This window comes from Hevea brasiliensis, chromosome 13, assembly GCF_030052815.1.
Source record: "Hevea brasiliensis isolate MT/VB/25A 57/8 chromosome 13, ASM3005281v1, whole genome shotgun sequence".
Lineage (NCBI taxonomy): Eukaryota > Viridiplantae > Streptophyta > Magnoliopsida > Malpighiales > Euphorbiaceae > Hevea > Hevea brasiliensis.
The window spans coordinates 78,263,931-78,334,585 of record NC_079505.1 but is presented as its reverse complement, the minus strand read 5'-3'; the positions used below and the strand labels follow the sequence as shown (position 1 = coordinate 78,334,585).

The following is a 70,655-nucleotide window of genomic DNA, read 5'->3' as shown; positions in this document are numbered from 1 at the left end:
TCATCCTCTCCAAACACTCCTGGTTTTCTCATCCCCACACCAGATAGTTTCCCACCTGGTTGTTCTCTTAACCAACCCATCCCAAAAATAGCTCAATTCGCAAAGGACTACATGTTCCATTACCTGAGTGCTAGGAATACCTTGAGGGGATTACTCCCCTCTTCCTCCCTCTTTATTCCTGAAAATCCCTTCTTAATATGCTTCAGCATTCATCCTGATAAAGACCTTATTCTCGAATAACTATGGCTCCTATGGTGTATGGTTACTTTATACTCTACGGGTATAGAGTTTCCCTTATTGGCACTTCATTAGCATACTCTCAACAACACAAACAGGACCCTCCTGTTTAGATTCCTTGAATAGTTTAAGCCCATCTCTGCATGGCAAAACAGCCTCAAACGGCTCATAGAGGTCCATGGAATCGAAGAAAGGCCCATCAGAACTCAGCCCACTATCCAGACAATGTTTATCACGCATAGGGCCTTCTCCAAAAGGCCTGATGGACTCCTTTGGTCCCAGAACTCTGAGTACGAATGGAGGATCTACGATGGCTCAATCTTGGAAAAAGACACTATAGGACCACTAAGAAGACAGCTGGCAGAGCATCTCTGTGAAATAAATAGCTATTAATCCCTGGCTCTTCCATATGTGAACTGTAAGTCCCTTGGACCCATTCGGACCTTTGAAAATGAACCTATAGATTATACCAATCCAATCTGGCAAGATTCTCAGACCCAATGGACATCGAAGCACGTGAAGCCATCGAGAATGCTGACCCACCTTCTCCTATTGAACATAGCCAGTGGCCTAAAGACTTTTTTGGAATTAATGACTTAGATGATTCTGACCACGAGACATTCAACCTGTCAACAACTCCATGATTAAAGTTAAAGTCTGTCGGCCATATTATGTAATCAATATGTCTTTTACTTTGAGTGTGAATCTTTTACTTTTAAGTGTCGGTAGCAGGTTGCTATCAGGTTACGTGTAAAAGCTAAGGTCACCGAGTCTATATAAGGAGACACTCTCCTCAGTTGTAACCAGAAGTTACCTAAGAGTGAAGTTCTCTCTGAAATAATATCTCTCAGTTTTCATCTATGGCTTTCTAAACCTTTTCTCTTTCTCTTGAAAACCTTAGAATGTGTATTATACCTTTGTAATCAGAGATATGTATGCTCTACACTTGCCTCTTTAGAGGATCCTGTGTATCAGAAATATCTTTATTATGATATTGGATGCGATGATCCCGTTATTATATGCATAATGTCACAAAAGGGCACAGCCAGAGAGTACCTAAGAGAGGGAAGAGGCATAGCATAAGTGAGTTATGTGTATGGTAAGGGTTCCTAGCCTATCTTGATATCAGAGCCTGATTATACTCGTGTAGTACATACTTCGACAGTGAGTAAGGAGAACCTCTACTTAAATATGTCTTGCCAAACACCTATTCCTTCCCCATAAACAATTCTACAACACCCTACTCCTTCTGAAATTGTAAACCTTACATCTTCTATTTCTTTCTCTTCTCCTCTAAGAAGAACTCTTTCTTCTCGTATTGATAATCTCATAGAAATAGCCACCTTACCTGAGGATGCTCAGGTTGGAGAATCTCTCCTCCCTCTTCTCAGTCCCTATAATATTTACAGGCGTTCTGGTTCTCTTACCAGAAGTATCAGATCTCTTATCTCTTTTAGGAGATCTCTTTCTAAAGAATACGTCCAAGCTTCTCGAATGGACCAATGCTCTCTTCAAAGTTCTTCTGCTGAACAGTATGTCACTCTAGAAATCCCTCCTCCATTGATCCCCAAATGGAGACAAGAAGGATATCCTTTTCAGTTCAAGTAAACAGCTTAACAAAACACCATTTAAAATGATGTTTTATTAAATAGCATTCAAAGATATCACATAATATCATATAATACATAAATTATTTAAGAAAATATTATTTGAAATGACATTTTGTAAATCATTTATGAAATTTTACAAAGAATTCTAAGAATGCGTGAAATTTATAAAATTTATTACATTCCAATTGTATTGTTTACTCTACAATCTAATTTTGTTTGATAAATTTACTATAAGTAATGAAAATAATAATTTTTATTTTATTATTAATATAGATGAATATTTCAATTAGTTATAAAAAATTAATTAAAATATGTTTTGTTACATTTATTAATTTATAATTATTTGTCATACTAAATAAACAGGAAAAATATTTTTTGTATTGTTACTCTTTATAATGAAAATTTAAAGATAGGAAGAACAGTTACAAATAAAGTTAGGTTTCCTATGTTCGCAGGAAATACTTTATAAATAAATAAATAAATATATATATATATATATATATATATAAAAAATTTTATATTTCAATAAAATTATTAAAGTTTAAAAATTACAATTCTTAGACTCTAAATATAAGAAATATTTTCTAAAATAATTTTTTAAATTGTATAAATAATTTTTATTGGATAATTATTTAAATATATATTATATAATTTTGGAAAAAATAATTCACCTTTTTTTCTAATCTAGTAAAAAAAATTCATTTAGAAATTATTAATTTTCAAAGATATATAATATGATAAGCCTGTTTTATAATATCTGAAATTATAAACTTAAAAATTTTAAAATTCTTAAAAGACTTTGAAAAATAATTTTAGATCATTATTTTTTTATAATATAAGATTTAGTATTTCATATTTAACAATATTTAAATAAAAAGTTAGTATTTAATATGATAAACTAATTTTCTACTTTCGTTTATTTTTATCTATTTTATTTAAATTTTGTACAATAATTTAGAAAAATGATTGGATAATCTTATTTTTATAAAAGCATATTGGTAATTGACTAAATTACTCTTCATCTCACATAATTACTTTAATTCATTAGCTTTAGAAAATTATATAAATATTTATTATATTTAGTAGAGATAAATGATAAAATTTTAAAAAATAATTAATATCCTCAATGTTCTAAATGCCACATATAATTTTAAACAAAAGGAAAAAAAACCAAATGCGCTGGATAAAAATGAACCGATGGAGTGTAAAAGTAGAGATTAAAAAATATATTATGCCTTATGGCATTTTTTAAGCATCATTATTAAATTAGATATCACACTATTTTAAAGTCATTTTTAAGGTTTAATATATATATATTTTTGAAAGTTTAAAATCGAAAATTTTACTCACGATTTAATTTTATTGTTGTTTTTTAATTTTATCTTTCACAACGTTGTCATCCCTTTTATTTCAAGCATATTAGAATGTTCTTAATTTACCAACAAATTGTTGAATCACTAATGAATTTTACTTATAAGGTTATTATTCTGAAGTCATCTTTATTTGAAAAGATTTATCTAAATACTACTCCCGATTTAGGACACCACCTAATTAAATAAATAAATATCTCTTCTCTTGTCACACCTTACCCCTCTGTAAGGCATAACATGATCCCGTAGTATACTTAATGAATTATCAAACTTCGCCTACTGATAATCTATTAAATACACTATAAGATATTTTAAAACAATTTTGCTTTTTTTAAAGGTGGCGAGCACTTTTGGTAGGAATTAAAAACTTTTATTTAACGTTTAAAGGCTAGGTAAAATTTTTGACAAATTCTATTTTTTCGTAAATTTTATAAAAATTTCAGCAGAGTGCCGTCTATAATTAGAAAAAATCAGTTCTTCAAAACCTGTGAAAACACTCCTAATAATTTTATTTCTCAATCCCAACCGCCAATATATTCTCAAATCAATACAATTCAACCAAATTTCAATTCAAAATTCACAACTCAAATTTTTTTTTTCAAAATAATTCGATAAACTTATAAATATTGCATTAAATTAAATTTACATACACAATTTAATTTATAAACATAAAAATCTAAAAGATAATATTATTACAATTTACTTTATAACTGCTCAATTTTACATTAATACATATGATACTAAACTATTTACATCAAAATAAACTATAAGGGTATCAATAAATACCCATACAAAATCTTCAAGTTGTGCTCCCCTATTACTGTAGCAACTCACTCTGCTGCTATGTCATTTTTCCTATCTGTGATAGCAAAATTAAACAATCGCTCAGTAAATTTTACTCAGTGATGCACAATAAAAATTTAAAAAGTTGAACATAAACCATTTATTATCAAATCATAATTTAAACATCACACAATCACATTTCATAATTTTCAAATCACATTTATAACAAATCACAATTTAAATATTTCACAATTTTCAAAACTCAGTATAACATAAATTTGATCAAACAATTTAATAAATATAGTATTACCAATCAATAATACAACTTAGGCCATGACACAAAATTTTCGAACATGCCATGTCGTACACAATGACAAAGCAAACTCATCCCACTAATCGAAATCAATGAGAGAGGTGGCTAGTTAGTTAATGAGTACTTATCTAAACTCACCTCCGACTGGCAAGCCAGAGAGTGAGGAATATAATCAAATATCAAACTCAACCCCACAAGTGGAGGAGAAACATAGTAATATTGTCATGCCAAGTGTGAATAAAACATAATTTAAAACTAGAATGTTCAATTATAATTGATACAACAATCAAACAAACTTCATTTCAAATCTTTATTTCTAAAGTAGGCAACACACAAATTTTTAAATAAAATTCCCAAGGCCAAAACTAAATTCAAAACCATATTGTTTAAATATTTCATACAAATCAATAAATAATTTTCATTTCAAATTTTCGTTGTAAAATAGGCAATACAACATCTCAAAAATCATAATGAACAAAACACATTTACAATATATAATAAATCAATTTTCAATGTGAAAACTATAATTTAAAAGAAATTTTGTGCACACACATCGTAATTAGTCTTTTCTAATTTCACTCCTGTCGATTCCCTTCTTCGGAAGGCCCTTTTTCTACTGAAGCACACAATTAAGATATTTCAATATTTATCCAAATTATGTTTAACCAAAATTTTAGCAATTTAAAATTTATATTTAAACTTTACTTATATAATCCTATAAATTAAGTTCTTTGTATTATTGATTATGGTAGTTACTATTTATTTGACTATTGGATCAAAATATTGACTTTCCCACACTAAATAGGTATACCAATTCTCATTACACCCACATACCTACATACTACATTTTGGGTACCTAATTTGTTGGTTTAAGTTGCCATTTGAAATTTCAAACTCCCTAAGTGACATTTCAATATTTCAGTTTTGGTGCCCTGTTTTGCACTATTCAATTGGTCTAGTTACTGTGAGAATTTGGCTAAGTTTCCTTCATTAAAGTTGTTCCTTATTGTATTATCTTTAATTCTCTTTTTGAATCACTCCATTTGGAATTTTGTAGCTTAAGATATAGTCATTCTTCTAAAGCTGGTTGGATTAGTGTTACCCAGAATTTCTGGGCACCTTATTGGTTCTGACAGTTTTGGACAACTAACTTTGGGTGGCAAAATGACTTGGTTATGAGCAGAATTTAGGTTGATGTTCTTCATGAAAGTTGTAGTGCTACATCATAGCTTTCCAATGCCACAAAAATCAGGTCATTTGGCCCTGTCTAGCCCAAGTTATGGCCAAATGAACAAATATTTTGTCATTTTTGTACAGTAGTAGTGCACAATATCCGGATTTAACCTAATTGTTCACTATCTAAATGTCATTTTTTGGGCATAATTTCTAAATGAAAAATGTGCCATTATGTGTCTATTTTCATTCTCAATTTGCCTCACACCAATTGGGTTGGTAAAATTTCAGTTTTGGTCCCTCAAAAGCACCTAGGTCAAACTGCCAGATTGAGACCCTTCACTAATCCGAATTGCACTTCAACTTCACTCATTCAAACATATCACAATTGGTTCCAATTGACCATTTCTAACCTCAATTAAGATCATTTGCATCAATTGACTATTCCCTCTAATTTTTTCTCTAACTTCAATAACTCAAGAATCCTAATTTTTTAAATTACTCAATTCATGCAATCAAAGTGTGGTATTCACACATACATACTCAATTGAACTTAATTACATGACTAATTAACATGAAACACACCATTTCCTCAAGTTCACAAGGCTGGTTGAATTCCATATGGTCCATTTTCTTGTCATTTAACTTCAATTTTTCATCAAATTCCAACTTCACTCAAGTATTTAAATCATAAGATAAAGAGAAATTAAAGAATAAATACTAACCTCACTTGGCAATTTTCAAATTTTCAAATCCTTTCTCTTTTCTTCAAAATTTCTTCTTCAATTATCCTTCTCAAGTTGCAAGAGCAAGGTTTAATCACTAATTTTAGGGAATTTGGAGAATAAAATCAATCTTTTAAAAGCTTGAGACGGGTGTTAATGGTGGAAAGAGATGAGAGAGATGAGATGGGGCGGCAACTTGAGCAAAGAGAAGACCAAAATTAATTTTTTTTAATTTGTTATTTTATGTATTTATCTCTTAAATTTGACTTGGTAAAAAATTCAATTAACTTGATTTTTATTTATTAAGTCATGCTTACCTTATCTTAGTGATGTCATAATTCCTTTATTCTATTTTTTTTTCTTTTCCTTTTGTTTTTCCATGCTTCTTTAATTTAATTCTCTACTCTAAAATTTTCATTTCTCCAATTTTATTAGACAGTTAGGTCAGGAGTCACCTTTATGAGTGAATTGATCAATTTGCCCCTCGCCGGTTTGATCCAATTTATAAATAATATGGTATTTCTTCCGGAGTCCTGACCTAATTATTTGATCTGGTTCTCAACCTTTTTCTGTGATTTTCTCTTTTCCACTAGATTCGTAATAGTTCTTAGGATCGTGACGTCACAACTTCCTGTTCAAAATTAGGGTTATGACTGACCTTGCAATCACTTCTCGGTAAGGTCACCCATCGCTGTGACCCTCGGCTCATTTAGCTTTTTATGCTTTATTCTTCTTGTTTATACTTAACTAACTGGTAATCACTATTAATTTTTATTTAGGGTTTTTCTAGGTGTCTTAAATATATTTCTAATCCTCTTAATTGTTCGGTCGACACCGATCACCGGAACAGTAAATTATACATAGCTATGCATATAGGGGTATTACATCTCTCCCTTTAATATCTTTCTAAGTTTTATTCCCTCTCATTAGGCCTCTCCTAGACTCCCACTGTCATCAATATCTCGATATAGTATGACCTAATTTATGAACTAAAAAGTAAACGATTCGAATTCTTGAGTTTGGGATAAGAGAGAATGCTTTGAAGATAAGGTGTTTGGATAGATCACAAGGTATTTGTCACGACCCAACCTATGGGCCGGACCGGCACTAGGACCTGGGCCAGCCTAAAGCCCCCGAGGCCCTTAGTAAGCCTGACTATGCATTAACCCAACTCTAAGGCCCATTTGGGCCCAATTTCAAGAAATCAACCGGACAGAGTCCGGCCATAAAATGGACCTACCAACGAGGAGTTTTTGACTCACCCGACCTGTAAACACAGTAAATACTCAATTGGGGAGCTCAGTTCACCCTCCACATACTCATATCGACATAAAAATAAATGGGAGCTCAGCTGCCTCATCCAGTCCATCAAACATGCATATCATTATATGTTTACAGGTCCAGCATGATAATAATATTACAGACCAAAATCAAATAAATACTTCTAACACATGCGGAAATTCTAGGAGTAAATAAAATTACAAAAATATTGATAAACAACCTGCGAAGGAGAAAAGCAGGTTAACCATAATAAAATCCTCCTGTAGCCTGAAAAAATATTGAACAGGAGTGAGCGTTCGACTCAGAGAGTAAAATATCAATTTTAACCATAATCTCTATAACTATCTAAAACTAATGCACCCTGTAGAGTGAAATGCAACACCAGCAATAATTTCACATCATAACATCAAAAAGGTAATTTGGAGCACTCACACACCCAGTAATATCAATCATAATATATGAGAGCTGATCTCCTATCTGACTCTCTTAAATCAACACAGTGCCGTGAAGAACTCAAGTCGGACTTTCGCTTAATAAACCAAATCGGGGTCCCAGCGAAGAACTCAAGCCGTGTCTACCCCGAAGGACCGGGTCCCAGCGAAGATCTCAAGCCGTGTTTACCCGTCCTATCCATAGTCCACATCACATCACACGTACGCCAACGCACGCACACTGCTCCAAATTACCACAACAACATCCATGACACTTTAACAGTTATGAATGCAACATAAATCGTGCCTAGAGTTTAACTACATAAATATATGCATATAAGTGATGCATGAGCATGCTTGAACATATAATAATAGTGAAATTACAATTAAAATAAATATTTTACTCACAGACTTGACAATGGTCACTGGGGCGGCTGGGCGGAGGAAGAAGGCTGTCCCGGCTCACCTGACAATTACATTATAATTATTTAATACACATGACTCAATACAAATCAAGAAAAGACCAAATACGTCTTAAGTCGTGCCGAAAATCGGGCAGAGTCTCCCCTATACCTAGGACCTACCCAACATGCAAAATGGCTCAAATCACACTTCTATATTCGCAACTCATATATCCACAATTCAATCACATCACACAGCCCCTCCTGGGCCCATCAAATCAGTCATCCATCACAGTATGTAAATTTTTAATTTAGTCCTTATAATTGATCATTTTTGCAAAAACTGCCCAAATAAGCTCTAAAAATTCTAAAACTTTGTCCTGCGGTCCTTAGCAATATTACTAGGCTATTGCAAAAAGAATCATAATTTTCTGAGCTACCACGAATATTTTATGGATTTTTAATCCTATTTAAGCACTAGAAAATTACGAAAAAGCAAGGTTCGGGTTTACCTTTTCCGATTCCGACTTCGGGGACGCGCTCGGGACGTCTGACAATAGGGGGGTAGCCAAAACCTCGGTCCAATTCGGAGACTTTTCTGGTAACGGGTCTGTCTGGCCGGAAATTTACAGACCTGGGCAACTGTCGAATTTCCGCAAATTGAAGATACCTACACGAAGCCCACGACACGAGAGTTAGAACAAAAATTTTTCAGAATTTTCTAAGCTCATTTAATGCTCGAAAAGACACTGCGAAGTTCCGTGGGACCCACCGAAAAATGGTGTCGGAAAATTTTGAAATTTATATCCCCGCGAAGCTCTTGACGAGTGGAGCGCTCTGGTACTCTCGGTTTTCTCATGGGGTTCACGGTTTGCGAGAAATCTAACCCGAAAGTCAAAATGGGCTAAAACTTCCCGGGCAAAAATTGGACAAACCGCTCGATAAATTTCAGTGTTCTTAGTGTCTATGGAAAGCTCTGCACGAGTAGATGAGTTTAGACACAAGACCCGGTTCGATTGGTGGCCGGATCGGCCGGATTTTGGCCGGGAAGTCGAACAGTCGCGCGCGCGCGTTGCTCCACTTCAAGTGCCGTTTTCTGGCGTTCTAGGCGGCAGCCGGTGGGCTGGGACGGCTGGGGGTGGGCGCCGGCGAGCTGGGGTGGCAGGGGAGGCGGCGACGCTGCAAGGGGAGGAGGGAGGAGAGAGAAAAAGAGAGAGAAAGGGAGGGAGGTCGGACGCGCGCGGGGAAGGGGAAAGAAGAAAAAGAAAAGGCCGGTCCGATTCGACCGGTCCAATCAGGTCCGGTTCGATTCAGGATACAAAATTTTAAATTTTTACTCTGTCTCGGGACCGAAAAAGAGGTCCAAAAATTTCGAAAAAATTCTAGAAAACTCAGAAAAATTTGTAGACTCCAAATATATTTTTAGTTTTGCCACGTAGTCTTTAAATAAATTTTTAAAAATCATCAAAGTTTATATTTTCGGAAAATCGAACCCGATTTTTAAAATCCAAAAAAAAAATCTCAAATAATTTCTTAAAATTTAAATAAAACTAAAATACCAATATTACTCATAAAATAATAAATTTAAAATTTTGGGGTGTTACAGCATTCAAATAGAATATCAGGAGTTCGGATAGATCACAAGGTGTTCCGATAAAACATCAGGTGTTCATAGTCAACAAAGTGTTCAGACAAAATGATCATTCAGTCAAAGTTGTATTCCGATATGGAAGAGTGATAAGATATACTCTGTTATGGAAGAGTGATTGGATATAAGTTAGTTACGTAAAGAAAGCATATCTTATATTATTACTGGGAATATAGGACATATTAGGTCACATATCGCAAAGAGTGGAGAGAAATAAGTTGGTCTGACCTGGCGAGATCCCGATTAAAATGGAAAAGGGTATTATTTTCTACCCTATAAATATGGTTTACATTAATATTCATAATACCTTATTATATTCTTCTTTGTTTGTTTTTTAGTATTTGCTTTCTCTTTGACATATACTAACTTAAGCATCGGAATGGCCTAACTTAGGCCACCGACCTTACTTTTTTCTTTTGATTACAAGAAGCATCCCGATCGGTCACCGACCCAATAACATTAAACAACATTAATTCTCTCCCTATTATCTCTCTAAGTTCCGATCTTTCTTTTCATGCCTCTCTTTCTCTCTCTCATGATCTCTCTCATTTTTTATTTTCCCCTCCCACTCTCATCAAACAATTATTATTCTTCTTCTTCTTCCATCATAAAACTCATGCTACAAAATCACTCTTTGAACTCAGTTTTATAAGAGACAATTACACTAAAATGTTTGAATGAGGAGACTGGTCTCCAACACCACTAATTCATGCTAAAAAAGACTCACACTCATGGTTCTTGACCTAGCATCATGACATAAACAATGTATTATTGGTCATTGCTAATAGATGTTACATTTTGTTTTTTAATTAATTATTAAAATAATATAATTTAAAAAATTATTTACAAATTTAGTGTGAATATAAACCCATATATAAAATAGTATTTATTTAAAAAAATGCCTATTAAAAAAGTAGTTTCATTATAAGGCATTTAATAAAGAAAACGTCACTTGAAAATACAATTTTAAGTGTTGTTAATGTGTCATATTGTGTCATGACAAAGAGGGAAATTTGTGCTATATCAACACAACACAGTACGTTAGTAAGTGCATAAATTGCTCAACAAAAATGGTGTTTTCTTAAGTGATATTCAAAGATATCATATCATATCATATAATACATAAATTATTTAAGAAAATACTATCTGCAATGGCATTTTATAAATCATTTATGAAACTTTGCTAAGAATTCTAAGAATGCCTGAAATTTATAAAATTTATTATCTGCCAATTGCATTGTTTGCTTTACAATTCAAATTTGTTTGATAAACTTACTATAAGCAATGAAAAAAATAATTTTTATTTTATTATTAATATAAATGAATATTTCAATTATTTAGAAAAAAAATTTTAACTAAAATATGTTTTGTTATATTTATTAATTTTATAATTATTTGTCATACTAAATAAACAGGAAAAATATTTTTTGTATTGTTAGTCTTTATAATGAAAAATCAAAAGATAAGAAGAATAGTTACAAATAAGGTTAGGCTTGCAGGACATACTTTATACAAGAAAATAGTGTTTAATATAAAATGTTTTTTAAAAATTATTTTTAATTAAAATATTTTTTATTATTTAATTATAATATTAAATTAATAATATTTATTTATATCATGTTCATAAAAAATTTTTATATTTTAAAATAATTATTAAAATTTAAAAAATAAAAACTATTTTTTTAAAATTTGTTTTTTAATCTACAAACGTTAGAATTGCGAACAAATTTGCGGCACACATGGCGCACCCCGCTCGTGCGCATATTTCGCCAGGTCCTAATTCGGTACTCCAGCCCAAAACCGACTAACCAATGACCCATTCCTTTATGGGTATATATGTCAATTTAATTCAAGTTTGCCGTTACGTGCTTCCTTTTAACGGCTACTTCCACAACATCTAAAACCGCAGAGGATAGAATAATAGCACTCATCTTAAAAACTCTAATGGTCTTTTTTTTGTTTAGAGATGATAATCATGGATATTCAATTTGGTTAAATTATAATAAAATAAATTTGAGTATTATATAATTAAATTTAAGATAAATTTAAATTTAAAAAATAATATTTATAATGAATTTGAATAGAATTTAAATTTTACTTAGTTGAATTTATTTATATAAATATTTAATTAAATATAAAATATATATTTTTATAATAATATTATAATTTATTATATTTTTTATTTTATATAAAATAAAATTTAAATATTTTATAAAATTATTAAATTTTTAAAATATAAATTATTAATTAAAATATTTTTTTTATATAAAATATTAATTAAAATATATAATATTAAATAAATTTAAATTTTTTAGTGATAATAATAAAATTTAAGATAAATTTAAATAATTAAAAATAAATTTAAATTATTATAATATTAATTAAATTTAAATTTAAATAAAAATTTTTACGTTGGCATCGCAACTTTTATTTACTAGGCTCGCCAATACTTGGATCCAACTTCTCCTCAACTTCCACCAAAAAGACCACCAAGTCCAAACGTAGCCACGTGGCTCTCCTTCATTGGATACTCATCATTCCTCAGTAAAATTACCAAAAACCGCAAAAAAAAAAAAAAAATTGCAGAGCTATTATTAGATCTTTGCTTTTCCGCAAACGAGAACCTGTAATCGCAAAGATAACCTAAACCCTAATCCCCTCTCTCTCTGCACTTTGAGTTCAGTTTCTGGATTTTTTCTTCTGAATCTCTGTTTAATAGATAGAGATATATGCATGTCTGTGTATTTGTAGGTTAGGATTGGAGTAAAGAAAGAGAGATTTATCGACCATGGCTACGGAGAATAGTACCAATACGGCATCGACTTCGAGATCTAATTCGACCGCCGATTCCTACATAGGCAGCTTGATAAGCTTGACGTCCAAGAGTGAGATCAGATACGAGGGCGTTCTCTACAATATCAACACCGAAGAGTCCAGCATCGGATTGAAAAACGGTACCGGTTTTTGACCAAAATTTGGGGGTTTTTGTTATCTCCTTAAATTTCATTTGTTTTTTTCAAGGCTTGATGCTTATTTTTAATGTTCTAATGATTCTGTTGCCTGCGTTGACTGCACTAGCTTCTTGCATAGTGTTCTTTTAGTGAAGTTTTTTTGTGCAAGATAATTTAGGGTTAATTTTTGAAATGTGTCGTTTGGTGTTGGGTGCACAAATCCAATATGACATTTCTGTACGATTAGCATAATTCATTCACTTACATTCAATGTCCTGCTACAGTCAATTGCATTGGTGTTTCTGCAATTTTATACGCTTTTTACAAAGTAAGTGTTAATGTAAGATGTAATTTGTGTGATATGCTTTCTAAATAATATTTATTTTTAGGAACATGCTACTTCTTGTCAGGAAATGGTTTTTTTTTTTTTATAATTGTTTTGGCAGTGCATTCAATTATTGGTGTCTCCGGTTGCCTTGAGCTGATTAGTATGCGTTGTTATTTTGTTGTATGTATGCTGGCAGTGCGGTCATTTGGAACAGAAGGACGGAAAAAGGATGGTCCGCAAATCCCTCCCAGTGACAAAGTTTATGAATACATATTGTTCCGTGGAAGTGACATCAAGGTATCATTTACACAGATTGGCATCTCACCCATTCTGGAAGTTATCATCTGAAAAACAGCAATCAAGTTTTTAATTTGTGAGAGTTGCTGCTGTCAAAATTTTCTAACTGGCTTTAAAATGAAAGGGATATTATTTCGTGTGCCTGTGTGCGAAGAAGTGAGGAATGAAATATTTTTAATTATACTTTTCATTTAGTGAAATGCAAACATGATTTTTTATTTGCGATAACAGTTGAACTTAGTTGCTATTGCTTTTGTGTCTCCTTACTTTGGATTTCACTAGGTTGTGTACTGTAATGCAATTGTCCTGGTTACTCATGGTGATAGCTTTTCATGGTTTCATAAAGATTTTTGTATATTTCTTATGAGATCGACTTTCATTCTTGTTTGGTATGTATCAGTAGATAGGTTTGAGTAGAATGTTGAACTTGGCATCTTTAGCATTATAGCATTATTAAGAAAGTGATAGTGGATTGAGACGGGTGCTCAGGTCCTTGGAAACTAAATATTTTTTTGGAAGTACTTATTTATATTTCCAGGGAAATAAGTTAGCACATTTTTAATGCTTAACTTCGTGACCATAATTGTGGTTTGTGCAAGGTCCTTTCCAGAGAAAATATCTTTCTTTGGTAGTTAGAAGCTCATGAGTCATTACCAACTGAATTAAAGTTTGGAAACTTATCTGAAGTGTCTCTCAATTTATTACCTCCTTCTTTCCTCTTTTCTCTTTTTTCCTCTCTGCGGTGCATCAGTGAAAGACTCCATGGTTGATTTTCTCAACAAACCTGACAACATTGGATGTGAAATGGTGACCTTTCATTTAGTGAACTGAATGATCATAAGCTGATTTTTTTTTTTAACAGAAATGCAGATTTTGGATGGGCTTTGTCGTATAAAGATAGGCAGTTGGTGACTAATCTCCCTAGAAGCTGAATAAATGGAACTTTCTAATGACAAATTGTGAAATTTATGTATCAGCATGAGATTTTTCAATGTTCTACAAGCCTTGTTCTCCTCACAAATGTGGGAACCACATGTAGGTCTCCCGAGGATTACATCACTTTTTCAGTAGATAGGAACTCCAAGAGTTTGAATAATTTGTCATCTGAAAATTCAGAACTGAAAGTTTGTATCTTTTTAAAAATGTGATTGTCAAAACTTTTCTTTATCCAATCCCGTAGTGGTCCAGTGAGCTGTGACCTGTGAGGAGACATATACTACCTTTTTTATGTCTTTATGGGTTAATTAAAGGCAGATGATGTATAATCTCATGTTAGTGATCCTAAATTGACAACCTAGTTTAATTTTTTTAGCTTATCACTTTATTGCACAGTTTTTTTTTTTCCATGTTGCATAATTGGCCAACCTTTGAATTTCATTGTACTTAATCAACCAAACCCTGAATTTCCCTTTTTGTATCTTTTTGCAGGACTTACAGGTTAAGTCTTCTCCCCCTGTTCAGCCTATGCCACCTATAAACAATGATCCAGCTATTATACAGGTAATAGAAGGTAGAGTTCTAATTACCTTGTGCAAATTCAAGTTGACCTGTTAACCTCAAAGTCCTAATCTCTCATGCAGTCTCACTATCCTCGCCCAGTTTCTACACCTGCGAGCTTGCCTCCTGCTGTTACTGGGTCTTTGAGTGATATCGGATCCCACAATGCTCAAATGGGACTACCTGGGTCTAATTTCCAAGGTGGGCTACCTTTATATCAACCTGGAGGGAATCTAGGAACATGGGGTGCTTCACCTCCTCCCCCAAATGCAAATGGGAATGGGCTTGCTATGCCAATGTATTGGCAAGGTTACTATGGCCCTCCAAACGGGCTTCCTCATTTACACCAGCAATCTTTGCTTCGACCACCACCTGGGTTGTCAATGCCTTCTTCCATGCAGCCAATGCAGTATCCCAATTTTAATGCCCCTTTACCCACTGGAGCCTCAAACTTGCCGGTTTCAAACTTGCCAACTTCAAACTTACCGGTTTCAAACTTTCCAGCTTCCTTACCAGATATTCAGTCTCCTTTGCTTTCTGTTGGTAGTGGTACTAGTTCCCTTAATTTAGCATCCACTTCTTCAGCACCATCAACTTTGCCTTCAACTTTACCCCCAGTGCTCTCTGCTAGTTTAGCTTCAGAAACATTACAGAGTTTGCTTCCTAATAAGGCTCCAAGTTCTGCACTTCCTGCAGCCAATTTAAGTGCCAGCTTACCAGCGCTCTCTCCTTTGACTTCTTCAGGCCCAGAATTAAACACCATTGCACCACTGATCTCCAATAAGCCTAATGCAATTTCTGGTCCAACAATGCCATATCAAAGCACTGCACAATCTACATCTTCAGTTGTGACCTCTAATTCTCTTCGAACAGAAACACCAACACCTTCACTGATAACCCCAGGTCAGCTGTTGCAGTCTGGACCAACTACAATCCCTTCTTCACAACCTGTGCAAACAGGTCATAAAGACGTGGAGGTGGTTCAAGCATCAACAACATTATCAACAGAACCATCAGTGCCTGCTGTTACAGAAGCTCAGCCACCAATACTCCCATTACCTGTTCCAGCACGGGCAAGTTATAAGGTGTGCTTTCCAGACAAAAAAAGTTACATTGACATGTAGATATTAATCAACTGTTTGGTCTTCTCCATGTGCGTGTGAATTTGTGCCGACTTTGTAGGTTCAGCTGATTCATTATGTATGGTTTGGGAAGTATCTAATTACACTTGTCTTTTGGGGTAAAGTTAAAGATTTTTCATTTTTGAAGGCACTGGTTATTTTTGTGATAGATGAATGTCCTTATTCAGATATTTGATTAGCTGTAATGTTCGAAAGTGTTATTCTAACTTCTTTTTTGAACAAGTTTTTCAGAAAGTTTATGTGGAGAACTAAAGGGTAATTTTTTTGTTCATTGATCATAATTAATTCCTACACCTTCTCTTAGATTCATCATATGAATTATCTTATTGACTTTCTAGTTTATGTCCAGCTTTCAGTAAGCATGCTTGGTGGCATGTTCATATACTGTTAAAATTAATCATGAGTTATGCTCTCTCCTTTCTTAGTATTTCTTCAGTAGATATCTTCTTATCTGTTAGTATTTCTTTGTTCCACTCAAAGATAAAGTGCAGGTCTACCCCATGTTCCCAATGCAACAGTATGATAATTTGATTTTCCTGTTGGGATTATGGAATGTGATTTTGCTAACTCCCAAAAAATCCAATAATTTTATTTGGAAGAAATTGTTAGATGTGACCTGATCATTAAGCAACATTTGTGTGTTCAATCGATTCTTACTCTTTTTCCCCGTTCATAGAATGAGAGGAGGGAGGGTGGAAAATTCTAGGGATATGGTGTGTCAATTGGTGGTTCTGCTATTGTGTTTCCTTAGCGAGTATATGGCATAAGTTACTTGACTGCATGATCAGCATTTGACTTTTCCTTTGTCTATACAATTGTTTAACTGTATCTTTAAGGACTAACACATTTTCCTTCATTTTTTCTAGCCAAATGGAGCTCCTTTTCATTCTCGTCATGGTTATAGGGGGCGGGAAAGAGGAAGAGGAACTGGGGTAATGTTTTTCTTGCTTCTTTTTTTTTTTTCATAAAAATGCTATTACTTATGATTTTTAAATGGTATATGAACCTGAATGTCTCACGAGAAGATTTGAATTAATTTGTCGGTGGGTTTCATGAGTTTCTGTGTTCAGTGAATATTGGGAAGGGTTTTCACTTAATGAATATTACCCAATTAGTGGAGTATTCTTTGCTAATTTTGAAAAGATGATGCTAAGCTAACTTGTGACTAGTGCTGATAAATCGTGCATGTACTAGTTATCAACTCATTGTTTTGTTGCATTGTATTCTGGACACAACATATTTAGCTTTCATAGTTTGAAAAAATATCTGAGTGGGACTGATCGCATAGGGCATCTTATCATGCAGATTGTCTCTCAAATATAATTACTTATTAGAGCTATCCAGTTATTCCTAATGCTGTATGAGACTTACTGGATGGATGGTCCACATATTTAATTCATTTTCTCAAAAATTTTTCATATGTGCAATGATTTTGTTATTTGTAGTGTTCATTATTGGGGACTCTTACAAGATGGAATTTGGGAATTGGTTGTGCAGAGTTCACGTTCTGTGACAAAATTTACTGAGGATTTTGATTTTATGGCAATGAATGAGAAATTCAACAAGGATGAAGTATGGGGTCATCTTGGCAAGAGTAACAAATCTCATTCAAAGGACAGAGAAGATGGAAAAGGCAGTGATGAAGATGATTCTCAATATGAAGATGATGATGAATTGACTAAGATTGAAATTAAGGTGATGGTGCATTCTTTTTGCATTGCTTTTATGCTAAATAAATCTTTGTGAAAAGAAAATGTTCTATTTGCTTTTTCCTGCTTCATCGTGTTCTTATATTGATCTTGTTGAAGCAGCCCCTTTATAACAAAGATGACTTTTTTGATACTCTCTCCTGCAATGCACTTGATCAAGATTATCAGAATGGAAGGACTAAATTCTCCGAGCAACTGAAGATAGACACAGAGGTTTTACATATTTATATACATATATTTCCTAGTTTCTGACCTTTGAAAAATTTGTAGGATCTACTCATTGTGGATATTTGTTTAATCTTTGCAGACTTTTGGGGACTTTCAAAGATATCGGGGAGGTAGGGGTGGCCGTGGGCCTCCACGTGGTGGCCGTCCCTATGGGTCTTATCATGGACGGGGGTATGGCTATGGCTATGGCTATGGCTATGGCTATGGTGGGCGGGGCCGTGGACGGGCCATGCCCAATCGTGCATCGTAGGCAGTGCTTGGTATTTTGAGATGTTAGTGGGGTAAACTTAGAGCCCAATTGCCCATGTACCAACAAGCAATATGGAGCTATGCTTGCAGTGTGTTTTTCTGATTGTCTAGAGAATAAGGGGGAGGGATGTGCTACATGTTTTACATTTAGTACATCCGAATTCCCTTTCGTTTAGCAGTCCTAGTGGAGTTAAATGAAGAATTATATTTCAATTGAAGAATTACTTGTTTGCCATTCACATCTTTTGTAGCTTGCCTGTATTTGCCATCTCGATTGTGTAGAAGTCCTTCAATGAGCTAGTTGAATAATTTGTCATTCAGGTTTTTGGCAAAGGTCGGCATTTATCGAGGTAGAACCTAATACAAGCCAAGAAGTTTGATATTTCAAGGGCTGAAATGTGGTTGCGGGGCGATGAAAAAGCAACGGCCCATTTTGTTTTCCCATTGTTATATAGTTATGAGATTTGCACCGATACATTGAGCAAAGGTATAACAATTGGATGGTTCATTGCACAAATTTAAAGCACCTTGGTTCTAAAGCAACGGGAGCTGCAGTTGGCTTGGCGGTTGAACGTCTAACCAGTAAAATTTGCAGTTCAGCCCCTGAGTGCGGTATTTTCATTTCTAGTAGAAAATATAATAGGAAAAAAATTTACAGAGTTAGTTTATACTTAAAAATGTCAAAATAAATCTTGGAGAAGGAAAGCAATTGAAGTACACCCAAAGTTTCCTATTTACAGTATTGTACATGAAAAGAATGGAGATAAGATGGTTTAAGAAATCTTGAGTTCATGAGATCAATATTGAATTGTATTGTGAAATGAAATAGAAGAAAGAGTAAAAAATTGAATAACATATATATGTTGGGGGATGAGCCATCATCATTTTACAAATACAAGTCGGTTTTTGGTTTTTTTTTGGGTACAAAAGAATTTGTCAAAATCAATATTTTTATTTATTTGACTACAATTAAAATTTAAACTCAAAATATCGTTGAAATACACAAGAAGTAATAGCCACCTTAATTATCATGCATGGCTATTTTCAATTACCTTAATCAACCATCACTTTATGAATAAGAGACACATTTCTTATACTTTCAGTTTTTTTTAAATCTACATTTTTTTATTTATGAATTCTAATTAAAATTTAAACTCGTTATATTTTTAAAATTACTTTAATGCCACTGTATTAAAGTTGATTGATCGGTCAAATCACATTTTAATCTTTGTAATTTTGCAGATAAATAGAGTTTTTGAGTTTTTTTTGGAGAGTAATTATTATTTTATAGAAATGAGAAATTGGATTTTATTAAAATTGACTAAAAAGATGCATCTACCACTTGGCTAGCTAAGACAATGTGTACATTAACTTTAATTATTTTGGTCATACATTTTCCTTCACTTCCACATTTCATTATTTGCAATTAACTGGATAAATAGAGTCTCTGTAGTGGCAGCCAAAATTGAAGGTCTACTTGCATGTCGCAACAGGCACTTTCCTGGGAGGCAAAGAAGGCCTTCTTCCATGAAGCAAAGCATAATTATCAAGAAAAAGGACATCACCTGCCTCCCACTTGAATCGGATGCTCTCTTCTTCAATGATTTGCTCACATCTCTTCACAAATTTTTCTGGTATTTCAGTTCCATCTGCCATCATAGCTGAGCTTAGTTCCTTTCCATGCATTCCAACCTTTGTGTTGAACCACATCCTCCACTGGGCAGCCATTCCATATCCATCTCTAGTGCCTTTGCCCTGTCTCATTTTTTTTTCTAAGTCTATATATGCATATTCAAAAAGAGTAACTAATCATTAAGCTTTGAATTAATATACCTTCTCTCAGCCTCTGCACGGTCTGATGTTCCAAAAGCATCCTCCCAACCTCTTCCCCTCGTGGATGATGTGTCATTGTTGCTAAGAGCTGTGAATGTGTACTTGAGCCCTTTTTTCTCAATTTCTTCAACTTCTCTCCTCCCTCTGGTGGTGGGATCTCACAGAAAAGCACCACCTTCTTTGGAAATTCTTTTATCTGTCAATGTAATTTTTAGCAATGTCTATTTAGTTAATGGGGTTTGGCTTACGAAACAATTATAATCATTCAGAAACCTCTCTTGAAATCTGTTGATCAACTTGCCAAAACCATTTCATGGTGGTAGTATATGAACGCAGAAAGGGGTCCTTCATTGGCAGTCCAAACTCGTTTATAAATATGTGTCCTTGGAGCAGGCCCTACGTAACGAATATCATCCCAGCCACAGGTTTCAACTATATCGTTGAAATCTTCAGCTTTCTTTACATGGAAACCTCGAAGCAGAACAGCACTGTTTTTGGTAATCATTTCCTCAAACCAGTCCTTGTTCCTCTCGAGAGCCTGGAAAAGTAACTCTATGTCACCTTTGTCAGGCTCTGAGGGCTGAAGAACTTGTGGCATGGTCTCACCATCCACCACCTTCTGCCCTTGGCATTTCCCTACCTTGAAGTCCTTGCAATAGAATTCCATTTCTCTTGCTCCTTTTCAACTCCTATTTTTTTGGTTGTGTTGTTCTTGATTGAGGTTACTTCACTTGAATTTATGGGGGCTATATATAGTGACAAGGTAAGATTGTATTGATCTCTAACTTGATGTCTTCTTGTGGAAATGCTTGCTTAATCTTTAGCAATGTTGATTTACTTGAGCCCTTCTTATGTCAATTAACGTCGTTATAATAGTAACATATTAACAGCATCATGTTCGCATATTCTCAAAAACAATGGTTTGGTATTGAGAAAAGAAGAAAAAAAAAAAAACAATGGGTTGGTTTAGTGAAATAATTCGAATCCTATCATTGATCATGGTATATGACTTTAAAGGGTAAATTACAATTTCATCCATAAAGTTTGATAAAAAAAAAATTAAATTCTGATATTTTCAATTTAAAATAATTTATTTTTTCAATTTTGAATTTGTCAGTTTTTAATAGAAATATTATATCATTGACAAAATTAAAATTGAAGACTAAATTATTTTAAAAAATAGAAACACACAAATTTAATTATGGTTTTGTCAAAAATTAAGGGTCAAAATATAATTTATAATTTTTATTTAATAGAAGCAAATGAAATGAGTAATAATTAGTGAAATATATAACGCATTCTCTTTTTATTATCATAAAGGTGATGATGAGATTTAATTCTGAACATTCTCATTCTCTATATTTTTAAAGTGAAGAAAAATTAACTAAAATTAATCAAATTATTTCATTATTATTTTATTATGATATATAATGGATGAATGGTGACATATTTATTTATTTATTTTAATTTCTGAAATTTTTTAATAAAGAAGAAAATTTTTAAAATATTGAGAGACATTATGCAAAAGATTTTTCTCTCACATTGCTTGGAAATTGCTTTACCTACTTATTATTTATTTGCTGTATGGATTCGATATTCTTTGCTTGATTATTAATTTGTTCATTGTTACAGCTTTGAAAGATGAAATTAATTAATTTGGAAGTTACGAGAAAGCCAATGAACAGGCAGCGTATGGCAATGTCTATGATTAATCTCAAAAGTTAGGCAAAAGCCTATACTTGTACAAGTGTTTTACAATCTAAACAAGTTCTTTAAATTTTAAAAAACTTAAATGAATCTTTTAAATCTTAAAAATATAATAAATAAGCTATTTTATTATTTTTAATCAATAAATCTTTTAATTTTTAAAAATAGATAAAAAGATTAAAGTATAATTAGTCTATAATATAAATTCAACTAAAATAATGCATAAAAACTTTTAGCAAATGAAGTCTTCATTAACCATTTTGCTTATTACATTTTAGAGTTGATGTTGAGGCAGTGGGTGTAGAATAGGTTTTGAGGCGTGATGAATCACTATCTTTAAGGTATTAATTGGCCCCACTAGATTGTTGTAAGGTTATGGCAATATACCTCCAGGATACAACAAAGCCTAAAATATGCAGACAGCAACTCCTGAAGATTTCTCTTAAGAACTCTTTATACGAACCGTTTAGAGAGACTAGAAGAAAAGAAGAAGAAGTAGAAGTAGTATATTTTTGAATTGAAAAAATTATCCATAGTTATAAAGAATGAAAAGTCATGGCACCTTTTCTAGATAGACATATCTGTTTATCTCTAATAGATACAACTGTTTGTGTAATAGACATGTCTGTTTATTAAAAGACACCTATACAAATAGTAGACATATATATTTATTAACAGACACTTATACAAATAGTTATGACTTTTTGTATAGAATAGATATGTCTGTTTATTAACAGACACATCTACTTGTTAATAAACACATCTGTTCGTAATTTATTTACGAAAATTACAATATGATAATTATTTTATTTTACACATATATTTGTTAAGTGCCATAATAGAATAATATATATTGAATTATATATATATAATTCTATACATATTTCACTCTTGTCATTCCTTCACTTTCTTATATTTTAACAATATAGAAATTCTTTCTCTCTATACTATCTAACATACAAGCTATTTATAACAGTTGATTGATAAATAATATGCTCCAAGATATAATATATGTCCGTTGAGATATTGTAAATTAAATACATAAAAATTGCTAATGAGAACTTCCTACTCTAAAAGATTTTCATGCACAGTTTTAGTTAGATATATATATATTAGAAATAAATTATAATATAATATTTTTTTATTTATTTTTAAAAATTAAAGAATTTATTTATTCACTTATTTGATTTAATTTTAAAAATTGAAGAATTTAAAATGGAAAAGAAACAAATGAAAGGATTATTGAGATTTTGCCTATAGTTTAAATTTTTATTTTGAACCACGTCAAGAATCCCTTAAACTATGAAATGTATAAATAAGTGAATATCCCAAGAAATTAGTATTATTGATCATTAAGACAAGGACTGCAACTTCATTAATCTGTGGATGCGGTTACTATTGATCTCATATGACAATTAATGAATTTAAATGTTAGATTAAATATTTAAATTTAATTTTATATGTAATTATTATATACACTTTAATTAATTATATATAAATATTTAATTTAATAATTATTAATTAGATTTATTTTCTTTTGATAAATTAAAAATTTTATTTATTTATAATTAATTCAGGAAAAAACTTAACAAAGCAAGCCACTCTAAATCTTGATTAGATAAATTTATCCAAAAATCAAACTTATAGCTTGAAAAGCGAAAAAACCTAAAAAATCTTAAAGTTGAAGCATGAATTACAAAATATAAAAAAAAAAACTCAAAATCAAGTAAAAAAAGCCCAGAAATATGAAAAACTAATCAAAGATCAGCATATGAAGAAAATAAATAAAACCCGACAGATCTTTAATCTTTTTTTAAATATCAAACTTATATTAGATGCAACCTTATTTAAGCTGCGGGTCTCAAATTTAGCTCCATACATCAATATAAAAACAATCTTAGAAATAAAACCTTTTAATGCCAGCAATCCAATGATTGAGTGCTTGCTTTGTAGTGCAAAAGTTCAAATTCCAACCTTGATAGTGTCGCAGAAAAAATACCAATAAACTTGCAAAGCACATAGCATCACCACAGCCCCTGTTAGGACATGAAGCACTAATTTCTATGTTCTAGCAATTAAGCACCCAAATATCAAACTACTTGCATGCAGTAACAAGAACTTTCCTAGGAGGCAAAGAAGGCCTTCTTCCATGGAGCAAAGCCAAGTTATCAAGGATAAGAACATCGCCCTTCTCCCACTTAAATTGGATGCTTTCTTCTTCAATGATTTGTTCGCATCTCTTTACAAAGTTTTCTGGTATTTCTGTTCCATCTGCCATCAATGCAGAGCTCTGTTCCTTCCCATGCATCCCAACTACAGTGTTAAACCACATTCTCCTCCCTTTTCTTCCATCAAACACCTTTGTTAAACAGCGAAGACCAATTGTTGTCATTACCCCACCATTTGGTAGCCACTCCACATCCATTCCTAGAGCCTTTGCCCTGCATGCCGTGCACGGAGAGAATTTTCAATTTCATCATGTTCCTATATATATACTCTTCAACAATTCATTGTCATATGATTAATTAATACTATATATGCTATATTTATATATACCTCCTTTCTGCCTCTGCTTTGTCTGACGTCCCAAAAGCATCCTCCCAACCTCTGCCTCTCATGGAGGATTTGTCGTTCTTGCTAGGAGCTGTAAACCTGTATTTTAACCCCTTTTTCTCTATTTCCTCCACTGCTTCTGGGAACTCCTCCAGCATCCTTTCAGTAACCTTGAAGCTTGGAACAAAGGGTGTCTGCCCACCTTCTGGTGGTGGTATCTCACAGAATAGCACTACTTTCTTGGGATAATCACTTATCTATACATTTCATATTTTAAGTTAGTCATCAAATGCAAAATTGCAACAAATTTTTTTTTTTTTAATTTAATTAGTTTTATACAGTTTATGTCGGTGGCTGAGAGAGAGAACTGAAGAAAAAATTGGGACATTGTTGACAGAAGAAATTGAAGTCCGAGGTGTATTAATTGGTTTAACAATGAAATTTTCACTTACCAAAACCATTTCGTGGTGGTAGTATATGAACTCAGAAAGTGGTCCTTCGTTGGCAGTCCATACTCGCTTGTATACATGAGTGCGGAGAGCAGGCCCTACATATCGAATATCATCCCACCCAAATGCTTCAACTATATCATTGAAATCCTCAGCTTCCTTCACATCAAAACCTCGAAGGAGAACAGCACTGTTCTTGACGATCATTTGCTCAAACCAGTCCTTGTTCCTCTTCAGAGCCAACACAAGTGACTCTATGTCTCCTTTGTCAGGCTCTGGAGGTAGCAGCACCAGTGGCATGGTCTCTTCATCCACCACTTTCTGCCCTTGGCATTTTCCTACTTTGAAGTCCTTGCAATGGAATCCCATTCTGTTAATCACCCTCTTGCTAGTTATTTTGTTTGAGTTCAGTCCAGAGGAGGGTTATTTATATGCAGTTTGATGGGTATTGCTCTACAAGAATCACAGATGCTTGACTTTGGCATTTGTATTTTTTAGGACGGTTTGAAGGTTCTTCATTTGTCATTTTGTAGCCTTGACCTTGACTAGGGGCTCTGCTAGCATGTATATTATATTTTTCATTTTCGGTTTCATTTAGCTTTCACAACGACTTCATCTTGAATGATATGCTAACGGCCACTTGTCAATTTGTTCTTTAAAATCAGTTTGTTCTTCCTTGTTTGATCAAAGTTTTCTCAATTCTTTTGCATAAAATGAGCTTGGAAACGTTGATGAAGCCGAAGAGATGTGGCTCAAGTAATGGTCAATCAACAAGCATATGATACTTGTGAAATTAATTTTTGTAGTCCATAGTCAAGATATAATTTACAAATGTATAAATTAGATATAAGAGAAAGAGATAGATCAGTTGGACTTTATATAAAAAAATTTGTATAACTATCAATTGATACTGTAAATTACATATAGAAAAGAAAAATTAAAAATGCTAAATGTGTAACATTTCCATGTGGAGCGTTGCCATTCCATTACTTGAAAACTTGGTCTCATTTTCTGTTGAGTCTCTTGCTTGTACCTACCAACATTCAACAAAGCCTACGTAAGAAAAAAAAAAATCATTAATTCAATTTAATTTTTTTTATTTTTTTTAATTTTAAATCGTGTAAATCAAATTTTATTTATTTAATTAGAGCATCCTTTATGTCCGTTTTATAATTTAAAGAAAAATAATCTTTTTTAAATTTATATCTATTCTACCTAATAATACCTTCTCTAATAATCGAACTTGAATTCTCCCCTTAAAAATGCAGTAAATTTTACTATTATACCTAATATTTATTAGTTGGGTAATTGATTTTTTAATTTTATTTATTCACTCTTAGTTTAAAGTTGAAAAAATATAAAAAAAATGCAAAAATAAAATTAGATGCTTATAAAAAAAAAACATAATTTACAATTTATCTATGAGATTTAATAAAAATTTTAATTAAATCTCCCTATTTTCAATTTAAAATAATTTGATTTTTCACCTTTGATTTCATTTACAACTTAGCTCTTATGTTTAAATCGGACTCAATTTGAGGTTAACTATTTACGCAATGACAAAATACAAATTCCGAATGCTAACGTTGACAACTTCATGATCAAATCCCAAAGCTTTACTCTAGCAATTGATAATTTCCAGCGACCAATCATCGCATTACTGATTTGGAAATCATAGAATTTCCTGATGCTTTTTGCCTAAAATTTATCGATCAATGCCATTGAAGAAGGAGGCCAATTTTTTTTTTTTTTTTTTTTAAATATCAAATGAGTCTTTATATTTTCAGTGATGGCCAAATACATCTAAAATTAAGTTTTTGGCTATAAAATTTTCTAATTAAAGTGAAATAGATTTTAAAAAAAAAAAAATTAAAATATTATTCTCCTTTTTTTATAATAAAATATTAAAAATAATAATTTTAATATTAAATAATTTTTATTCATATGTTTTTAAATTTTTTAATTATTATTTTAATTAAAAATAATAATTAATTTTTAATATTTAACAATTAGGAAAAATATTATTTTTATTATTAAAAATTATATTTTATTAATTGAGAATTTATTTAGCTTTAATTAAAAAATACATGAACTTATTTAGCATAAAATTTAATTTTAAACTTATTTATTCATCGACTAAAATTATAAAGGTTTATTTGATTTTGTTTTTCATTTTACAGTTAAAAAGGTAATTTTAGTATTTTAAATAAATATTATATTTTTTTAGGTTGACTAACAGTAATTTTTTTTTCTGCTAAAAAAAAGTATATATATATTTTTTTAAATATCAGGATTACAATATTGACATTAACAAAAACAATAAATCAAATTGTTTTAAATCAAGATACCTCTAATATCTCTAAAATCCAACGTTCTCACCTGTCCTTAAGATCTCTGTGATGTTTCAGGGGGAGGGCTGATCGATTTGGCCGCGGACACGCCCCCTACCCTTTCTTTAGCTATGCTTTCCTTTGTTTTTTAGCTTTTCTTTTCATTATTTATCTAGTTTTCTTGGTCTCTGGCTTTGGAGTTCTAATACCCCTTCTTGGATAGGGATTTAGTTGGGTTTATGTGATATTGCTTCGCTTGTTGCAAGCATCTCCCCTGTTGTTTGTGATGTAGCTACTTGGAACAGCTTGTATGCTGGCAATTTGGAGGATTAACGCCGAGGGGTCATCATTTCTGGAAAGGCTTCTCAAGCATGCAAGGTCCTAACGCTGATAAGTTCTTCCCGGTTCATCAGGGAATGATCTGGTCCTTGGTCTCATCCAGTTTTGCTGTAAGTCTCTTCCATTCCTTTGAGCTTAAAAGTGTTAGAGCAAGGGAGACCTTTGCTTGCATGGAGCACTCTTTTACTCTCTTTGCCATTTATGTTTGGTCTCCTTTGCATGGTTGTGCTGCTAAGCCTCTCCTCTTTGAAGGCTGGAGAATGATGTGGATGAAGGAGGAAGGTGAATGGGCTCCTCTAGAAGAGGGAGATCGAGTCATACCCTTGTTAATCTAGAATTTCATTGATTAGTTTGAGCCTTTTTTATGGGCTTAGTTAGAGTTTGATGTAGCAATTTATTTTCAGTAGATTTAAGCCTTATATATTATTTTATTTAATGAAATATGTTTTATTGTTAAAAAAATATTTTTTAAATTAAAAATAAAAATAAAAATAAAGAAATTTAATTTTTTTTTATAAACAGTCTAATAATAAAAAGAAAGAATCAGGCGGCAGTGATTACTAGGCAAACCAGAAAAGTCAACAATTTTAATGGCACAGGCGTGACGCACCTCCACTGGAGTGTTGCTGAACGGATGGTCGCGGCTGAAAAATACTTGTACGCTGTCGTTTTGCTCGTGATGATTTTTACTTCCTGCCCAATGATTAAAAAAAAAATTCTAACCAATTAATTTATAAGTTCATTAATATTTTTAACCATACCATCATTATTAAGGGCAAGAGATTGACCACTTTTTGAAAAAAAAAAATAGTTTTTTAAAAAATAAATAAATTTGTATATTATACAAAATTATAATAAATTTCTCAAATTAGATTATAATTAATTTAATTCGATTAAAATTAAAATGAATAAAATTACATAAATGTAAATATTTAGATTATTTATTATGATTATTTAGCATTTTTATTTTAATTAAATAAATACAGTAGTTAATGGCAAATAAGCATACTGCATTATTGATGTACTATTAACGTAGTATTATTAATGGCACCCCAAGCCACAAAACATAATCCAAAACTGAAAATAATAGACAGCAAAAGCCCTTTCGTATTAAACAATTCCAAAAGCTATTTCCTTGCTCCAAGTGGGACTGTGGTAGATCCACAGCTCTTGTGTCGGTAGAGAAACTGTTCAGTGCAAACCCCAAAATCCCATGGCCTCACTTGCTTCTTCTTCACTGCTACCACTTCTCTTCTTTGCCAGAGTCTCAGGCTTCATTGTTGCAGCTCTTGTCATCTCTTGGGCTATTCTTTTCAAGTCCAGTTTTCTCCCTCGCTCTTCTTCTCGCGAAGGCCTTATTTATGCAGTATCTAATGCACTTTACTTATTTTCTTTTTCCTTTAATTTCTTTATTCGCATTTCTTGATACCCAGAAATATCTGCAAGTCTTCAACATCAGTTCTTAAAGGTTTTGTTTTTCTTGCTTTATTTTTCAGGTTCTCCATCCCTTGTTAATGGTGATTGGCTTTATTCTCATTAGTGGAGAAGGTAGTGATGAAGATTATAGTAGTTATTAATTACTAGAACCAAAGCTTACTATTGCCTCTTTAATTGAAATCAAGAAACTGATTCAAGAATTGGAATTTGATTCTTGATTTTTTTACAGCGATTTTGGTGCACAGTTGGTTGCCTGGCCCTAGGAGTTTGAAGAAATCAGTGCATTTGTGCCTTCAAGGAGTGGCTTTGGCTTCTGGGATTTTTGGTATTTGGACAAAGTTTCAAGGCGAAGATGGGATTGTGGCTAATTTCTTCAGTTTGCATTCTTGGATGGGTTTAACATGCATTTGCTTGTTCGCAGCTCAGGTTCTGTTCTTCATCTCATTCACCTTTATTTATTTTGGCCTTTTTTTTTTTTTACTGTGCACAAGCTGTTTTTCCCCCTCTCTCCTAATTGAGAAATTAAATTATTCTCATCATTTTAAAATGGTAGTGGTAGGTTTGATCATTCAGCTCAAATCGAATCGAATTAAATTATTATATTTTAAAATTAAATCTAATCAAAATAAATGAACAATTGAATCAAACAGAATCACTTTATTTTGGTTTAAATTAATCAGTTCTGAATTTTATTTTATTTTTTAATTTAAACTTAATTTTTAAATTATTTAGCTTGATTTTAACCTTAGTTTAAATTTAATAACCATTAATCTATAAAATTAAGCAATATATATATATATATAATTATATATAATTCATAAATTTTTTATAAAAATAAATTAATTTAAAAATAAAAAATACTATTCAATTAATCAATTTTTTTCTTCAAAACTGAATCGAATCAAATTATATTAAAAATCAAATTAAATTACTAAATTAAAGAGATTCAATTCGATTTTTCAATTTAAATCGCTCACCCCTTACCCTAATAGTGAGCCATTGCGATTTATAGGCATTAAGATGTTGCCACTGTCACAGCGGACCCATTCATAAAGTTTCCCTTATTTTTTTTTTAACCTAAAGTTTCCCTTAATGACAATTGAGAAGCAAAAGAGTTTCATTATTCTTTTGATTATTTTTTTTTGGGTAAAATTTACTATTTATTCCTTGAGTTTTAATAAATGTTATAATTTAATTCTTATATTTTGAAAATTAAATAATTTATTTCTTTATTTATGTTTCAATCAAAATTAGAAGTCATTTCGTTTAATATTTTACTAAGTTTAAATGAAAAGATAAATATATTTTTATTCAATTAAGAAAAATTTTCTATTTGGTCTTCAGGTTTTAACTTATATTACAACTTTATCTTTATATTTTAAAAATTAAATAATTTAGTCTATATATTTAATAATTATTGAAATTATTAGAGGTTTTTAATTAATTTTTTTCTCATTAAAACTTGTTCTTGAACTCTTTTTATTTAAAAAGAATTAATCTATTTAATAATAATTAAAATTAATTTTAATTGAAGATAAACATAAGTAAAAAATTAAATTATTCAATTTTTAAAATATAAAAATCAAATCATAATATCACTCAAATTTTAAAAATTAAATAATAAATTTTTTTTAATTAAATAAAAAATATATTTATCTTCTTATTTAAGCTGACGACAACACTAAACGAAATAATTTTTAATTTTAATGAATGTATGGGTGAGAGATTAAATTATTAATTTTAAAATATAAAAATTAAATTATAATATCAATTCAAACTCAAAAAATAAATAGTAAATTTCCTTTTTTATTTTCAATAAAGTGATGACAAAGTATGGACCATTTCAAGAACCTCACATTCTTCGATGCTTTTTGGAGCACCAAGCATATAGTGGTCCATTGTCTTTTCCTTCCACGGGCCAAGACTATGACTTATCTATTAAGTTATTGGCCATAATGAAGCCTATTTATTAAATATCTAATTTTAAATTGCAAGTTCCCAATCATCACAATTATTAATCAAATAAATTATATTTGATGGTCCATTGCATGCTGATTTTTATTATTAATTTTATTTGAATGCAGTGGTTGATGGGTTTCATGAGCTTTTGGCACAGAGGGGAGATGCGAGCAGTGAGAGTAAAGGTATTGCCATGGCACATATTTCTTGGTCTCTACACTTATGGGTTGGCAGTGGCAACAGCAGAAACAGGATTATTAGAAAAGTTAACTTTCTTGCAAGCAAATAGGAATCTATCAAAACGATCTCCAGAATCCATGGTTGTTAATAGCTTAGGACTTAGCTTGGCTTTGCTTAGTGGGATGGTTATATTTGCTGCAGTTTCCCCCAAGAGCCATAACCTTCAAAGTAAATTACTTTACACAGAATCATCAAGTAAACCAGAATGATCAAGATTCTTCCATGATTATATTTAGTGTTGGTTTAATTGAGTGGTTTGGAGCTATACAATTTTTATTTTAATTGTACTTTACTTCTTAGTGGGCTGACCTCTCGTGATCAAATTACCCTTGTACTAACTCTCCGGGAGCAAATTAATCATAATTCAGTGAGCTGAGATATCTGTGTAATATTAAAATAGGGATGACAAAAATTACTGAACTCGATTTGTTCCGCTCTGATCTCAATTTGTGTGAGGCAAGGACGAGATGACTTTCTTCCGTTGGCAAAATTCCGTAACTTACTCAGCACAGTAATATATTATTATTTTTATTAAAAATTAATTTATTTTTTTGTATTTATATATTTATATATTATAATTTTAATAAAATATATAAATGTATTATTAAAATAATATATAAAATTATATTTTTATATTTTATTTTTAATAAATAAATTTATATTATATATTAATAAATTAAAATAAAAAAATAAAAAAAAATCTTCACGATGAAACTTGCCTTGCACCTCAATAGGAAATATCAAACAATCTTCACCCTAGACTCACTTCGTTGTTATTTCTATATTAAAATATATATAATTATACTTGATTTTTATTTTTTTTTAATTATTTAATTTTTATTTTTTTAATTATTTAATTTTTATTTTTTTAAATGAATTTTTTAAAAATTAAAAAGAAAGAAATTTTATCATTTTGAATATGAAAATTAATAAAAAAAAATTAAGTGAATTTAATTCTCATAAAGTTATAATTGTTTTTGACCAATTATAAATAGTTTTCAAACACGCAATTTCACGGTATGTAATGATAATTTCATTAAGATAATCGAACCAATGAAACGAGACACGAGAGGGTCAAAGAGAAGCAAAAACGCCGCGCGTTGGCTGCGTCCTGCAGCCGCTCTGAGGGAAGTCTCACGCTAGTTGGGTCGCCGCCTGTCCGGAGTCCGGACTCTGAAAGAAAATATAGAATTGCAGCTCCCGTAGTTGGGTTTCCGATGATTATTGCGTCGGTTAGGGTAATTGGACTGGCGGTCTCAGCTTTGGTTCTAACATGGGCTTTCCACTGCAGAGGTGGTCTCTCTCTCTTCTCTCACAACAAGGATCTCATTTTCAATGTAATCTCTTCTCTCTGTTTTATTAAACTAATACTTCTTTTGGTTTTTATTCAATCAAGATCATCTTCTTCGATTGTTTGGTAGTAAGCTTGAGATTATTTCTTTTGGTTTCATTTGATGAATTATTCACTTCCAGAGACTCAGTTTAGCTTCTCCCTTGTAGGTCCATCCTGTACTGTTGGTGATCGGTCTCATCCTCTTGAATGGTGAAGGTAGTCATTCTTTGCTGAACTTTCTAGGGAACTTTGACTCATTGATTTTGCAGATAAGAATACCGATTATTACTGAGAATGTTGTGGGATATGTGATCATTGTAGGAGTATTACCCAGATTTACCAAGATAAATTTTCTAAGCTGCATTTGGATGCAATTCCTTGTGTTTATATATTTTTCTTAACAGTTTTCACTTCCCCAATATTTCATTTTGAGCCCTCCGATCCCATACTTTCTGTTCATCAGAGCTGCTTTGTGTTTAAATTGTGCAACTGAAGGAGCGGAAGCATGGTGCTTAGTAGCATTGAATTTCAAAAATTTTCTTTTAGTGTTTCATGCATCATTGCAAAATTGCATATTAAAACATGTATTAGGATCTATATTTGTCATTCAATACTGTGAATTAACAAATTAATTCATTTAAATCCTAATTTAAAAGAGTATTTTGAGCACTAACCTCTTTGATGCATTATGGATGCAATTGGCACTTTTAGGAAGCAGACCCCAAGTGTTGCCCTCTAGCTTGTCCACACCAAGATCACCAATGGGGCAGCCTCCAAATCAGCTTCTCAAGTCTTGCCAACTAATTATAATTTGAATTTTTGACTTTAGAGAGGTTGTAAGTGTGTATAGGACACTAGAAATAATTTCTAGCAATTTTAATTCAAAGGGAATGTAGTGATTTTCTTTGAATTGATGAGAAAGCAGGAAGAGGAGAGAGAGAGAAAAGTGTGCCGCCACCCTTGAGAGGCTAGAGAGAATTATGTGTTTCTTCTTTTCTTTTCCCTTTTATAATTAGGTCATTAAGTCATTTAAACCCTATGCCACGTCACATTGCATCTTATTTTTTAATTGACTTAATCACATTAATCCAAGTGTCAAAACTAGACTTAATATTGACTTTGATCATCTTGCATGATAGGATGACAAATGACAAACTTATATGATGCCATGTGTTACCATCTCATGGTGCCACATGTCACCATGTGAAATGATCAAATTACCCTTATGTTGTAATTTTGAGTTCTCAATGCAAAATCATTATTTCTCCTATTCGAATCAATTTATATCAAATATAAATTAATTAATTAATCTCCATTATTTAATTTCTCACAATTAAATTCATATTTAAACACTTTAAATATAAATTTAACTTATACTATATATCCAATAACCTAAATTTGGTTTCAAGCCATGTTAGAGACTTTGCAATTTTATTGCAAATCAAACCTAATTAATTAATTAATTAAATTCTTTAATTAATCAATTAAATCACATTTTACTTAGTGATTATCTTGTGTATGTGTGTGACTCACTGGGCTCATCACTAATTGGCAATGAGATATGATATTAACTCTTAATATCATCAGAAATCTTTCTTACTATAAATGATTTCTCTTAATCATTTTAGGCATCTCATAAACCATGATTGACACATAGTATAGCATGTCATGGCTACCCAATCAGTAACAAGGAATACCTTAAATGAACCTATAATCATATGTTACCATGCACTAGAATCTCTCTGTTACAAAATCCCAATTCGAGCTGGAGTCATGGTTTATGTCAAACACCATTTGCTATGAACATTATGTTCTCTTTTAATTCCAATTCTTGATTAATTAGATTTTCCTGTCAGAAACTCTTTTCTGACTAAATCTGTCTGTCATGGCCAGGAACTTAAAACATCAAGAATAATTAAATGAACATAGGATTTTATTTCTATTTACTTAGGGTAACAGATTCCATCTTAATCAACACCTATCTCCATATATAACTAGTAGCAGCCAACATATGCCCATAGACAGTACAAGTCTGAAAGCAGTATCAAACTCAAACCACCTATATACAAGATTATATACGACAATGCATTGACAAGAGTAAACTCCATGTGCTTGTCATATGCGTCATTAGTTCGGCCTACTTATCATGTATAAGTGCCTATCATGTTTGTTATGTGGTATGAGACTCACCACTCCATCTTAGTTATATTTCATATAAATACTTTGGGAACAAACATGATTTCAATATTTATGGATAAGTTATGTCCTGTGTGAAGTATCCTTGACTGTGAACCGATTTATGATACTTTGTGTTAGAAATACTGTCACTCATATTCTTAACAACTTAAGAATAAAATTTTTAACAAAATATCAATGGACCTTTTTTATTACACATAAATACATTATAAATACGGAAAAGTGAAATTGCTTTTTATTAATAAAATATGTACAAGATACATACTAAATGATATGCTCTAGGGCATATTACTAACAACAACTCCTCTTCAAATTTTGAAGTGTGCAAAGTTGGCATTTCCTAATCATATTTATGGTTATTTTAGAATTGCTTGAAGCGTATTCAGTTTCTCAAATTGACTTCTGGATTTTTGGTCATAGGGAAGTTCAAGTTGGCTATTGTAGGAGTTTCTGCTATTTGAATGTAAATGAACAAGTATGCTAAGAAATTTAATTTGGATAGTTCATTTCTCTTGATTCAGCCATGCTAGCATACAGGACACTCTCTGGGACTAAAAGCTTCAGAAAGTTGGTACATCTAACAATACAATCTCTAGCCTTTGGTTTGAGTGCTATAGGGGTATGGGCTGCTTATAAGTTCCACAATGAGAAGGGCATTGACAATTTCTACAGTTTGCATTCTTGGCTGGGTCTTGCTTGTTTATTCCTTTTTGCCATCCAGGTTTGTTTACTCTTCATCTCCCTTTTGCAACCTCAACTTATTTATTTGCTCTTTCAATCATTCATATCCTCATGTAAGGTTTTTCAAACTTTTCTACCACGCTGTGACATGTATATGTGTTAGTAATGGCGTGAGTAGTTCTGAACAAGTAGGTCTTATAAGTGACATTGACCAAAACTATTGGTTATGTACGTCTATAAGTGACACTGACCAAAAGTGTTGGTTATGTCACACCTGGAATCATCCTACAATTTTTTAGGATGGATTGCTAAATGTTTGAAATCCACATTGTCTACATGGACCGGTGATGTGTGCCATGCAGATTGTTGAATAAGTTTGTGCTGTGCATGCCAATTTGTATGCATAGCTTGACAGACTTCAACAGGTTTCTAAGATACGGTTGTTCTTGTTGTATCATTGGCCCTTTGTATTCAATTTATTAAATTTCTTTTGTTTTTTTTTTTTGGTTTACCCTTTGGCAGTGGGCTGCTGGATTTTCAATGTTTTGGTATCCCGGTGGCTCGATTAGCAGCAGAGCTTCTCTGCTTCCCTGGCATTTGTTCTTTGGGATTTATACATATGCACTTGCAGTTGGCACTGCTTGTACAGGAATTCTGGAGAAAGCCACATTCTTACAAACCAACCATGTAATATCGCGCTATTCCACTGAGGCAGTGTTGTTGAACTTACTGGGTATGTTAATCGTTGTTCTTGGAGGCTGTGTAATTCTTGCAGTTGTTACATCCATGAACGGCAAAGGGAAAGCCTATATACCACTAGAATACACAATGCAACATCCATCTGTGTAATCAATTGATTGGGGTTGTTATTTTTGCGTAGTGTATCTTCTTTGGTTCGAGGCAATATCATCTGTTGAAGTTGTGAGAAAATGACCTTGCAATCGCAGTTATCAGTTGGAGCCGGAATTTTCATTGGTTGGTTGCTTGGATGCAAAAAATAATGCCCATAATGAGCTGAAAAATTACATCAAACAGGCTATATTGTAAGAAAATTAGAGGATACATTTCACTTGCTTTATTTATTTATTTTTATTTTTAATTTTAAGAATTCCGTTCTAGAAAAATGGCTTATGATTTGAAGGAGCTTGGTTGGACACAAAATAACTGAAACAGATATTTTATAGGTTGGACAGAGACAGATTTTCCATAGCACATTCGTAATTTGTTTAAAAATAATGTATAAAGAAATTTTTTTATTATTATTGAATTTACAAAGTGGAAGTTTTAAAGATTCTAATTTCAAAAAATTACGATCTCTCTTAAACATTTGTATTACTTCATGAGTTTTTTCACATCATACTAATAAGATTGTGGAAATTTAAAAAACTATTTTTCTGATAAAAAAAATATTTTTAAAATAAATTTTGTTTATCATAAATTTTGTTTATTAATTTATTTTCCAAATGTCTCAAGCATTAAAACATATTTTTACAAAAAAATGGAACGTTATTATTTCAAGAACTCATTCTTTATTTTTTGAAACTTTATTCCTTTTTAAAATTGGTAAATTAAAGAATCATACTCTTTAATCTTCACTATTTATTTAGATTTCATATTAATTTAAGATAAAGATAATGTGTCTTTTATATGACTTTGAACACTCTTCTCTTCTTGAGTTAAATTTTGAGAGTAAATTAAACTCAGTTCATTTTCTTAAAATGATATCAGAATTTTTTCAACTAATATTTAGGCCTTTTATAAATATTTTACACTTTAAATATTTAATTTTGAATTTAAAAATAATATATTAACATCCTAAATTAATTTGATAATATATCCTTTATATGGCTTTAGATATCCTTGAAATTAATTTTTAATGGTGAGTTAGAATTTATTTTCTTGACATTATCCTGCTCTGTTTGGTCCAAAGAGAGTGGGCTTTTGGGTTTGGCCGTTTGGGCAAAGCCATAGTTGTGGACCCTTAAAGAAAAAAAAAAAAAGCTAGAGTTGTGAACGTTTTTCTTTCATGACGGTGTCTTTCACCAACAACAAAGCAAAACAGACACGAATCCAATTCTCAGCTCTTCACTCTTCTTCGCTACGCGCTACTCCCTAAATGCGTTGATTTTTGATCATTTCACTTCCCCAGAAAACAAAGGGAAGAGAAAAATGTGCTCTTCTGCTAGTTCACCTCCTTCTTGTCTCTTCCTTCGCACCACTTCTACTCGCCCTCTTTTAGGAAGCCGTTGTCTCTCTCCATACTCATTTTTCAGATCCAACAACCCTAGGATTATCCGCCTGTCTGCTTCCGTCGCCGACAGCCACCTCGACCTCTCTTGGTTCTCTCCTGGTCATTCCTCCAACGACGACGGCTATAACGGTTGGGCTGTTGTCGAAGCCCCTCCCCGGAGTTGTAAGAAGAAAGGTTTTGCCTCAATTACATAATTAGAACACTAATTCTGTTTGAAGTTTTTTTTTTTTTTAAATTAATTTTCTGATCTTTGTTATCGGATTGCAGGCTTTCCTACAATTCTGCTTGGTGGCGGGACTTGCGTCGCCGCTCTGGTCGCTGCAATTGCCTACTTCTCCCTCTCTAGAAAAGGTAATGGAGTAATGGAGGAAGTGTTCGTTTAATGTAATTGTTCACTGGATATTGATTGAAGTGCGTAGTTGTTGTACTTTTACAGGGTTTAAGTTGCAATTTCATAGTCCCTTTCGCGCTTTGCATGGGATGATGAGTCCAGTTGATAGCAAAGCAGATAAAATTGAAGCTAAGAACTTGAGTACTGGCGATTCTGATGAAAATGCAGTCGTGGCTGAGGGAAGCATAGGATTTATGCCTGAAGAAAATGGGGAAACTATAACTTCAGGTACGATTTGATTAGAATATTTCTTGAGTGTTTCTTTTGGCTTAATCTTTATGGACATTGATGTGAAGGAGGAAAATTAAAATGAAAGTTATTTAATGAATTAATTTTTCTTATATGAGGATCATAACGGAAGTGTAATTGGTGGAAGTTGAGAGTACAGCTGCCTTTTCATTCTTTTCATGCATTTTTTAATCTGCTTCTTGAGTATCTTTGTTTTTCTTGTACGTCAGTGTCTGCACAGAAGCTTGAACGAGTTAAAGTATCAGTTCCTGTGGATTCTACTCAGCTGGAAGCTCTATCAGTTTTGAAGAAACTTAAGGTTCTTTTTTAGAACTTTTGTCTATTTGGAATTCTTATTTTCTTGCTTTCAAGGCAACACTTGTGTATGTAGTTAAACTTTGTCATGATTGCCCGGAATTTATTGTGATATTTGCATCTTTATATCTTTTTGCTTGCAATACCTGAATGAGCTCGATCCTGCCAAGATTCCCTCTCCCGCCTCCCTACCCCACCCCCCCTTCTTCTTCTCTCTCTCCCCTCTTCTGGCGTTTTCATCATCTAGCTGTCAAATTGCATATTAATGTGTATAAAGCTTTCGGTCTAGTTCTCAGCATGAATATCTCAACTTTCATTAAGGTATACAGATCATTGAAGATGATGTAAGGGCTGAGGAATTGTGCACTAGAAGGGAATATGCAAGATGGTTAGTCCGACTAAATTCATTATTGGAAAGGTAGTAAACGATCTATGCACTTGATGGAAATATTATAAGGCTAAAAGATATTGGCAAGTATGAATGCTTTTGCACTCTCTATCTCAGCAACTTAGTTTTGTTTTTGTAGGAATCCAAAGCATAGACTTGTTCCATCTATGTTACTTTCTGGTTCTGTAGTTGCTGCATTTGATGATGTGAATGTTGAAGATTCTGACTTTGATTCCATCCAAGGTAAAGCTTAATTTTGTTCTTGCTAGATTTCTTAAGTTTGTTATTGTTGTAATTGCTTCCAGTATTTATTTCTGGATTTTCAAAATAGCCCTTGCAGAAGCTGGCATCATACACAGCAAGCTTTCAGGGACCAATTGCGGTTCTGACAGCTCAAATGGAGATCTAAGCTTCTTCTTTTACCCTGACAGGTATGGTTATATAGTTTTATACTATGTGGGGTTTTTTTTTTTTTTTTGGCAGCATTTCAAGTTTCCATTGAATTCTTTATTTTATAATTTTGAAGAACACATACTTATCATTCGCTGTAACATATGTTGTGCTGCAGGTTTATTTCTCGGCAGGATTTAATCAACTGGAAAGCTCAGTTAGAGTATAGGTTCATGCCAGAAATGACAGAACAGGTAAAATATATTCTGAATATATGATTCATAAGTTAAATTGATTAAAAAAGGAAACTAATAAAAATCAACAGAATTGTTCACTAGGCTTTCGTTGCTTTTAAAACCTGACTTGTATACAGTCCAGATGTCAAGAATAAAGGTAGATTACATGGATGTGAAGGAGATCAGTTCAGATGCTTCAGCTGAACTCCTGATCGACTTGTTGGCTGGAGACCAGAGTATAATCAGAAAAGTTTTTGGTATTGTCTACTCTTCTATTAACTGCCTCCTTTATCTTTTCACATTAAAAGCAGAGCTTTTCTAGCCTATTTGAAGATTATTGCTGCATATAACTTTAGTGATTAATGCATTCTATAAGTGCTAAACCTAAAGCACAAACTCAAATCTGAATTTATATTTAACTCTCTGGATGGATCTCAGCAGTACTTATGACTTGCTTCCTTTCATGAATAGAAGAAATTAACAGTGTGTCCACAGATTAGAAAATATGTAAAATGTAGATGCTTATATACCAGAAATTATTTTTTAAAGGCATGGTTGAGGCACTTGAGACACCAGCCCTAGTGCCTCAACCCACAAAAGGCAGGCAAAATTCAACAGTCGCACCTCACTAATATTTTTTTGCATCTTCACATTTTTTTTAATTAAAGGCTTAATAAAAAAAAAACTTTCTTTCTTTTTTCAATTTTATTATAATCTTTTAATTTGATCAAATTGATACATGAACTAAAAAAATTGTAACAATTTTAACAATTAACTGGTTACAGCATATCGTAACTGGCAAATGGGCTGATTTGGCGGTTTATTTAATGATTCAAAATGCACCATTTCACTTTAGCAACACTTCATTCCAGGGTGGATTTCTGCTGCACCTTTTCCATCTTCAGCTCCTTTCTGTCTCCTTGGCTTCCTTCTTCCTTGGTTCTCAACAGATAACACAGCTTCAGGCCCATTATTACTTGCCCCACCATGGCTGGCACAACATCCATGCAAATCATTCATCTCTCTCCCCCACATCTCAACCAGATCAAATGCAAGCCCCCACTTCAAAAATTACCCTTGAACCCATTGAACAACCGCCATCGCGACAAATACTACTAGCATCATCTTTTTAACCACTCAAAAACATTCTCCAACCTATAAGTGAAACTTAGCAAGGGAGAGAGATCATGAAATCGGAGATGTACAGGGACGTGGCCAGCTACAACATGGAAGTGCAACTATGGTGACACTTCTGTATTAGGATTTGAGATGTGTTTGGGAGGCTAGTATCTTTGATTGGTATCCATGCTGCTTCTCGTTTCACCCATTTGTTTGTCATTGTATTCCCTCCTGCTCTCACATTCTTATGGTTGGCTATGTCAGTGCATGCAATTACCAATTTTTAATGACCTGTGCCACCATTAGGGTTAGCATAATACCTTTGATTTTCAGTCTTCAACTTTTGGGTGATAGTTTTACTTGAAGCCTTGAAAGATATGTAGAGGAGAAGAATCAAGCGAGGAATTAGGGTTTTTTTAGTTGACAGATTTGGGCAAGTGATGATAGAGCATTAATTGCTCATTGAGAAATGTTTAAAATGGTGAGTTTTGACTCTTTCCATTGTCATTGCCAATCCAGCCAATTTGCCGGTTACAATATTCTCTAACCAATTAATTGCTAAAATTGTTACAATGTTTTTAGTTCATATATCAATTTGATAAAATTAAAAGGTGGTGATAAAATTGACAAAAAGCATATTTTTTTGGGTCATTAAGCCTTTATTAAATATTGTTTCATCTAGATATCTCTGGTGTTGATTTACTATGTATATGAGCTTTAACATATTCTCATGCACATTAAATCAAATTAAAGAAATAAAACAAAGAGGCCATCTTTAGATGAGAAATTAGAGCTGTTGCTAGTATTGCATTCCGCAAAGGTCATTCTGCTGCCTTTCTTGTGGTCCTTTTTCTTTTTTATTCCCTTCTTTTTCTCATCCTTTTCCCCCTCTCCTTTTAAAGAAGGAAAGCTATGGAAGTGATTATTCTGAATTGAATAATGATGATTAAGAAGATTGTTGTGCTTGATCATGACTATTATTAAGGCTATTAAAAAGTGTTATTTTTTATGGGATTATGGTTTCAGACTTTCTAACATCATTCCTTTTTTTTTCAATTAAAAAAAAATCGCGGCTAGGATTCTAATTATTGAGATTATAAATCCCACCTCGAGAAAGTATAAAAATGAAAAGGTAAATATAAGTGGTTAGATTGCAATATTGATTTGACTAGTTATTCTGATAAGTAAAGTAACTTAATTACTTATATAAGTTTAGATTAAAATGAATTAATATGTAATTTGAACAGAACTCTTTTCGAATTTAACATGGCATTAGAGCCTGGACTTGGTGGTGGGTTTCAATTGCTCATAAAACTGTATAATTGAACTCATATTAGGTTAAAAATACAAATTAATTGCCAAGTGACAACCATGTGGTTGCACTTGAGACGGGAGTGTTGGGATTATAAATCTCACATCGAGAAAGTATAAAAATGAAAGGGTAAATATAATTGGTTAGATTGCAACATTGACTTGGCTAGTCATTTTAACATGTAAAGTAACCTAATCACTTATATAAGTTCAAATTAAAATAAATTAATACGTAATTTGATCAGTATTCTCTTCGAATTTAACAAGATTTTTGGAAATATAAGTGGGAATGACCCATAGACTCATAACCCAAAATTGGGTTAGATGTGGTGTCAATCACATGAGTGTTTTTTCACAAGACTCATAAAGAAGTACTCTCCCTAGGCGCTTTGGGCTCTTCACATCTCTAACAAGACTAATGTTTTATATTGTGAATATGAGCAGTCTTATAAAAAATAGTTGCCTTATATTATGAATGCTTAGTCTTAAATTTTATTTCTTTTGTGCATCTCCTTTATCTGGCAAGTGCTTGCTCTATGCATATAGGCTTTAGGATCACTCTGTGCCTCATTTATCATGCTTTTAAAATTTATAGGCTTGTGGTATTCTCTTAACGGTGGAGTTGAGCAATTTCAGGCACACATTTTTTATGCAGTAAATCCATGAAGATGATCCTCCCATGTTTAACTTTCTACAGGACAGAGTAGGCGGGTTCAACCAAATAAACCTTTGACAAAAGCACAAGCAGCAGTGGCATTGACCAGTGGCAGGATGACAGAAGCTATTTATAATGAAATATTAAGATTGGAAGCTGAAAATTCATCAAGGCAAGTTGCAATGAAGGAAATAAGGTCTGAGTTGCTTGACAAAGGAGATATAGAGAGGTTTTGGGATGAGAAGATGAATGAAGAAAGAGCCCGAGGACTTGAGGTTCAAAAACTTTATATTGCTGCATTACATGATTTGGAACATGAAAAAACTGTGCAGGAGAAAACTTTGGCTGAGCATTTGAAGGAGAAGGCAACCATGGACTGTCAAAGGCAACTGCTTCTTGGTCTGAAGGACGAGGTTGATGAGATGTCAGAAAGGCTTACATCAGAGAGGTCTATGTATGTAGCTGAACAGTGTAAGCTACAGGAGTTGCTAAGTGAATTGCAGACTAAGCAGGAAGGGATGCTTGATAAAAAATCAATAGCAGAAGCTGAAACAGAAGCTCTTCGAATTCTTAGGTAAAAAAAGCAATGTATAAATCAAGATTGCCATCTTAATTTTCAAACTTGATTTAATCCTTGCTGGATATATAGTTCATATAAAAGATGGCTAATACTACAAATAGATATGTCAAAATTATTGTCATTATCATTATCAAATATTTTTCAAATATTTTAGCTAAAGTTCTATTCTGCTCTGTGATGGGTGTATCATTATTTTTTGTAGAGACTCAAGTTGTCATATTTTTTTGTATGTGGTAAAATTCTGGTTGTTTGTTGGTACATAATTCTAATTATTGGAAGCATTCAATGCAGATCTTGGGTAGAGGATGAAGCTAGGAAAAGCCAAGCCCGTGCTAAAGTTCTTGAGGAGGTAGGACGACGGTGGAAATGGGACAACCAAGCTTGAATATAATGGTTCCCTGGTGAAAATTTCAGTAATTGCATGAAAATTCTCTCTTGGTGGGCCTGAAAATTTCAGTAATTACATTAAAATTCTCTCTTGGTGGGCTATTTGAGAATCCGTGGTCGCTAATGTAATATGAGATGGATGATTATGGTCTTTTGCATTATTTATAGTGTAGCTTTTGTTAGTTCTGGATTAATGAAGCAATTATAGAGTTCATGAGGTTCCAGATAATGTTGACAAACATTTTCACTTTCAAGTTTTCGATTCTGTTCAGTGGCAAGCCTGGAAGAGAATAAATTATGGAGGTTACCCCAGTTAAGGCTGAAGCAATAGATTTACTACTTATTTCACTGTGATGGATTCTACTGTGGGTTTCACACTTGACGGTTTAGACTTTGTACTCGCAATTGCCGATTCCTTAACTGATTGTATACTTGCGATTGCACTGAGCGCTTCACGTCAATGAAAAGGCATATCCAGTATTGCAGTGTGCTTATGAATGAATGATAAACGCAATCATTATTTTATTCAATTGTTGCAAGTTCGCTGATTCTGTACTGCACTGAGCCCTTCACATGAATGAAGGGCTAATCCAATATTGCGATGTGCTTATGAATGAGTGATAAATGCAAATTCAAACGAAACATCGTTCTGATGAATTATGCATAATGTATGGATTGTTTTCCTTTGCTTTTGTTAGACAACATTATTTTTTTTTATATATTTTTTAATATTTTTTTAATTGATTTGGTTTTAATTGAAATTTAAATTTGAGATTTCATAATTTTATATATAATTTTAACATTGATAAATTTTTTACATTGCTGAGTGATTGTGATGCATAATTGGTTGTGAATTTACCTTGATTGGGCTTGTCTCCCTGTCAACAAGGAGACTCGATCAACTTAACGGAAAGTCAAAAATCTCCACTCTGAAAGCACTAAGAGGTCATCAATTTAGGACCATTAATAGTGTTAGTGCAGAAAGTGTCATGCAAAGCCTTTGAATTGAAGATTAAGCAAACGATAACACCCAGAAATACTTTGGTCGGTGAAATGAGTTGAGCTAGATATGGCCGCCCGTTCGATCTAGCCCAATTCCGATTCAATGGTTCAATTTCAGTTCGATACTATTTTAATTAAATTTATTAGTTGTGTTTATGTTTTTAATTTTTTAAAAAGAGTCATCCAATTTAATTCAAAATTAAATTAAATTAGCTGATTATGATTAATTTCAATTGAATCAGTTTTGACAATTTTGATTTGATTCTAAATTCAAATTGAATTGATCTGATTTAGGACCTAAATTTGCTCATGACCATGTCTAAAGTTTGCTGCTATGATGCTGAAAACTATCTTTGCGTTTCCTTTTCCCACTCCCACCAGGCAGCAAGTAAATGGAAAACACCCGCACTGAGTAATTAACACACCAAGTAAGACTTAATTCAGTAACTGAATGTATATATATTCATTATAACTCAGTGTCAAATTCAATATCCAATCCTTTAATTTTCCTATTAAAAGAAATTGAACAATCATAATTTAGATTTTTTCCGAAAGATAAAATTTAGATACTTAATGAGCTTTAATGTAGATATGATCGAAGGCTGATTTTGAATTGAAATTATAATAAAATTGATTCAATTTAATCTGAAATTATTACAATTTAATTAAATTGAATTGATCAAAATTGTCTTAAAATCGAATTGGAATCAATCAATTTAATTATAAGTCGAAACTGAATTTTTAAAAAATAAAAAATTTATAAATAAATCTGCCATTAGATTTGATTAAATTAAAATGAAATTAAAATCAATATAATTTTAATTTTCCTAAACCTTAAATTAAAATACCAATTTCAACAGTACTTAGCCCGCGGGGCCTACCTTCCTCTTTTCTTTTCTTCTTCTTCCTTCTTTTTATATATATATATATATATATATATATATATATATATATATATATATATATATATATTGACAATAAACCGAAAGCATTCAAAAGATTTGTCATTGCCGCCCAGGCAATTGGCGCTGCAACTGCAATACAATCCCTCCACTTCCTCCATCTAAAGCTTCCTTTTTCTGGTTTTCTTCTGTTTCTGCTTCTTCTTCCTCTCCCTGGGATGCTTTATCATCTGTCTAATTAAAACTTTTCTCTAGTCTCCTTCTTTTAGGTACGCATTTGGCCTTTGTCCTATGTTTAAATTTTTATCTAGTTTTCTGTCAGCATCTATAGATGAAAACTACTCTTTGTGGCTTCAGTTGCTTACTTGCAGAAAGTTTAGGAGGATTTTTTGTTAGGTTAGCATGCGCGGAAGCATGTGATACCAAGTGGGTGGTGTCTGGTGTGTGTTCATATTCAATACTCTCTTCTTTTTTTTTTTTTTTTTTTTCTCTGATGGGAAAGCAATTTGCTCGTAGGAAGTGTTGTTGCTAATTTTAATGAGAATATACGCATTGTATTTTATTTTATTATTTATACTCATTTAGATATACTTAGTATAATTATACACTTTTATATATAGAGAGAGAGAGGACTGTAAAAAGAATTATAAATTATGAGAGCCATTGGCCACTGGATAGGTTTAGAATTAGGATAATAATTTGGCTGCTTGTTTGGGTAGTGGAGACCACTGAATTTACGACCCAGATAAGGATATTTTCTTTTCTTTTTGTTTTTTTCATATTCCTTTTATTTTCTGTAAATTATCTTTTTGAAAAGTTTGCACCAACAAATTCCTCGGCCAAACATTGGATGTTGTGAGGGCTTCTGTCAAATTTGTCTTCCCCCGACCTTGCCAGGTCACCCTTCTGCTGGGTTCATGATTCATGTTGGTTCATTTTTGTTGGATTTTAACCATTGATTTTACATTATTGTGCATGTTGCTTAGTCATGATTAGAAAGCAAAGATAACATACTGTTCTTGAGATTGGAAATATGTCATATAAAGATGCTTCTGTACATGCTTAATCATGTATTAAAGCTGCCCTTTTATCCTGCAATCCAAATCCAAGAGAGAGAGAAGACATTAACACATGAATTTTATTAAATAAACCCGAAAGTTAGTCATTGAGGATAAATTCCGGAGAAAAGCCAAAAAGGCCAACATGTAATTTTGGCTATCAATTACAAAAAAGTTTAGCTTACTTTGTATATGCTTGGCTTACATCTTACAAATGCTCCAGTCCATTAAGCAGACAGCCCAGAATTAAAATCTCAGCCTTGGCTTACCTCCATCTGTCTTTTAAAACTACCATGTACCTTCCTTCTTTATTGTGTTGTAACTGTAAAGCCAAAAAGAAACTGAACCCACCTTAATAATAGGTCTTTGGCCATTGTACTGGACCCTTCTAATCTAAAGTTTACTTAAATAGGTCCTCAGCCAATAAAGAAAACTACTTAATAGAGGCTAAGATTGATCCGTTGGCTAAGAATGAAGATATTATCTGAAGTGGAACTATCTTTCTTGAATTAAACCACTCGGACAATCTGAACCCTTTTAGTCATAGATTTGTACTGTGAACACTCTTCAATGAATATGAATGTCCAGAAAATGGTAAGGTCGATCAGGTGGTTTGTGTTTCTCAATTGTTTGCTGTTTGAGCTGTGATCATTACTTGTATCAGTTGGGAAGGCACCTAAAAATTAGCTACCTCTAAAATCGAACAAAAAACTAATTAATTATGAGGCAAAGAACACCAGATAACGCATGTGATACATGGCTTAAACATGATACCATGATATGCATGTTCTTTGCTTAAAAATTTACTGTTGCTAGTGTCTCTTTCAGTCTTGTTTTCTGGTTTGCGTTAACTATAGGCATTACATTGAAACAAAATGGTAATATGTCAGACCCACCATTATTTTGCAAATTGTCAACATCCTTTTGAAGCAAAACTGGCCACTAGTTTCATTGATGGTTCCTGTAGCTCTTAGCATGACAGGTGTGTTGGAATTCTTCTTATCAGGAACTCTTTGTTGGGTAGCAAGTCCGTCTTTGGAAGGTCTGAAAACATGATAAGATGATAATGCAGATTTTACTGAAAAATATTAATAGCTGGATGTGGCCATTGAATTTACATACTTAAAAGTTCACTAATCTGTGTTTTATGTAGAATTTCACCAGGATTTCCTGGAAAGCTCCCTTTGCTGTTGAAGATTCTGTGACTTCATAGCTCTTGGTGCATTTCTAGGGCACTGATGGCTTGAATAGTCAGTTATGGGGTTGGGGAGAAATGGCTGAAGAAGTTTTTTCAAATTTGTTTGTTTCAATAGATGAGTGGAAAGTTAAGATTCTGTTATCAACAATACCTACATGATAGTCAGGTTAGGCTTCTTGGTTGCTGCTTCAATTGCAGCCTATGCAGTCAAGCAGCTTAATGTCCAAACCTCAAGGTCGTCAACTGGTCGATTCAGGCCTTCAGGTAATAAATTCAGTCAGTTCTATTCATCAAATTTTGATCTTTTTATTGACCATCCTACTTTTATCAGCTCCGGTAAGATCAATATTTTGGTAATATTGTTTTTCACATATATAATATAAGTATGGCTCATAAGGTTTATGTTGATGGCATATTTTATATCAAAGACTCCTTTTTGTCTTTGGCATATTTTATATCAAAGACAACTTTTTGTATTTGTTATGTTCTTTTTACTTCATTCTGCCATTGTTTACGGTTGGCCTGGTGAAATTCAAACTCAGAAAATGCTGAAGCAAGTCTTGAGCAGTACCGACTCAAGGGGAAAGACAAGGAGCAGTTTGCATATTCTGATGATAGCCTCAAAGAGAAGGATGTAAGTTTATTCAGGAAAACAAATTGCAATGTCTTCTTTCACCATATGCCTAGTCTGCTACTTGAAATAGACTTCTTCTATTTCTTGGGAAATATTAGATGCAGTTTTTTTCATTGTTTTCTCTAAATTAATATGCAATAAAATTGCAGGGGAAGGAAGAAGAAGAAGAAGAGGAGGAAGAGGTCAAATTGATAAGTAGTGTATTTAACCAAGCTCGTGGTGTTGCACCTGGCATGGAAGATGAAGATATTTTACCAGAATTTGTAGATCTTCTTTCTGGGGAAATTGAATATCCATTACCTAGTGACAAGATTGACAAGGCTGATAAAGAAAAGAGTTATGAAATGGAGATGGCAAATAATGCAAGTGAACTGGAACGTTTGCGCAATCTAGTAAACGAGTTGGAGGAAAGAGAGGTGAAACTTGAGGGTGAATTGCTCGAGTACTATGGATTAAAGGAGCAAGAATCAGACATCACGGAATTACAAAGGCAACTTAAGATCAAGACAGTTGAGATTGACATGTTAAATATTACCATCAACTCCTTGCAGGCTGAGAGGAAGAAGCTTCTAGAAGAGATTACACAGGGAGAATCTGCCAAGAAGGAATTGGAGGTGGCAAGGAATAAGATAAAGGAGCTACAGAGGCAAATTCAGCTTGAAGCTAACCAGACAAAGGGCCAATTATTGTTGCTCAAACAACAAGTTTTTGGTCTTCAGGCTAAGGAGGAAGAAGCCATCAAGAAAGATGCAGAGGTTGAGAAGAAGTTGAAGGCTGTGAAGGAGTTAGAGGTGGAAGTTGTAGAACTTAGGAGGAAAAATAAGGAGCTTCAACATGAAAAGAGGGAGCTGACTGTTAAGCTGGATGCTGCCCAAGCTAAAATAGCAGCCATTTCCAATATGACAGAGGTTAGAGCTGTAGTGCATATTGTTCGTATATTTTTGTGCACATTCCTTTGTTTTCTTTCTTTCTAAATTTTCCCTCCATATTTTGTGGGGTCTGATTAGTTCATTGTTTTTTTTTAATGGTATTTTTTCCTTTCATCTGATGAATGAGAGAAATGTTGTTGCTTTGGGAATGATTTCAGCATATGGATAACTATCATGGAAATTTACGGACCACTTAAGCATCATTGATATACTGGAACTAAATTTTTCTCTCAGTGGCCTTTCTAGTTTATACCTATTCTTTAACTGCCTATACCATAGCTGGTTTTTCTAATTGAGTTCATAATATCTAATAATTTTTTTCCCACTAGAATTTAGTTTGACAAGAAGGTGGAATCTCCATTAGCTTTTAACCAGTTACATCTTAGATTCTTTTTACATGCATGCTTGCACATTTGATGGGTTAAACTTGTTCTTCCTACGTCTCATGGTGCTGCAGAGTGAAATGGTTGCCAATACCAGGGAGGAGGTCAATAATTTAAGGCATGTAAATGAAGACTTATTAAAGCAAGTAGAAGGACTTCAAATTAACAGGTTTAGTGAAGTTGAAGAAGTAGTGTACCTTCGTTGGGTCAATGCATGCTTGAGGTATGAGCTCCGGAACTACCAAGCACCTCCAGGAAAAATTTCAGCACGTGATCTTAGCAAAAGTTTGAGCCCCAAGTCCCAAGAAAAGGCTAAACAGTTAATGTTAGACTATGCAGGATCAGAACGTGGACAGGGAGACACGGATCTTGAAAGCAGCTTTTCTCACCCATCTTCTCCTGGAAGTGAGGACTTTGACAATGCTTCCATTGATAGCTCTACTAGCAGATACGGTAGTCTCAGTAAGAAACCTAGTTTGATCCAAAAGATCAAGAAATGGGGAAAAAGCAAAGACGATTTAAGTGCTCTTTCATCACCATCCAGATCCCTTTCTGGAGGTTCTCCAAGCAGGACAAGCATAAGCCACCGACCAAAGGGTCCATTGGAAGCCTTAATGTTGAGAAATGCTGGTGATAGTGTAGCCATCACTACATTTGGAAAGGTGGAGCAAGATATTCCCGACTCTCCTAAAACTCCTCAAAATTTTCCTCATATTAGAACACAAGTTTCCCCTGGTGACCCACTAAATAATGTTGTTTCATCTTTCCAATTAATGTCTAAATCAGTTGAAGGAGTTCTTGATGAAAAATATCCAGCCTATAAAGACCGGCATAAATTGGCCTTGGAGAGGGAGAAGCAGATAAAAGAAAAAGCAGGGCAAGCAAGAGCAGCAAGGTTTGGTGAAAAATCAAGTTTTGATTCTAGAGCAATTGGGGGGACAGAGAAATCTGTAAGTCTGCCATCACAGCTTTCTCAAATAAAAGAGAAATCAATTGCTTCTGGTAATTCAAATGACCAATCTAATGATGGCAAGGCTTCTCAATTGATAAGCAAGATGAAACTTTCTGACATTGAGAAGAGGCCTCCCAGGGTGCCTCGGCCACCTCCTAAACCATCTAGTGGTGATACAGTTGGCACAAATAAAATTCCTTCAAGTGGAGTGCCACCTCCTCCACCAGGTGCCCCGCCACCTCCTCCACCACCACCTGGTGGACCACCTCGTCCGCCTCCTCTGCCTGGAAGCTTGCCAAGAGGGGCAGGAAGTGGTGATAAAGTTTACAGAGCTCCTGAAGTAGTTGAATTCTATCAGACATTAATGAAACGCGAGGCAAAGAAGGATACATCATCTTTGATTTCTTCAACATCTAATGCATCTGATGCTAGGAGCAACATGATTGGAGAGATTGAAAACAGATCATCATTCCTCTTAGCTGTGTGTTAACTTTTGCCTTTGTTTTCATTTTTCTTTTCATCCCCCACATCAAATATAGGTTTCACTACTCAAATTAATGATGCAAAACCATATGTGTGGCATCCAGGTGAAAGCTGATGTGGAAACTCAAGGAGATTTTGTCCAGTCATTGGCAACTGAAGTTCGAGCAGCTTCCTTCACAAACATAGATGATTTGGTTGCCTTTGTAAATTGGCTAGATGAAGAACTCTCCTTCTTGGTATGCCATTAACTTCTTGCTGGCTAGAATTTGCAAGTCATTTGCCACAGGCAATGACTACTTAAAATTAGAAAAGGGCTCTGATTTCATCAAGGGCATAGATATTTTGGTTAAACATGGAAGATATATTACACCACAATGAATCAATTATTGCCTTCTGAAATATAGATTAATGATTAATTCTTCTGTTTTGGAATCTCCTTTTAAGAATGATTAAAAACAGAATACCTATGAACTTTTTCCCCTTCTGAGCTCTTTAAGCAACATAATGGAGGCAAAGTTCACTTTTAAAATAATTACACATTAGCATTTCTTTAGCAAATGGAAGTATTCTTTAAGATTTTCTGATATGATTTTTTTTCCCATTTTGGTATTTGATCAGGTTGATGAACGGGCAGTTCTCAAGCACTTTGACTGGCCTGAAAGTAAGGCTGATGCATTAAGAGAGGCAGCTTTTGAATACCAGGACCTGGTGAAATTAGAGACACAGGTCACCTCATTTGTTGATGATCCCAAACACACATGTGAAGCTGCTTTGAAGAAGATGTACAAATTGCTTGAGAAGTATGTATATTACAAAGAGCAGTTCAAAATATCTATCATAATCTCTTAGCGTTTGGTGTATTGTTGTTGGCCTGATATTTTCTACTGTAATCAGGAAATAATTTGTTTTGTTGAATTGCTTAATATGCTATCTTATTTTATCTCTTTACCTTTTCCCAGGGTGGAAAATAGTGTATATGCACTTTTACGAACAAGGGACATGGCTATTTCACGATACAGGGAATATGGGATTCCAGCTGATTGGTTATTAGATTCAGGAGTTGTTGGCAAGGTATGATTCTTTTGAGTGTGTGTGTGTTTAAATGAGATTTGGTTTTGTGGGTGTTGAGCTATCAATTTTCTTTGATAATATGATTGCTTAGTTACCAAGGTATAGTTTGTTTATCTGTATGGAGTTATGATGAAAAAGTTTAGCAGCATAACTTTTATATGTTAATGAATGACTTGATACATTATTTGTACTCTGAATTTACCTGGAAAACTTACTAAGCTTAATACATAAAGCCTTCCTAGAAATATAGAAATAAAGGGAGAATTTTTTTTTTTGGATGCTTGGACTATGGGGTAAGAGTAATCAAGTCTTTTGATTTGTGTTACATGTTTGATTTTTAATTAGGTTTTCCATTATTTTTGAACCAAATGCTTAGATTTGGAAAAATTTTGGAGAAGTTGTCTTCCATATTATGGGAATTGTGCTTACATAAAAAGGGTTTAACAGGTTCAAATAAAAGTATATGGATCTAATAAGTTTTTCAAGTAATGTTTTGGGGTCCAAATTATGTATGAAGCCGCTAATGAATCACTGAGATCTTTTACCCTATGGCATGCTGGGTAAAGAGAAGCCTTGAAGAGAGCTTTATGTCATTGCATTATCAGATTCCCTGGCCCTCTTTCTTTTCCAGCAATATTTAAAACATTTTCTCCGTAAAAGAATTGCGTTAAAATTTATTATAGATTAAGTATACATGATGCTACCTTCCTAAGGAGTTCGATCACTTTGGTTGTGTAAGTTGTTCATATAACTTCTTTCCTGTTGCAGATCAAGCTTTCATCTGTACAGTTGGCAAGGAAGTACATGGGACGTGTAGCATCAGAACTTGATGCGTTGAGTGGACCTGACAAGGAACCAAATAGAGAGTTTTTGCTTCTTCAGGGTGTGCGTTTTGCTTTCCGAGTTCATCAGGTATTTTTTGTCCCTGCATTTGTTTTCATATGATACTGAATTTCAATACTTAAAAGTGCAAATCATCTACTCATGACCTCTAGATTTGGCATACTTTATGGTGCTGGTGTCAATATTGCACTAAGATTGCATATAAAAGTGAAACCATTTAACTTCAAAATCTTAATTTCCTGATAAATGTACATATTTGCTTGTTGGCCTGGACCTTTTTCAGTTTGCTGGAGGCTTTGATGCTGAGAGCATGAAAACTTTTGAAGAACTGAGGAGCCGTGTACATTCCCAAATGGGAGAGGACAATAAACTAGAAGGATCATAATTTTTTCCTTCGGATTTTCTGTTGTATATTTCATCTTCTCATTTCGTGTTTGCAAAGCATACTGATACTGTCTAGATTCTGATATACCAGTTTGAGCCTAAAAGAAAAGGGGAAGTTACCTTGTACAGTGACTGAGAATTTTTATCCTTGATACCATTTATATGCTCAGCAACGGGCAACATGAAAATAAGAACCAAAAAATATTCCTGTGAAAGAATGGTGAAAGGATGCTTAGAAGTTCAACATGGCCACTAAATAACGAGTCAATGAGAGCTGGAAGTAGAAACTAGAGATCGAGGCTTTGATTGTTTAGGACATCCAAGTAGGATAATGATAAGACCTGCCTCGCTGCTGAAAAATTGAAGCTAGAAAGGGAAAATCAGCAAGGAATCCTGTGCAAACTGCTTGTGCGGTTGTGTTCATGGACTGCATTCAGGAAACGTGTGGGATCATGCATCCATTTATAGTTAGTCCAGATTCCAGAGCTTTTACTACTGGATAGCATTTCTTTCACCCTGTACGATGAGGAAGTAGCACTACTGTACAATTGCAACTATTATTTCGTTTTAGAATCATACTCAAACATTCTTAATATAAGAGTCTGATGATGTTGGAAAATCCATAGTCAAGCAGGTGTCTAAATGGCAGCAGAAGACGTGAGTCTGTGTTTATTCCCCAGAGGAAAGGGCCTGGAATCCCCGATGAAGTCTGCTGCTCACTAGTTTCTTTATATTTGCAATGGCTTAGGGATGTTATTTAACTTTGTCGCACCAATAATAATCAAGTTTCTTCAAATTTTATAATCGATTTAGTTGCTTCAAAGGAAATTCACATCACCTGTCGTTTTGGTCATTAATATGATAAATATACCAAATATATTCCAAGGCTCCCCTAAGCAAAACTAGAATTATGTGTAGCTACAAGAAGCAGAGAGCATGTTCATTCCAACGGCTAACAACCCAGAAATCCATATTCAATAGTTACAAGTTACAACATTAAGCCTCTCAGAAGAACCACAAATAAATCATATTGCTTTTACACTACCGCATTGTGATTACAAGACTTCTATCAATGAACTTTGCGCCTCCCACCTTGCCTTGAATTCTCGGTGGCAAGCAAATTACACGTCTCTGGTCTCCTGCTTCCACCAGCAACTCAGACCCTCCCCTGTACTGCATTCGTAAAATGAAAAGTGTCACAATGAAACCAAGATGTTATTCAAATTTGCAATATAAAACTTGCAATTAACACAAAACACAATTTTTCCAAGAAAGAAGAGGATAAAGGAAGCTCATAGTAATACAACATTTAATTTACCAGAAATGGATATTGTTCACACTCCACAAAAAATCAAATATGAGATTTATCCTATACTTGCTAAGAAATAGACCTGCTACAAATAGTCTTTTGATAAGCTTTATTATGGCATAAAACCTAGCAAATTATAATACACTAGTACAAGTGCATGAAAGTCAATTTTGTCTCTTTTGGAATGCATTTCCTAGACACACCACACACACACACAAATCCTTTGAAAACCTGTCAGAACTGCCACTGCAAAACCTCCTAAACTTGAAAGAAGGGGAAAAAATGAAGCAATTGGACATACTTGATATAGCTTGATCTCTGTCTTGTCAAAACCTGGCATAAAAAGGGTTATTGACTTTTTAGCTGCATCAAACTTTACATGTGATGTAAAGCTATCACTGTGACTTGCTGGCAAAGAGAAAAGAGCCCTTGCATCATGACCAACAGTGTTTAGCATGATTGAATTCCAATCTAGTGGGTAACCCATTGAGAAATGTGGAATGAAAGCAAAATGCAAGGGTGAAAATTTGTTCTTGATTTGTCCCATTGATTCTTCATTCAAACGTGGAGGAGCAATTCCAAATGCACCAGAGACCTGTGCACCAGCTTGGATTGTACAGCCCCAATATCGTAATGCTGAATTCACTGAGGTTGGATTATTTGGGTTCATTACAAGGAAGCAGCCAAATTTACAAGGATCAGAGAAAGCAGAGGATCCCCCCTGCAATAGAATCAACAAAGAATGCTATGAAATTTGCATGGAATATGGGAACCAAGAAAAGTGAATCACATTTACCTCCAACATCTTTTCCAAAATGTCCCATATTTCTGCACTTGCTATCCCATTCAACCTGAACCCCCTGCCACTCAAATTCATTGCTTCATCAGCAAGTCTCATGAGTGAAGGGCCCACAAGTCTCCCAAGATCAGTTTTCTCAGCCAAGTTCCTCATATATTTCAAGTACAATCTGTACACAATTATGTTGTTGAACAGAGATATTATAAGGGAGAGAGAGATACACACACACAAATAGTGGGAAACAAAAAGAGAGTAAGCAATTCCCAACCTTGCTTTACTGGCTGCACCAATCATTCTTAGAGTTTCATCACTGCTGATTCCATCATATACGATTATGTCCAATTTATCCTCTATTTTATACTGGGCTTCATTCGTTAAGAATCCGATGAGCCTCTCAAGTACCAATGCTGCAAAAATAGAATCCATTGCAGGAAGCACACCAAGTTCTTCTCCAACTACCTAATATGTTACAATACAAGAAAATCATTTCAATAGTAAATGCTCTTTTAAGATAAGTAGGACACATCACAAGAATATTAAGAGAGCTACTACATACCTACCCCTTCGAGAACACCTTGGGTCAACTTAAGATGTGCATCTGCTTGCTTTAGTCGATTAAGAGGCTCAAGAAGCATCTGCAAATATCAACAGCACTCAACACTGAATTCAAATCCTTTTCCAAAAAACCATTGAAGTTGCCTATAAAACAGGGAAATGGAAGTGAAACTGACACACTTTTGTGGTTTCCAATCTAATAGCCGAAAGGTTGTCATTACAGATGACAGGAGAAGTTCCAATTTTACGGTTCAGAAGATAATCAGCAGAGGGATCTTGTGTCTGTACCACCAAGCATGTCCTAAGTCCAGCCATTGCATAATGCTGATCAGTCACCATGAGAACAAAAATAAAAGTTTAGTAAAGCTCAAAAGGTGAATCTTGGTTGAAAATTGAAATGCCTCTCAAATCAAGAAATTATATTAGCAAAATAAATTACTAATTTTCTATAGCATATTTTTCCGCACCTAAAAGAAATCAATGTTAAGATTAAAAATCAACAGTGGCCAGTGGGCAAAATATACCTTAGCTATTCTATACCTACAGTAGCACCAAAGGCAACAAGCTTGACATTTAGCTTAAAAGGAGTCAAATTCCTATATATAAATTGCAGTAATCCACTAGGTCAGCAAGCAATCAAAATAAAGAAAAGTGGATAAATTGAGCATTTCTTGACAAGAAATAGCCCCAATCATTACCAGAAGAGTAACAAAAGATTTACAACTCGAGAAACATTCAAATTAGCATCACAGTAAAAGAATGCAGAGGTACGGAAGAAAGAAGCACCTGAGCAGCGAAAATCGAGGAGGTGGTCTTGCCGGAGCCACCTTTGCCTAGAAAAGTGATCAACTTGGTCGATTTGGTGGAGGAATTTTCGTTATTACTTGAAGAAGAAGAAGAAGAAGCAACAGTAATGTGAAGAGCTGTTGTAGCTGTTGTTTTATAATGTATCTTTACTTTGCGTTTGAGGAACGTGAAATCAGAATCTGGGTTTGCTAGAAGCAAAGGGGAGGAACAGGAAGAAGAAGAAGAAGCCATTACGAAAATTATGGGAGAAAAGGCGAAGTTCTTTCTTGGGGAATCGAGTATGTTGTGTTTAGGATGTTAAATGTTGAGCAGGCCAATCATTATTGTGAAACCGGATTGTTCCCACCGGTTTAAACGGGAAAATCATAATCAAGTTTTTTTATGACCTTAGAGGTAAAGTTCCGGATCAGATACACGTTATTAACCCGGTCACTTATTAACTCAGAGAGTAAATTTTATTTATGGGACATCAATTTTAGGGTTGATAATAATAAAATACATAAATTTTAAAATTTAATTTAAAATCCTTTAAATTATAATAAAAATAACTTTAAATTCAATAGTGAGTTTAAAGGTTAAATGATGATGCATGTCAAGTAAAATTAAAAATTATTTTCCCTCTATTCTCTCTCCTCCAGCATGTATAACTCACTCTCTCACTTTTATCTCTATTTTCTTTCTCTTGCATGACTGTCCTCTCGACTTATTCATCTTTGAGCAAGACTCTTCTCCCAGCTTGTTATTCTTCATTGTCTTTTTCATCTTCGGGTAAAACTCTCATATGAGATTCTCTCAATTTTTTCTCTCTGGACTTTTTCTTCATCGTCAGTTAAAGCTCTCACTTGACTTTTATGATGGGATTCAAATTTATCATTTTATTTTTCTTAATAATTTTTAAAATTGATGGACTATATACCTCAAATATATAAAAGTTCTATGGGAAAACAAATGCACAAAGAATTCTATAATCTTTCAATTTAGAAAATCAAGGAGAAAAACTAAAAAAATCAAAGCAGAAATAAGAATTGATTTGAGTTCAAAAAAATTAGGCAACACAAAGGAAGTGAATTTGAATTCTACTAATCTACTTTTAAACCCAAACTCAACTCAATTCTCAATAATCCCATCAATTTTAATAATCTAAAACCCATAAAAAGTTTATTATTTCTCCATCAAATAACATTTCAATTTCAAAATCAGAACCCACCATTAATGGTGAGGACTCCCAAAACCCTATTCTTACTCCACCATCTTGAATGACGCAAACACACCTACTATTGAAAAGAGAAGAATAATTAAAATACTCAAAAAAAGAAAAGCCAAGAAAAGCTATGAACGTGAGGATGAAGTCGCTATGCATACAAGAAAAGAAAGAAAATAGAAATGAGAGAGAGAGAGAGAGAGAGAGAGAGAGAGGAAATTTTTTTATGCCACCTAAATATTTACCAGGTCAACAATTTATCTTTAAACCGGCTATAGTAAGTTTTTATGAGGTTTTAAGTTATTTACCTAATTATTTACGAGGTTCTAAGTTAAAATTTAATATTTTTGTATCATTTTGTTATTAAGTTTAAAGTTTATGTACTATTAATGAAATTCATCCTAAATTTTTATAATAAAAAATAAACATAAAAATAGATGATAATAATATTAATAATAAATTATAAAGCATAATAATCTTTGCATTATCACGTGATAACACAAAAAAAATGATTTACATAGTAATATCATAAAAATATATATATATATATATATATATATATATATATATATTTACTTTATAGATATATATATATATTAAATTTAATAATTAAATAAATATTAATTAAATAAACATAAAATTTGAAATAATGATGGTAATAATAAAAATATACAACTCAACTCAACTAAGCCTTTATCCCAAAAATTTGGAGTCGGCTATATGGATTCATTTTCTCTACTCTAAACGATTTTGAGTTAAATCCTCAGAAATTTGTAATGCTTCTAGGTCATGTTGTATTACTTTACTCCAAGTCAATTTAGGTCTACCCCTTTTTTTCTTTCTATCATCTAACCTAATGTGCTCTACTTGTCTAACTAGAGCCTCCGTATGTCTACGCTTCACATGACCGAACCACCTCAATCTCCCTTCTCTCAACTTATCCTCAATTGGTACCACTCCTACCTTTTCTCTAATACTCTCATTATGGACTTTATCTAGTCTAGTATGGCTACTCATCCACCTTAACATTCTCATCTCTGCAACTCTTATCTTAGACGTATACGACTCCTTCAATGCCTAACACTCACTACCATATAACATAGCCGGTCGTATGGCTGTATGATAAAATTTTTCTTTCAACTTATTGGGAATCGTGCGATCACATAAAACCCCCGTGACACATCTCCACTTCAACCATCTGGCTTTAATCCTATGACTAACATCCTCCTCACATCCCCCATCTACTTGAAGGACTGAGCCGAGATATTTAAAGTGATTACTTTGAGATAGTACCACTCCATTCAAATTAACTCCTTCCCTATCACCAGTTTGGCCTTCACTGAACTTGCAATGCATGTATTCTGTCTTCGTTCTACTTAACTTAAAGCCCTTTGACTCTAGAGTACTTCTCCAAAGCTCTAGCTTTCTATTGACTCCTTCTCGCGTCTCATCTATCAGAACAATATCATTCGCAAACATCATGCACCAAGGAATACTCTCTTGTATATGTTTCGTCAATTCATCTAAAACTAATGTAAAAAGGTAAGGGCTTATAGCTGATCCTTGGTGTAATCCAATTGAGATCGGAAAATCTCTTGTGTCTCCTCCCACTGTGCGCACAATAGTAGTTGCTCCTTTATACATATCTTTCAACACTTGTATGTACCTAATAGATACTCTCTTTTGTTCTAACACACTCTATAGGACATCTCTTGGAACACTATCATAAGCTTTCTCCAAATCAATAAAAACCATGTGTAGATTTTTCTTTACATCTCTATATTTCTCTATCAAGCTTCTAATGAGAAAGATCGCTTCCATAGTTGAACGACTGGGCATGAAGCCAAATTAATTGAGAGAGATAGAAGTATCATGACGTAGTCGATGCTCCACAACTCTCTCCAACAACTTCATAGTATGGCTCATGAGTTTAATTATCCTATAGTTCGAGCAACTCTGTATATCTCTCTTATTTCTAAAAATAGGTACTAAAATACACCTCCTCTATTCATCAGGCATTTTCTTTGAGTTTAGAATCTTATTAAATAATTTAGTTAATCATGCCACTCCCTTATCTCCCAAACACTTCCACACTTCAATTTGTATTCCATCGGGTTTATAGGCTTTACCCACTTTCATCTCTTAAGTGCTTCCTTTACTTCTAAAGATCTAATCCTTCTAGTATAATTCACATTCTTTTCTATCGTTCTATAGTTTATATTCATGCTATTATCATTTGACTATTATTAAAGAGATTATTAAAATAATTTCTCTATTTTTTTTTAATGTCCTCATTTTTCACCAACATTTTTCCTTCTTTATCCTTAATGCACCTAACTTGATTGAAATCTTGACATTTCCTTTCTCTCCTCCTTACTAATCTATAAATATCTTTCTCCCCTTCTTTAGTTCCAAGTTTCTCATGTAACTTTTTCAAAGGCCTGTGCTCTTGCTTGACTAACTGCCTTTTTTACCTCTTTCTTTGCTATCTTGTACTGTTTATATGCTTCATTATTATCACATTTAGGTAATTTTTTATATCATTCTCTTTTTCTCTTCACTGCCTATTGTACTTCCTCATTCCACCACCATCTCTCTTTTGAGGGTGGTCCATGTCCTTTAGACTCTCCAAGTACTTTTCTAGCTACTTCTCTAATCTTTGATACCATCTGTATCCACATATCATTAGCCTCCATATTCAGCTTCCATGCTTCGGACTCGAGAAGCTTAATTTTGAACTTCACTTGCTTTACTCCTTTGAACTCCCACCACTTTGTTCGAGCAACACTATTTCTTCTGACCTTACTTGAATTATTCCTAAACTTGACATCCAATACCACTAACCGATGTTGACTTGTTAAAGCCTCTCCTGGAATGACCTTGCAATCCTTGCATAGAGCTCTATTTGTTTTCCTGGTTAAGAGAAAGTCGATTTGGCTTCTATGTTGCTCACTTTTGAAAGTCACTAAATGTGACTCTCTTTTTATAAAGTAGGTATTTGCTAGTATTAGGTCGTATGCCATAGCAAAATCCAGGATGCTTTTTCCCTCCTCATTTCAACTGCCAAAACCACCATGAACATTCTCATAGCCTTGCCTATCACTTCCTACATATCCATTCAAATCTCCACCAATGAAAATATTCTCTTCATTTGGTATGCTTTGCATTAAATCATCCATATATTCCCAAAACCTTTGTTTACTCTCACTATCTAATCCTATTTGTGGGGCATAAGCACTAACTACATTTATTTTTTTTCCTTCTAGTATTAGCTTTACTGGTATAATTCTATCTCCTACTCTTTTCACAGCTATTACAACATCTTTCAATGTTCTGTCTATGATTATGCCCACTTCGTTCTTATTTCTCTCCTTTCCGATAAATCACAGTTTGTACCCTGAATTACTCACTTCCTTGCTTTTCGCTCCTACCCATTTAGTCTCCTGAATGCAAGCAATATTCACCCTTCTCCTTTCCAAAGTATCCACAAGCTCCATTAATTTTCCTGTAAGTGATCCAACATTCCAAGTATTAACCCTGATCCTCCTCCTATCTTATTCCTTCATAATTGGTCTCCTTTTATGATATCTTCTATTGTTTTCTATGTTTATCTTGTGTTCTATTCCACTATCTATTCTACTATCTATCCTATAGACTAACTTCTTTACCCACACCCGTCCATGATATGGGAACCCTTGCTCACTTAACACCACACTCGAGCGCCGGCATAGCGCTTTGCTTTCGGTGAACGCCTTACAGCCTTGCATATTTCTCACTACACCCGGGCTCCGATGTAGCGCATCATTAGTAGAGGACGCCCCAACGTTTATATCATTTGAATCCATATCATAAGGTGTGACGAAATTTTTACGCTGGTTATCACCTACCGCAACCCTCCTCCTTTATCCGGGCTTGGGACCGACTAAGCGCAAACTACTTAGGCGAAGTTGTAATAATAAAAATATATAAAAGGAAAATAAAATAAGAATTAAATTTTCAGAATAGAAGACAATAACTGCTATAATTATAAAGAATAATAAATTTTTTATTTTGTAAGTACACGTGGTCCAAAGAAAAGAAAACTCTTAATATGGCAACACTATACAAAAATCTGTCTCCTTCATATGTACAGATAGATTTTAATTTTTTAAATTAATTTTAAGATTTTTTAAATTTCTATAATTAAATGAGATGTATGGAAATTTATTAAATATTAAAAAGGAAATTTACAAAAATTTTATAATTAAATAAATATTAATTAAATAAATATAAAAATTGAGATAACAATAAAAAATTAAAAAAAATTAAAATGAGAATTAAATACTTAACATAAAAGACTATAATCAGCACAATTATAAAGCCCATCAATGTCTACATGATAAGTGTGTCAAAATTAAGAAAAAAATATATCCACATAACTGCACTATAGAAAAATTTATTTGCTTTATATATATATATATATATATATATATATATATATATATATATATATATATATATATATATAAACAGTTAAAAAAGTTAATTAAATTAATTTTTTTCTACTGCACTATATTACTTTAATAAAAAATTTTATTTTGCATAAAAAATTTTTTTTTACAGACCTAAAATGTCACTTTTTAACCACTTTTTCTTGTCTCTAAATAAATTTTACAAAAATTAAAAGGATGATTCTTGTTTTAAAAAGTAAATATTTTTTATCTTAATTTCTTTTTTAAAACCACTCATTATTAATATTATCTCAATTAGTCAAATTCTAGCTTTCGTTAATCTTTTTTGTTTCATTTTAATCTTATAAACTTTAAAACTTTTTAAGATTTTTAAATAATTAAAAAAAAATAAAGCCAATGAATACCCTTCTAAATAGTGGGGAAAAAGGAATTATATATGTACTGAAATGAATAATCTCTGCAACTGGAAGAATAATTTTTCATGCAAAGTTTGTTTGTCTAAAATGTGATTAAACTTGCACTCAAGTTTTGTTACAACAACAAGGGAAGACAGGAGAGGGAAAGCTCAAAGTTATACAAAATTAGTTGGGCAAATTGATTAACTTTCAGATTGGAACCAAACCATCACAACAACTGCAAAAACTATACACTAGAATGACACAAATTGATGATGCTAATTAATAATTGGTATCTTTGACAATAGGAAATGAAAAACTTGGCAAGTGATTAGCCCTTGGTGACCTTGGCATCTCAGATACTTGATTCCCATGGCTATCATAATACATTACGCCTGAAAACTCCGGCGGACGACATCTCTCACCCATCAAGATTGATTTCTGCCACACACCACCTTCTCCAAATCCTCCTTCCACCTCTTGAACCCTGATGATTTCAGCTTTGCTGCCTTGATCATCACTATCTTTCTTATTATTCTTGAATAATCGATCAATTGTCTTGTCGCTAATTCTTGTCGGCGACGCTAACGGGGAGTTGTTACTATTGTCATGCATTTGTCGTCTACGCACGCGGCGAGTGGAGTGCTTGGCACATAATAACGCTACAAGAGCTGAAACTGAGAGGAACAGACCAATTGCTAGTATGATGGAAATGGAACCACCTCCCAGGTGATCACCACCAGGTTCTACGAGAAGAAGACGTACCATTTTCCGAGACGAAGAAGAAAAGGAAAATGAAGATGGATATCAGAGATGAGGGAGATGACCATATATACAATACAAGTAGGTGAATGAAACTAATAATTAGCCGGGGGAAATAGCCAATTAGGTAGAGCAAGCTATATAGGAGGCAGAGTTTAATTAGCTTGAGTGATGAAGTCGGATGGTTCACATTTAGCAGCAATGCACATGGTATAAGAGAAGATAGAGTCAACTATTCCAGTTTTGTTTGCGATATTATTAATTGTGAAAAGTAGTGGTTAGAGTCAACCCAAATGCATGGTATGAGGGTCATGCAAGAAGAAGGCAAGAAGCAAGGCATGCAAAGGTCGAGAGATTGATCACTCGGTACATATACATTTTCTTTTACAATTATATTAAATTTATTTTTCATATTATAAGATGAAGACCTACAATTTTATGAGATAGGGAACATTATAATATTCTGTATAGGTCACCCACCCACATTCATTCCTCTTTTTATAATTGCTTTCCATTATTATACTCTTTCAACTTTGAAGCATACAACCTCGCACCGTCATGCAGCTAATAAAGTACAAATAAACCTCTCTTTCTCTATATACACATACTTGACGTAATTGATTAATGAGGTGCATATAAGAATAAGTCAAATTATTTAAGTTTTACCATTTGAGTTTTTTTTTTTTTTTTTCTTTTCCACAACTTTGATAATTCACAACCCTAAATACATACGTATTTTTTTATATTATATATAAAATTTATTTTTTTCTATTACTATTTATTTTTTTATTGATAATTTTATCAACACGTGCTAATTTTTATAAGACCACACATACATTTATCTACAATTAATATAGAATTTTAAAAAATCAGTCCACTGACAAATGAGTCTGTCTTAAATTTTTTGTCATGAATACACACATTCATACATTAGATAGAGAAAAAAAAATTCACTTTTTAATAAAATCACGCTAATTTTATCAAAGGGTGCTAACTCTTATAAATTTACACACACTCATTTATAATTGATATGACATCCAAAGGAGTTATTACTAATTAATTTACTCTTATTAATACTACTTACATCATGTATTTGCCACTGAAGAAATATTTTAAAGTAATTTTAACTTCTGTGTGCCAGAATTAATTTGGATGTGAATGAGTGTAAAAAATGTAATATTTTTTTAAAAAATACATATATTTTAATATTTATAATTAGAGATATTCTTATATTAATTTATGTGCATTTTCCGATTATTTTTAAAGCTGCACTCCCTGGGATATAGCTTGAATGCAAGAAGTTAAATTTGTAAAAACACAACTATGTATATTTATACATGGCTATCACAATACAAATTTCAAATTAAATAAAAAATAAATTACAATTAGAAAAATTATTAAATATAAATTTTAATTTTAGATCTAATTGAATTTGATTTTATATTTTTAATATGTTTAAGTATTTATACACATATTTAGATTTGTAGTTTAAATGATTTTATTTCCCTAGATGGTTCTAAGTTTAAAATTCGGGTGTTTTTATATTATTAATTAAATTTTAACATAAAAAATAATTAATTAAAGTTATAAAATGAATTCATAAATAATATGATAGGACTTTTCTCAATTTTTTAAAAAAATTCCATTATTAAACTTGTTAAAATATTCAGTGCACTTTTAAATTGAACGAGAGCATATATATATATATATATATATATATATATATATATATATATAATTATTCCTTATCTACAGGATTGAATAATTATCTTCAACAGTTAGTGGACTAACAATCGTACTTAACCTCTAGGTTAACGGAATTCTGCCAAAAAGCCACAGCTTCCTAGCAAAGCAACGAATGTCCAATTGCAGAAAGTTTCTTGGTTCCACAAGTTCATGACCCTTGGAGCCCAAAGGCTCTCCAGGGGCTGGACTCTCCGGAGGTGGAAAGATTCTACTTTCAGAAAAATAGGCGAAAGGCTTTTTTAAATTCTTATAAAATTGTTTTCTTGAAAAATAATTTGGTTGGCTAACATGAATTGTGTAAATATGTTAAATATTAAGTATATCACTTAAAATTAGGCTCTAACTTTGGGATCAAATAATCATGGAAACTGACTATACTGAACGCAATTTTGTCAATCTTACTTTAAAATTAAAAGGGTAAGTAAATTGAAAATTGAAAGAACGTTTAGATTAATTGAAAAAAGAATACAAGGTTTAAAATTAAATACAAGAGTTCTGAAAAAATAAATAATTAATAAAATAAAAATAAAATATTACTATAATCTGGTTGAATTATTGTTTGATGTTGTTAGGGGCCTTTCATGTTGCAGTATACATGACTTTTATAATTCTACTTGTAGATATCTAAAAGATTCTGAAACATATTTTGTCATGTTCTGCGCTTATCTGAAGTCATCTACCCGCTCCTTGAAATTGCTTGGAACTATTAAAAACTGCTGTCAACTCTCTTCTTTCAGATAACTATCCAGTAATCATTATTAATTTAATTATTAATTATCTCATGCCATAAAATTAATTAAATTAATAAAATAAAATTGATTAAATTAATTTCATAAAAAATTAATTTAATTAATTCATAGGCTTAAAAATAAATAATAAATTAATTAATTATTTTTAATATAAATAATTGCCCCCTGCGCCTGGATCAGCTGACTAAGCCATTTTTAGCTCAACTTTGATATTCAAAATTCAAAAAAAACCAAATATCTCCTGTAATTTTCTTGGGAATTTAAAATTCAAGCTACCTCTATCCAATGAGAGTTCAATTTCCCACAGAACTCTAATTACTGTAAATATCTTAATTACTGCAGACTTATGTCTCTAATTAAATTTCATTAACTTAATTGTCACTCAAAGAAACCTAATTATTTTCTCTCTCCCTCTTTCCTTCTATCTTTTTTCTTTTTCTTTCCTTTCCTTCTTCCTTCGGTGCACCACTCTTTTCCTCTCTTTATTTTCTTTCTCTCTTCTCTCTTTCCTTTCCTCTCTTTCTCTTCTTCCTTTGCGCGATTCTTCTTATGTGCTTTTAAGTCCTTTTGCTAGCATTTCATTCTCCTATCACTTTCCCCACCATTAAATTCTTGGATTGGAATGGCACTCCATTGCCGTTTGGGTGAGCTTCTTCCGTTGATTCGCGTTATCGGCACATCACCATTCAATTGGCATTGTTTCATTCCTCATCCCATCATCGGCTACTCATTCATTCATCAACGACGCATCACATTCCCTTGCACTTATTCGATCGACACATCTCCTTGCTGATTCCTTTTGTTGTAATTAATTCCAGGTATTCTTACTTTGTTGTTCTTGTTCTCAATTAGTGATTTTGAGGTTCTTTGGTGTTCAATGATGATTGAAAATGTAATTGAGCCATGTTAGTTGCTTTTGGATTTGGAATTTCATAGGTACCTGCTTAGGTACCTTCAAAATGTATTTACAATATATTAGTTGGTATTTGATTGGTACTTGCAATCAGTACCTGCAAATGTGTTGGTTGGTACTTGCAGTCGGTACCTAAGATGTGTAGGTTGGTACCTGCGATGTGTAGGTCGATACCTTTCAATTGCCTGCATCTGTTAAATATAAGTATTATACTTGAACTTATATGTATGCATTTCTTACTTGACTTTTGTTACTTGGGAATGCTTATTATATCCTTTGTATTTGTAGATATGGTATCGGACCCTTCTTCTGGTTCAGAGGTACCGGCTGGTACCTAGATACCTACCACCTCATAGGTGCCAGCAGCTATGTCGGTACCACTGATGGTAACACAGGTTTCTCCTATTAGCAGTGGTGTTCCTAGTGCTTTCTCATCAAGTGCCGGTATCAAATACTGGGGAATTGTCTATCCAGCCTAATTCCAGAGCTACTTATTAACTTCAAGCTTCCTCCAAGAATTTTTTTGCATGTTGTAATCGTTATGTCTTGATGTATTAAATTTAGCATACATGTAAATACTTAGATATTTGTTTAATAATAAGCCGTGTTTTGGCTTTTATTTATGAATAAAAGTGGCTATAAGGCCTACTTATTACATTAGCCTTTGTTTGATTACATGAGAATGCTTTAAAATGTCAGCCATTGTGTCAGCTTTTTCTATTTCATTTCTGCAAGGATTTTAGGAAAAAGCTGCTAGGTCGGCTATTTGAAGCTGTGGGTTAGCCTTGGCTGTTTTATACTTGGTGTTATCTCATCGATTTTTTGTAAGGTGTGATGGCTTTAGACTTGTAAAGTCATGTCATTTGAACTGTTACCTTAAAAATCAAAACAATTATAATTGTCATAAAAGGAATCTAGACTGTGGGAATATTGATTCCTCTTATATTGTCCTCGAGGAAATTTCAGGCTAGTGCCCCCTGAGTTCTCTAATACTCCTGAAAGTCAAGTTTGGCTCCTCCAGCTTAAGGAATTGATCATTAGAAGCTGCAGGAACTTGAAAACCAAAATTTCCCTCCATCACCTGCAGGATTATCAACTTGTTCAGAGTCTTATCAATTGGGATTATGATATTAGAAACCTAGACCACAGGTGCTGGTACATGGGACACTAGTGTGGTTGGCTGAGATACATGTACTATAGATATGTTAGTTCCTCTGTGATTGTTGCCCTCCTAGCCAAAAGAGCCAAAAGTCACATGGGGCATCTGCACATACTGCCAGGATAGCTAGTACCACCTAAGGACCTGCAACTGCTTCTGCATCATAAACACTAGGGTGAGTAATTGGTCTAGTGATACTAACGACTTGGGTGGGAACCTTGTGCAGTGGCTGGTACTTTCTTTTGCTTTGAATTCAACTTCCATCAGAACTATCCTGGAGAGTCTGTGATAGAGTTTGCCCCCCGAGTACCCTGGCCCTCTTAGGTGCCAAATCAAATTCCTCTAGACTAGAAGTTTGGCCATCAGGAAATACTAGAACTTGTAACACCCCTATATTTATTAGTTCCGTACATTCCATTATTCCAGTTACCAGTGTTTGCAAGGACAGTTGGGATGTGTAAAACCATATTTAAGTCACCTAGAAAAGCCATAAACAAAAAATAATAATAATTACATGAAGGTAAAATAGAAATCAAGAAAACAAGGCATAATGGGTTAAATGAGCCGAGGCCACCGCGATGGGTGATCGAACCGGGAAGTGACTGCGAGGTCAATCACTGCCCTATTTTCGAATGGGACTCTATAGCACCTCAAGCTTAAGGATTATTGCGAAGCTAATGGTATTGTAAAAACCACAGAAAAGAGTAGAGAACCAGCTTAAATAATTGAACTAGAGTTCCAGAAGCAATTTAATATTATTGAAAAAATGGATAAGACCAATAAAAGGCAATATGGTCAATTCACCCTTAAAGGTGACTCTTGGCCTAAATGTCTATTAAAATGTAGAAAATTAAAATTATGAAAAATAGATTCAAAGTGAAAAGGTATATAAAAGAAAAGAGAATTCAAATTTAAAAAGGTTTTATGACATCATCCTTATACTAGCATGACACAATAAAGAATTCTAATTTAATTTAATTAAATTGAGATAAGTTAAAAGGAGATAATGATAATTAAAAAGAAAAAAATTATTTGGTTTTCTTCTTCTCTATCCTTTGTTGTCCTCCCCTCTGTACACTCTCTCATGTTCCTCCATTGTTGGACTTAAAAAGCTTGAATCCCCTTAGTTTCTTCCCATAAATTCCCTTAGCCCTAACACAAAATCTCACCTTTAGACCTAGATAAATCACTTGAGAGCAAAAAAGAAGAAGGAAATTGAAGATTTGACAAGAGGAAAATTTGCTTGAACTAGGTAAGTCTTTCTTTCCATTTAAATTGAGTATTATGTATAGAGATGGAATTGAATAAGTAGGAATTTACATAGGAAGTCAAGAAATCAAGTATGTATGGAACCCTAGGAAATTCGGCCAACATGGGGAGATTAGGGTTTGATGGAATTTATTGGAATTAAAAGTGTATTCAAGCTTGATTGAGTATGTAAATGTGTTTTATACACTTTGATTTCATGAATTAAAGCAATTGGAAATTAGGGTTCTTGGCAATTAGAAAATTAGAGAAAATTTGGGGATTTTGATGAATTAATGCACAATTGACATAATTGATGCTTAAATTGGTCAATTGGTATGTTTATGAGTGTGGTTGAATGCATAGAATGGAATTGAAGTGTGAATGTGGTAATGTCCAATTCTGGATAGCTTGACCTTGGTCCACTCAAATGGCTATAACTGAAATTCTGTTGCTTCAATTGGTGTAAGACCAATTAGAGATGAAAATTAAGACCCAAAGTAATAATTTTCATGTAGAAATCTTGCCCTAAAACTGATCACAAGTTAGTATAAAATTTAGTTAAATCTAGATTAGGTACCCTGCCACTGGACAAAACTGACTATATGAATAGTACATGTTCAAATGGTCATAACTTAGTGTAGAAAAGTCCAAATGACCTGATTTTTATACCATTGGAAAGATTAGACATAGTAGAATAACTTTTATGAAGAATACAAATTCAAATTCAAATTCTGATGATAACCTAGTCAAATTGCCAACTAAACTTAGGTCACCAAATCTGCTAGAACCCTAATGTGCCCAGAATTTTTGGGTTTTGACCAATCCTGCCAGCCTTAGTGAAAATGGCATAACTTGAGCTACAAAACTCTAAATGGAGTGATTCAAAAAGGAAATTAAAGCTAAGACATTAAGGAACAACTTTAATGAAGAAAAGTTGACCAAATTTCCACTGTAGATAGGTCCAATAGAACAGTAAACCCAAGTGATCAAAACTTAAATTTTGGAATTTCTCTTAGGGAGTTTTGAATTTCAATTGGCAAT

General features: G+C 33.1%; 7 protein-coding genes and 1 pseudogene across 9 annotated transcripts; 4 read left to right on the top strand and 4 right to left on the bottom strand.

The window, feature by feature from the left end:
- Positions 1-12,567: 12,567 nt before the first annotated feature.
- Positions 12,568-18,612, top strand: LOC110646317 (protein decapping 5). Its single transcript, XM_021799718.2, has 8 exons — positions 12,568-12,926; positions 13,448-13,548; positions 14,977-15,048; positions 15,129-16,130; positions 17,054-17,119; positions 17,685-17,882; positions 17,999-18,109; positions 18,204-18,612. The coding sequence occupies exons 1-8, from the start codon at positions 12,761-12,763 to the stop codon at positions 18,372-18,374; spliced, it is 1,887 nt and encodes a 628-aa protein (XP_021655410.2). The 5' UTR covers positions 12,568-12,760; the 3' UTR covers positions 18,375-18,612.
- Positions 18,613-19,720: 1,108 nt separating this feature from the next.
- Positions 19,721-20,873, bottom strand: LOC110646313 (clavaminate synthase-like protein At3g21360; annotated as a pseudogene).
- A 2,893-nt stretch (positions 20,874-23,766) lies between these two features.
- LOC110646314 (clavaminate synthase-like protein At3g21360) lies at positions 23,767-25,284 on the bottom strand. Its single transcript, XM_021799715.2, has 3 exons — positions 24,919-25,284; positions 24,470-24,723; positions 23,767-24,354 (listed from the first exon to the last, which is right to left on the bottom strand). The coding sequence occupies exons 1-3, from the start codon at positions 25,282-25,284 to the stop codon at positions 24,009-24,011; spliced, it is 966 nt and encodes a 321-aa protein (XP_021655407.2). The 3' UTR covers positions 23,767-24,008.
- Positions 25,285-28,665: 3,381 nt separating this feature from the next.
- Positions 28,666-36,554, top strand: LOC110646323 (uncharacterized). Its single transcript, XM_021799723.2, has 8 exons — positions 28,666-28,950; positions 29,081-29,132; positions 29,251-29,447; positions 31,106-31,426; positions 32,261-32,557; positions 32,721-32,769; positions 35,271-35,470; positions 35,953-36,554. The coding sequence occupies exons 1-8, from the start codon at positions 28,798-28,800 to the stop codon at positions 36,277-36,279; spliced, it is 1,596 nt and encodes a 531-aa protein (XP_021655415.2). The 5' UTR covers positions 28,666-28,797; the 3' UTR covers positions 36,280-36,554.
- An 890-nt stretch (positions 36,555-37,444) lies between these two features.
- LOC110646318 (uncharacterized) lies at positions 37,445-44,161 on the top strand. Its single transcript, XM_021799719.2, has 11 exons — positions 37,445-37,855; positions 37,949-38,032; positions 38,118-38,300; positions 38,531-38,619; positions 38,945-39,033; positions 39,143-39,246; positions 39,335-39,434; positions 39,572-39,647; positions 39,772-39,886; positions 42,757-43,288; positions 43,586-44,161. The coding sequence occupies exons 1-11, from the start codon at positions 37,600-37,602 to the stop codon at positions 43,677-43,679; spliced, it is 1,722 nt and encodes a 573-aa protein (XP_021655411.2). The 5' UTR covers positions 37,445-37,599; the 3' UTR covers positions 43,680-44,161.
- Positions 44,162-45,662: 1,501 nt separating this feature from the next.
- LOC110646324 (protein CHUP1, chloroplastic) lies at positions 45,663-53,648 on the top strand. 2 transcript variants are annotated; one of them, XM_058132323.1, is made up of 10 exons: positions 45,663-45,854; positions 47,797-48,105; positions 48,384-48,475; positions 48,625-49,383; positions 49,862-51,220; positions 51,327-51,458; positions 51,841-52,022; positions 52,182-52,293; positions 53,062-53,205; positions 53,420-53,648. In XM_058132323.1, exons 2-10 carry the CDS (start codon positions 47,997-47,999, stop codon positions 53,519-53,521), a joined length of 2,991 nt encoding a protein of 996 aa, XP_057988306.1. In that variant the 5' UTR covers positions 45,663-45,854; positions 47,797-47,996; the 3' UTR covers positions 53,522-53,648. The 2 variants fall into 2 exon arrangements, with proteins under 2 accessions (XP_057988306.1, XP_021655416.2); XM_021799724.2 differs by lacking the exon at positions 45,663-45,854 and adding an exon at positions 47,483-47,625.
- A 731-nt stretch (positions 53,649-54,379) lies between these two features.
- On the bottom strand, positions 54,380-57,328 carry LOC110646325 (uncharacterized protein At1g26090, chloroplastic). Of its 2 annotated transcripts, XM_021799726.2 has the most exons (8): positions 56,970-57,077; positions 56,708-56,779; positions 56,364-56,507; positions 56,189-56,263; positions 55,897-56,087; positions 55,626-55,797; positions 55,131-55,550; positions 54,380-54,693 (listed from the first exon to the last, which is right to left on the bottom strand). In XM_021799726.2, exons 3-8 carry the CDS (start codon positions 56,496-56,498, stop codon positions 54,562-54,564), a joined length of 1,125 nt encoding a protein of 374 aa, XP_021655418.1. In that variant the 5' UTR covers positions 56,499-56,507; positions 56,708-56,779; positions 56,970-57,077; the 3' UTR covers positions 54,380-54,561. The 2 variants fall into 2 exon arrangements, with proteins under 2 accessions (XP_021655418.1, XP_021655417.2); XM_021799725.2 differs by lacking the exon at positions 56,708-56,779 and having other exon boundaries at positions 56,970-57,328.
- Positions 57,329-63,319: 5,991 nt separating this feature from the next.
- On the bottom strand, positions 63,320-63,805 carry LOC110646322 (uncharacterized). Its single transcript, XM_021799722.1, has one exon. It carries the CDS (start codon positions 63,803-63,805, stop codon positions 63,320-63,322), a length of 486 nt encoding a protein of 161 aa, XP_021655414.1.
- Between the last annotated feature and the right edge of the window lie 6,850 nt (positions 63,806-70,655).

What these genes read in the sequence shown, in the direction of transcription:
- LOC110646317 (XM_021799718.2), top strand. Translation starts at nt 12,761, where the DNA reads ATGGCTACGGAGAATAGTACCAATACGGCATCGACTTCGAGATCTAAT. An exon ending in AAAGAGGAAGAGGAACTGGG is followed by an intron (nt 17,120 to 17,684) that starts GTAATGTTTTTC and finishes TTGGTTGTGCAG; the next exon opens with AGTTCACGTTCTGTGACAAA. An exon ending in AACTGAAGATAGACACAGAG is followed by an intron (nt 18,110 to 18,203) that starts GTTTTACATATT and finishes TAATCTTTGCAG; the next exon opens with ACTTTTGGGGACTTTCAAAG.
- LOC110646314 (XM_021799715.2), bottom strand. Translation starts at nt 25,284, where the DNA reads ATGGGATTCCATTGCAAGGACTTCAAAGTAGGAAAATGCCAAGGGCAG. An exon ending in ACCACCACGAAATGGTTTTG is followed by an intron (nt 24,724 to 24,918) that starts GTAAGTGAAAAT and finishes TGAAATGTATAG; the next exon opens with ATAAGTGATTATCCCAAGAA. An exon ending in AAAGCAGAGGCAGAAAGGAG is followed by an intron (nt 24,355 to 24,469) that starts GTATATATAAAT and finishes CACGGCATGCAG; the next exon opens with GGCAAAGGCTCTAGGAATGG.
- LOC110646323 (XM_021799723.2), top strand. Translation starts at nt 28,798, where the DNA reads ATGGCCTCACTTGCTTCTTCTTCACTGCTACCACTTCTCTTCTTTGCC. An exon ending in TATTCTCATTAGTGGAGAAG is followed by an intron (nt 29,133 to 29,250) that starts GTAGTGATGAAG and finishes ATTTTTTTACAG; the next exon opens with CGATTTTGGTGCACAGTTGG. An exon ending in TTTGCTTGTTCGCAGCTCAG is followed by an intron (nt 29,448 to 31,105) that starts GTTCTGTTCTTC and finishes ATTTGAATGCAG; the next exon opens with TGGTTGATGGGTTTCATGAG.
- LOC110646318 (XM_021799719.2), top strand. Translation starts at nt 37,600, where the DNA reads ATGTGCTCTTCTGCTAGTTCACCTCCTTCTTGTCTCTTCCTTCGCACC. An exon ending in TGGGGAAACTATAACTTCAG is followed by an intron (nt 38,301 to 38,530) that starts GTACGATTTGAT and finishes CTTGTACGTCAG; the next exon opens with TGTCTGCACAGAAGCTTGAA. An exon ending in CAGTTTTGAAGAAACTTAAG is followed by an intron (nt 38,620 to 38,944) that starts GTTCTTTTTTAG and finishes TAAGGTATACAG; the next exon opens with ATCATTGAAGATGATGTAAG.
- LOC110646324 (XM_058132323.1), top strand. Translation starts at nt 47,997, where the DNA reads ATGATAGTCAGGTTAGGCTTCTTGGTTGCTGCTTCAATTGCAGCCTAT. An exon ending in ATAGCCTCAAAGAGAAGGAT is followed by an intron (nt 48,476 to 48,624) that starts GTAAGTTTATTC and finishes ATAAAATTGCAG; the next exon opens with GGGAAGGAAGAAGAAGAAGA. An exon ending in CCATTTCCAATATGACAGAG is followed by an intron (nt 49,384 to 49,861) that starts GTTAGAGCTGTA and finishes ATGGTGCTGCAG; the next exon opens with AGTGAAATGGTTGCCAATAC.
- LOC110646325 (XM_021799725.2), bottom strand. Translation starts at nt 57,221, where the DNA reads ATGGCTTCTTCTTCTTCTTCCTGTTCCTCCCCTTTGCTTCTAGCAAAC. An exon ending in CCTCGATTTTCGCTGCTCAG is followed by an intron (nt 56,508 to 56,969) that starts GTGCTTCTTTCT and finishes GTGACTGATCAG; the next exon opens with CATTATGCAATGGCTGGACT. An exon ending in CAGAGATCAAGCTATATCAA is followed by an intron (nt 54,694 to 55,130) that starts GTATGTCCAATT and finishes TTACGAATGCAG; the next exon opens with TACAGGGGAGGGTCTGAGTT.
- LOC110646322 (XM_021799722.1), bottom strand. Translation starts at nt 63,805, where the DNA reads ATGGTACGTCTTCTTCTCGTAGAACCTGGTGGTGATCACCTGGGAGGT.